The sequence below is a fragment of the Cornus florida genome, unplaced genomic scaffold (assembly GCF_030987335.1).
Source record: "Cornus florida cultivar Cherokee Brave unplaced genomic scaffold, ASM3098733v1 CherokeeBrave_3.0.0_Hap2_Chr03, whole genome shotgun sequence".
NCBI classification, from domain to species: Eukaryota; Viridiplantae; Streptophyta; class Magnoliopsida; order Cornales; family Cornaceae; genus Cornus; species Cornus florida.
The window spans coordinates 21,115,973-21,188,061 of NW_026775573.1; the positions used below are offsets into that span (position 1 = coordinate 21,115,973).

The following is a 72,089-nucleotide window of genomic DNA, read 5'->3' on the forward strand; positions in this document are numbered from 1 at the left end:
GGAACATTTTGTTACTTTTGTACTAGACTACACTTTTGTATACTCTCTATTTTTGTAAAACTTTGAGTTCTAGCAAAGTGTACCTATTTTGTTAACTAAGGAAATGTACTTTGGATCATGACGATGAATTTCAAATAATGTATTTTGGGACTGTAATCATGATAATTTGGATTAATTAGTGTGTGGATGTTCCACCATGAGAGGATCTATCTTGAGATATAATGAACGGATGAATGGGATGCTGGAGTATATTATTTGTTTTGTGTGTTGGGACAGGTTGTTGAACGACCATTTTTAGGGGAGGTCATGCCGAAATTTTTGTGTAAATGGTTTCAGTTTAGGGTCGTTACAGAAATGGTATCAGAGCGATGGTTCGAAAACCATAGGACGACGGGTAGTGGCTTACCTAGACAGAGTAGAAAGTTGACGTGTAATAAATGTGTACTTATATTTATGTGTTCACTGTTTTAAGAGGCATGCCTACTTGTTTACTTGCTTAAATGTTTCTTTGTTTACGTAAATTACATGCTTACATGTTTACAGTTCTGAGAACATGCTTAATTGCTACATGCTTATGTGTTATATTTGGGTAGCATTAACTTAATTGATCCATGAATAGGTGTTATATTCTTAGTGTGTGATTGTTTAGCAGGCGCACTTTCATGTTGAAGTAGTTTCACGAGTTGTCACCGATGGCTAGGAAAGGTATCAATGTTGTGGGCATGAGTGATGTGAAGAGAGTGATCTTTTGAGTCCGGCTTGATTTAGATGCGTTGTTCCCTTAGAAATCTTTTCTCTAGGGACTAGTAACGATGGAAGAGTTTAATCGTAGGACGTGAGGTGGTTTGCAGAGTATGACTTGTGAGGTTCTAATGTCGTGTAAGTTAAGCAAGGTTGGTATTGAGATTTTAATCTAGAGTTCATTGATATTTAAGGTTGAGAGTTTATCTCTTAGATTTTCGTTTTGGGAGTAAAGTTGTGGTTGATCTCGAGTTGGCGACGGGATGAGTAGGTTGTACCTTATATTTTGATTTCCAGTGGGGAAGACAAAAGTTTAGTGTGAAGTGGTTTGGTAACCATAGAGTGTTGGTCACAGATTATGTTGAGTTAGGATGAGGAGTGACCTCTTTGGTTCGGTTACTTGTTCTATTTGATTTATTTGTTTTGTAGCTTTGTGGGCGGGTGTGTGTGAGCGTGTGCAGGTGGCACCAGAAGGCTACCACACTGAGCGAGCTACGGGCACACAAATTAGGTGAAATCGATGTGGACATTCCATTGTGTTGGTTGGTATTCACGGTGGTTGGTTAGAAAATGGTAGTGTTGGGGGTGTACGAGTTGCGTACCCTTTTGTTTGAGTGGATAGGTCAGTTGTAGGTATGACTTGAGTGTCTAGTCTAATCCCAATGAGAGACCACTATTTTGTAGTTGACGTAGAGTATAACTTGTGTGCTTGACCATTTGGCGTAGTGTTTGTTGTCCCTTTTAGGAGTTGTTCATGTAGCATTGCCGCGTAAGATTTTTAATTTTCTTGATTGCGGAGTACTGACTATGGTGTCGGGTAGCATAAGTGAAGTGTGTTTTCATGACGGGTTAATGTCACTTTTGAAGGAGCAAATGGTAGTGGAGGTTTGTTATTTATAAAGGATCGGAATTATGAAGTTATTTTGGGAAGAATGATCATGGAGGTATTAATACTTGAGATTCTTGTATTGAAGAGTAAATCAGTTTTTGGGGTGACTATAACATTCAGGGAGAAAGTGGTGATTAATTGCATTGTTGACGGTTTTAAGGAGACAGTTGGGTGTCGAGCATTTTGGATTTTTATGCTCATTCTTGTTTGAGGATCTAGTGGCATGGCACTGCCGTATGGAGATTCTTTTTAGTGATATATATAGCGATCGTTATGGGGAGTATCAACAGCAATGGTTGTTCTTTAGTTATGATGGTATTGTCTTGAGGATGTTTGAGGAAAAGTCATTTAGTGGTGGCTTAGTGGTGGATTGAGGATGTCATGGTATGATGTTTAGTGCTGATGAGCATGATGGTTTCAGGTAAGATCCGGGGATGGATTAAGGATTGTGAGTTAGTTGTAGTGTGTTGTTAGATAGGTGACTAGGGTTATGTGTCAGTTGAGGTGATTGGGGACAGTTTAGTCTTTTGAGCTAGTGAGAGTGGTGTTGCTAGATAAGCACTTTTTTTCTTTAACGAGTCATGGGTTGATGTGACTAACGTCACGAGTCTTGTTCCTTGTGTTTGTGTGACGTGAGCGTTGGTGCTCTTATCTGGTTGGTTTTGGCATGTATAGGTGTTGCGGGGTAGCGTATGCAAGGTTTCTATGTTGACTGTGTATGACGGTTTGTTTGTGGCAAGGTCGCCTAGAGTTGCGGTCGTAGTTCTGTATATGCTTCTTAGTTGGTCCTTCTCCTTGTATATAAGGAGTTCGTTTCATCTTAAGTGAGATTGGATGTCCATGGTTGGACGATTGATGAATAGAGTGTGACAGGATATCAGGTGCATTTAGGTGCGAGTGGTAGTCTCTTGTGAGCTCGGGGCTCACTAGCCCTTTTCCTTTGTTTTAGTCTTGACTAGGACGTTAGTTGTTATGAGTTTTGTCTCTGTCTAGAGGTCGTGTGCGTTTGTGGGTGGACGGATTTGTGAGCGGGTGTTGCTTCATTGAAGGTCATCGATTGAGGTTTTGATTGAAGGGGTCGATTTACTTCCCCGGAGGGAGGTATAGCCTTTAGTTTTGCAATCTTTGTTTTGAGAATGGTTTAATTGGTAGGATGTGAGGCACAAATTGCCGAATGAGGATTATGTTTCTGATGATTGGTACTATTGGCGATGACTAGAGAACGTGTCATGAATTACAATTGAGGATAATTAAATGATGTGGCATGACTCATGTATTTGAATGTTTTCAGAAGGGATTGATTCTAGTAGTGTCTTGAAGATAAATATTAGTATTGCTTGGGCGTTATACAGCTAGTGAATGATTAAGGGATTTCATTTAGGAATAATGTGAATGGTTGACTTTGTCTTGAGGATTTCAGCACGAAATGATTGTATTGGGTGTTTTGACGAGGTCAGAATCGAATCGAATAAGGTTATGAAGTTGATTACGTGTTGTGGACGATATGAGATGACTGAAAGACTTTTAGGTTGATTGATGATTGGGATATTGGCGATGTGTTACTTTGGCTTGTTATAATTGAGGCATGATTAGAGTTTTTAGAGCTAGTATGTGATATTATTGTTGTCGAGGTTATGTAGAGTGACAGATTGATTAGAGAGTGGGTTTCGTGGTTGTTTTGTGGATTGTATAGGGTTGTGTTTGAGGTTTAGACCTGAGGACAGGAATGATATCTGTGTTGAGGTCGGATCGATGATGAGAATGGCCTGGCCAACCATTTCTCCTGAATCAATCCTTCTTTGACACGATGTCGGGTCAAAGGTCAATGATTACTCCGACTTGTTGGTGATAGTGAGAGTATGGTAACAATGTGGACTTTCACGATTTATTTTGAGTGCTGAGAGGTGTTAAATGGTATTGGGTGTTTGATAGCAGGTTAGTGGTACAATCATTGATTTTTGAGAATCTTGTTTTGAGGATCTATGTTCAAATGCAGGGTGATGCATTTTATTGTTTTGGTGACTCATGATTATATGATTATTGCGAGATTCATCATTTAGTTATCTTAAGGTTGATCAGTATGATAATTATTGATTAGTGTGGTTGGTGGTCATTGTATGATGATGTAGTTGTATAGTCGTATGATTGATGACAGGTGTTGGTTTGGCAGAGATGTGCTGATCTGAGGTTAAGTCTGATCCTCATTGGGGCCTGGTTTGTCCTTTAAAAAGAGTGAACGGAGATAGAATGTTGTCATTATCGGGGGTCTTGTGACCATTTTTCTTTCGAGCCTTGTGTAACAGTATAGAAAGAACCAATATTGGTTTTAAGTCAAGTATAGAATTCAGTAGGTTTGGTGATTAATGTTGTGAGTGATGAGTGCTCTCATAGGGTGGTGATCATTGGGTTTTCTGGCGGCAGAGCGTGATTGTCTATTGACATCCGGTATCAAAGGCAATAATGTCGGTGGATTCATAGTCTCGGAGTTTTGTAAGGTGTCCTGGGAGAGTGTGTGGCTGTTGTGCTTTCTTCTTTAAGGAGGGTAGATTTCGAGGACGGAATCTCTTTAAGGAGGGTAGATTGTGAAGTTTCCAAATTTTAGGATGTTTGAATTTTTTGAAATTTTGTTACCACAAGGGTATTTTCGTCTTTTCACTTATTGACGGGATTGTGGTTGGGTCCAAGTGTAGTCTGTGCATCTTAATTTTCATGGGAGTGTAACATTTAAATTATGGTGTAATTTTATGTGTGTGGTGTAGACAATGGAATAAAGATAAAGTGAAAAGAAAAGAATTTCAAGTGGAGCCCACCACTAACTCAAAATAATAGCCTAGACTCTTTTTTTTTCTCTCATTTTCTTTCTCTCTCCCCGCTGAACTCTCTCTGCTCTCTAATTTTCTTCATTTTCCATTTCTTTTAGAGACCAACCTTTGAATCAAGGTATCTCACTCATTGTTTGTCGGAATAAGGTGCCGTTTGAGGCAAAACGACGAGTGCGACAAGCTCTACGTACTAGTACCAACAATTTTCAGCTTTGAGCTCTCCTTGTAGTTCTAATTTGAGACCCATTTTCTAGGGTTTTGGTGCAATTTTGAGGTAGGGGCATCTTAATCCACTCCTTTCTTGTTCTATTGTGAATTATGACCCTATTGTGTGATAATATGCTTAATTTGAGAAAATACTTACTTCCATAATGTATAAATTATGTCTAGAGAATTTCATTACTTTGATTATAACTTGTATCATGTGAATAACATGTTTAGATGATGACCTTGTTGTGTTAAATGTGTTGATAATATAATTGAGGATGTTGAACATGATAAATGCCTAAATGTGTAGTGATGATGTATTGGAAAGTTTCTAAATGTTAAAATGTGGAATTTTTATGTTTACTTTGTGTTAAAATGCTAGAAATGATGTATGAGAGCATGTTTATTTAGATTGTGCCAAATTTTCCCTTTATCATAATATTTTAATCATTTATACATTCATGCACATGTCATTGGGATGCATGAAAAGGGAAGAATTGGTCTTGAAATGAAAATGGGGGATTTGGGAGATGATAGTTTTTGTGAAATGGTTTTGACAAACCCGGTCGCTGCGGAGTTACCAACGGGCCGGAGGTTAATGTAGCCTAGAGGGAACTAGGGAGAGTACCCTAGCGTGGTTGAGCTATTCGGGCCCCTCGACGGCGCTGCGGAGTCACCAAAGGCCTAGGGACGGTAGCCAATCCTTCTCTCGTCGCGGCGGAGTTACAAAAGGGGGTTACGTTAACATTTGGAAAGTGATGGTTTTGAGAAAGAAAATGGGGAGTGGCATTAGCATGTATTGCACTTCATTGCATTGCATTGATTGTGTTTGGAGTTGACTAGTATGTTGTATTGATTCCCTACGTTGCATGACCCCCATTTCCTATTGGCCTATGCTTTGTTTGAATTCACTAGGACACAAGAATTGTGTCTTAAGTGTCACCTACTGAGCTTTACGCTCACCCTATCATATATATCTTTTTTTCAAGCCTTGGAAAAGAACCAGTGGACGACAACCCACCTCAACCATGAATGTTGCTAGAGGAACATTTTGTTACTTTTGTACTAGACTACACTTTTGTATACTCTCTATTTTTGTAAAACTTTGAGTTCTAGCAAAGTGTACCTATTTTGTTAACTAAGGAAATGTACTTTGGATCATGACGATGAATTTCAAATAATGTATTTTGGGACTGTAATCATGATAATTTGGATTAATTAGTGTGTGGATGTTCCACCATGAGAGGAACTATCTTGAGATATAATGAACGGATGAATGGGATGCTGGAGTATATTATTTGTTTTGTGTGTTAGGACAGGTTGTTGAAGGACCATTTTTAGGGGAGGTCATGCCGAAATTTTTGTGTAAATGGTTTCAGTTTAGGGTCGTTACATGCTCTTTCATTTTTTAACAACTGGATTCATTCAAGCCACGTGTTGTTGGTAAGAGCCACTGCTCATTAAGGTTACACCGTAATTGTCTCAGTATTGAAGATACTCCTGTTCTGTTTTCTTGATGTTAGCTGTACTAATGTATTCATACCATACTGTTGTTCTTATATTTTTGCATTCACACTACTAATTTGTGATACTTGCCCAGAACTTCTTTTTCTTTTTCTTTTTCTTTTTTTTTTTTTTTGGTGAAATTTAAGTCAAGTTCGATGATACGTCCTGGATAATCTCAATTTTCAAAGAGCATGGTTGGGGCTTAAAAAGTTTTGGTTTATCATAAAGTTTAGTTTCCCTTTGTATAAACCTATCAACATGTGTATGAACATATGTTAGACAATTATAGACAAAGAAACCCTTTTATGATACCAAATTTTGTTTTCAATATTCATGCAGGTTCCCGACAAATACTTATCCTCGAGAGGAAGCTCTGAATAGTCATGTAGTGGAGCAAAGGGTTGAATGGCAAGTTTGGAACATTTCCTCTTCCCCACTGTTTAAGTTTTTAACCAAGTTGTACTAGTGTATTACTGCTTGCCAATAAATTTTACACGTCGTTGTGTGGGTGTGTTGTGTTTTGATGTATAAAAATGATTTATGCGGCCTGCACTTGTCTATGCTTCTCTTACTTTAGTAACAAAGACAAGCTCATCCGTGCATTTCTTGGATATTCCATTCTAATTGATTAACATGCATTGATTTTTTCCCTCCTTTTCTTCTTTCTCTCGTGAAGGTTGTATGTGTTTGATGTGCACGGCGACTTTCTCTTCCCAATGTTTGTAATGCTTTATGGTAATTGTGAAGTTATGTATTTCCCTTATGGAGATTTTTCATTTCAATTTAAGCACCAGAATGTTACTAATGTTTTTTGGCTTTTTTGACAGTGATACATTATTTCCTATCACCCCTTTTGTTAGCTCATGGTTTCATTCCCGTGTTGTTGTCAAATTTGCTATTTTAAGGTGGCTGCGTCATAATATCATTATCTCAATTTTTTTTGGTTGTGATGGTATTTAAATCTTATTTATCGATAGTTGTTTTTTTTTTTTTTTTTTTTTGAGGAAATGTGGAATACTCAGGTCCCAATGGTTGGATGGCAAGCATCTTGGTTCAGGAACTTTTAAATGTTAAATTCAGTTGTTTGGTTGGAAAGATTACAAAATAGTTTTTAAAATTTATTTGGTTGTATCTACTGAAAATAGTGTTATGTATGTATATATATATATATAACATGATTGTAAGAAAATTGTTTCTAGAGTTAACAAAAATCATAAATCCTTTTATTTTTATCTTTTTGAAAGGTCAAAAGACTCATTCATTCAGAAATTGCATCCATACAAAAAATAATAATAAAAGAAATTTAATATATGATCTCATATTTAAATAAAATATAGTTACATTAATTGTTCTAAAAAAGAAATTCATTTATTTATTAGGGTAAATTCAACCTTTGGCGATATTTCACTTACACCTCCCTTGGGGTTTCAATATTCCACCAACACCCCTGAGCTTGCCGTTAAACATCCGACGTGTGTGTTGATGTCAGCCTAAAAAATTCAGCAAAAGGTCAATTTCGCCCTTTTAATACCTGAAATGATATATTTAACATTCAATGTACAATTACAAAACTACCCTTCATTTATTAACTCAAAAGTACAACAATGTCCTTCACTTAAAATTTGTATAGAGAGATTGTTAGGGTGGTTCGGTGCTGGAATGATTCCGGTGGTGGATGATGGCAAAAAAAGAAGTGAGTCTGAGGGTGAGTTGCTGTATATATGTGAGTTGTGCAGCAGAATAAATTGTGAAAAGTTTAAGTTTTTATCTAGAGAGAATTTAATCACGTGTTTCTCTATTCAACCAGCTTTACTTAAATTAGCAAATAATTAAACAATCATATGCAAAATAAAAATAAAACAAATAAAGTTTGAAAGATGACATTAGGATTTTTAGTGAGGAAACCCCGATTGGCAGAAAAGGTCAATCGTTGAGGGAAAACCTTGTGGATTGTGTAGTCTATACCAAAACGATCCACTATGTTTGAAACAAAGTATAATGAACTTTGACACAGTCTCACACGCTATCGTTTTACCAAAAACCAATTACTAACAATCTCTGGCTTTGCAACGTCTCGTCTAACAGCTCTCGACCCTAGACTTACTGTTGATCTCTGTAGAAGGATTGCGGGTAGATCAAACAATACTCCACAAATGCTTTGACCCTTTCAAAGTGTGATCGTTTCATCCTTTTTATTCAAGATCTAAATTTGATGTAGAAGAAATAGATATGCTTTCTTTGATCATTGTAAACGTAATATTCAATAGACTTTGAACACGATCAGGATTTGAACAACACCCTTAATTCACTCGTGCGTATATAATGTGTGTGCTCTCAAAAATCTCACCAAAAGGTTTTTAATGAAATCAGAATTTTAATGCAAAAACCACACAAACCTAATCATCCTCATCAAAAGGACATATGGACAAAAGAAAACTGATAGTCATTACAGACAATCTGTGACGTTTCTCAATTTTCCATTTTCCCGGGCATTTTTTTTTATTTTTTGGATTTATTTATTTATTATCTCGTTTTGTGTGTCGTATACTGCAGGGTGTGCCGTGTGAGTCTTGGGAGTTTTTTGGAGCATTTCTTCGAGTTCAGGTCTGTTAGAAATGCATTGTCAGCCATTTTCAGGCCGGGAGGTCCTAGATGGGATCCGCAACCAAAATTTTCTTGCGCAAGTAGTCTTTTTGGGTCCATATATATTTCATTGTCATTATTTGGTGTATTTTTATGTGGCTATGTACTTTGATGTGTAATTGTAGAGCGCGCGTGCCCGCGCGCGCACACACACACACATATATGTATATGCAAAAATGGGGGACCAATAAGATATTTTTTAGGCAAACGGGACCCACTATGACTAACCACTTATACAAGGACCACAAGGTCATTCTTTTTCTGTAATTTTTCTTCCTTTTTTCAACCGTAGCTTCTTCCTCTCTCTAAAATCATTTTCTCTCTCTAAAAAATCTAAACTTTATGCCAAGATTTCATTTATTTCTTGTGGGATTTGATTTTTGCCTGTGACGACCGTGTCATCTTTTTCCTTTTTCAGCATTTTCCTTTTTATTTTTTTAATTATTTTATTTATTTATTTATTATTTCTTTTCTTGTTACCTTTGGGTTTTGAGGACCCGATGTAGGGTTTGGTGTCTGGAATTGGTTTCCGATATTTATTTATTATTTCTTTTCTTGTTACCTTTGGGTTTTGAGGACCCGATGTAGGGTTTGGTGTCTGGAATTGGTTTCCGACATTTCTTGCATTTACTTTATTTTATTTTATTGTTAATGCATAGTTTAATTGTATAGCGATGCATGCTAACTTATTTCCATTTCTTGGGGGTATATGTGCATTCTTTCTTTGGGGACATTTTCATTTTTGGGGTTATTTGTGCGATTATTTTTTTGAGATATTTTTATTCGGGGACTTTTGTGTAATTATTTTTGTGAAATATTTAGAAGCGGAACTTTTTTGCAATTTCGGGAAAGTTGAGACAAATGTCTCATTTTCATTAGACCATGTGTCATCACTTGGTTGGTGATATGTAGAGAGCTTGGATGATGCCAAGTGTAGGGTTGTTTTTATTTCTTTTTGTGAAGGCTTGTGCTTGTGACAAGTAAAGGGCTTGATGAGTGTGTGTGTGAGAGAGGTAGTGCTAGTCATGGTTTAGTAATTTATATCACCATTGTGAGTGGAATTTCTTGTATTCTTCATCTTCTTCATTTCATCTTTTCTCTCCACCCACCATTTTTGCTAACCTTAGAGCTTGATTTAGCACACTTTTCTTTCATCTTTTGGCTTCACCTTTGGAAGACAAAAGCTTCCTTGCACCTTGGTCTCGAAGGCTCTTCCTTGGAGTTTTCTCATTTTCACACTTTCTTTTAGATTTCTAAAGAGGCTTTCTCTAGTGAGGTAGGCGGCGCAGTATATTTGTAACTTTAGGATTTCTTTGTGTTTTGGAGTTTGCCATATATTGTATACATGTTGTCTGAGTTATAGAGAGTTTATTATGAATTGTTTCATAACTTAAGCTCTTGTATTATATTCAAAGCATGTGTGTGTATATATATATATATATGTCATCTTGTGAACTTGTTAGTAAATTGGTAGAAGATTATACTATTACTAGATTTCTTGAAGTATAATTGTTCCTCTTTTGTTTTCTTCGCACCATATTAAATTGCTAAAGGCTTGCATATGCTTGTATGATTGAGTAGTTATGTGATTATGACTTGAGGTACTAGCATGATTTAAGCTTTTAGGTTGATGTTTCAATGTTAGTTTATATACATTAATGACTTGTCATTTTCATGCCATGTTTAGCCTTGTGGACTTAGGACATAGATTGTGTGATTTCACATCTTATTTGCACATGGAAGTTAGATTTTGTGCATTATAGATATATATATTTATGTTGTGACATTATTATTGATTTAGAAAATACTTGGGGTATTGTTAATGTGACATAGCTAGAGTTCGGCTCTAGTACAGGAGGTACGAGCTCTCTCTAATATAGTGGCCACTTGGGTAGTTCCCGGCGGGTTAGTAGGCCGAAATAGCTGATTTTGTCTTGGTTTCATAACAGGATTTGTTGTCCAAGATATTCCTATATTGTGATTTCGTAATTCAATTCCAAGTTGACAATCATGTATAAATTATAGCTTGTGGTTTTGGTGTTGGATATTCTAACTTGGTTAAATACCTTCTCTTGTTGTGGATTGTGTTTACAATGCTTCAATGTTAGTTTTAGGATGATTCATTAGCTTCACCTTGAAACTAGACGTTAGGAGGCATGTTCCACATGTGATGATCTATGTTATGCTTACAATGCCATTGAAACCTTATGTTATCTGCATAATGCATTTTCCTACAGAGTAATTCAATTCACTTACACCCGTTGATTATACATTTTTCAAGTAAAGAGGAGATATTCTTGGATAGCCATTATCATTAGCTTGTTATGGACTTTGTGTTATAGACACATCTATTTTGTATGCATGCAAAGTGTTTAGCATACCTTTTTAATGGATATTTGTAACCATGGATGTATGGAACATATTTTGGACTATGTTATGTAATGAGGCCTTAAAGCTATTGTTATTTCATTCTTATATGTATTGAACACTTGCGTATGTGTTCACACACTTCCACACTTTTAAAGTTTATGTTAGACCATCTCATCTTGGGGATTTGAGACTTGTAAGAAGCCATTGCATTTTCTAGTTTACAGTAGAGTTTTCTGCTTTTTTTCGAGCTATTTCGGTTGACCGAATTCCCATTTCGGACGATCGGTTGCTTTTGGTCCAATTTTAATTCATTTTTTCATAGCCATTTTACTGTTGAGGTCACAACCGGCTGATTGGTTCCCTATTTCGGATGACCAAAGTGCCTGGCTCACTTCAACAGCTCTTCCTTTCCCTTCTTCGGACGACCGAAGTATTGGGCTTCATTTCCCCTTTCATTTCGGTCATCCGAAATGACTGATGCTTAGCTTGTTTTGTTTGGTCACTTGCCTATGCATTCTAGGACCCTCGTATCACTTTCTATTTTACACTGTTGACCTTGTATGAGTCATTTTATGGCATTCATGACCTAGTTTGACCTAGTTCATGTCTCTTTTGGTGTCATTGGTGCCGGAAGGTATTATTTGACCTTTATGACTTTTGTTCCCGCATTTGCGATCCGTTATCAGGTCGGGTTTCATATTACTACAGTTGATGCATCGGATTCCACGAATTTGGGTTGTCACGTGATAAGCGCCAAATATTGCATATTCAAGTGCCCTTATTTGCATTAGTTAAGTCCATTAGTTGATCATAATGTATATATTAGTTTATTTTGTATGTTTTTTTATTACTTTCAGGTTGGTTCCCCAAAAATAGTTAAAAGTGAGGCTTTGATGAGTTTTTGAAGATCAAAGTATGCCGTTGCTAGGGACCTTCATTTTGGCCACGCTAGTGATCCATTGAACTCATGGTTATCCCTGTAAAAAGTGCTAAGAAGGATGATCGCATCATCGGGCCAGGCCGAAATCATTTTAAGAAGCAAAGTTATGCCCAGGAGAATTGTGGGCGCCTGCCATTTTGTCCAGAAAGTTTCAGATTTTGCGGGGCCCCGTCATGCACTGCGGGCCCCCACCAAATGCCACCATCAAGCACCTGCGACACCTTGCGGGCGCCTGCCAAACTGCAGATAGCAAGCCACCAACTCCATTGTTTTGCTCAAGTTGTCCCATTTGACTGAATGAATGGCTATGCTTTCTTCTAGGGATTTCTGAGCCACAAATTAAGGAACTTAGATAGAATTTTTGACCTATATTTGGTGGTTTGTATCATGATAGATCATATCACATATTGTAAGGAATTTCTAGTGAGAGAAATATTGTATTCTTGAAGGTTGTATGCATTGTGGCTCTTAGGTGCAAAAATGGAGGGTAAGATCACCTCTATTCCTTCATCCCTTGCTTCTATGGGTAACTTACTCCCTTTCTAGGGAGGTGATGAATTTCTTCCTTGTAAACATGCTTTAGTTTTATTTAATTTGGGGAATGAAATATGTATGGAGTAGTTTCATAATCTAGAGCTCTACACATGTTGGAATGGATCTTAATGTCTATAAATTATCACTTTGAGTTTATTATCTTGTCTTAGATTGCTTCCTCTCATGATCATATAGCTTGCATTTTCATAGTGAGAATGGAAATGAGATTGTGAAATGGTTTTTAATGACATGTTGTTGGAGAAGTTTGATAGTCTATAGCTTAGGGCCTTTTTTTATAGACTATTCTTGGCTCTTGACTTCATGTGCTTTTATCATTTGATTGAGGGTTTGATAATCTCTAACTTAGTGACCATGTCTAGGGCTACACCCTAGTTTAGGTAGTTCAAGCATGTGAAACTTTGATAGATTATACTTGCCTTTTGATTTCATGAATCTCTTGAAGATAATATAGCAATCAAGTGTTGCTACATATCATGGTCTTATACATATATGTTACTCCCCATGTTAATCACAAGTTAGCATGTTTATAGGGTTGGTAGTTGATTCACTTCCCTAGTACTCTCTACCTAAGTTTCTCTCATCTTAATCTCCTTCAATTTATTGTTTTATACACAGTTTAATTCCAAGTTCTAAGTGACAAACAAACCAAAAACTCTACACCTCTTTCATCAAACAAAGTGATTTTAACGACCTTGGTTGCCATAAACTTACAGTCATTGTGGTTCGACTTACCCCTACGATAACCCTATTTTACAATGATTTGTGCTATTGCAAGGGTTGATTAATTTTGGTAGACGTTTATCAACCGACCAATTTTTGGCACCGTTGCCAGGGATTGTAAACGGTTTCGTAACCGAGGTCCAAGGATTGACTTTGGTTTGATTTTGAATATTGTGTTTTGTGGATATTTTTTAAGTTGGTTTTTGTGTTTTCTTTGTTTTAAGTATTCTTGTGAGATTCTAGGTACACGAGGCTTGCCGAGGGAAAACTGAAAATATCGCAAGTCTAGAGGACTCCAGGTAAGTTTCTCAAAGTTCTAGTTTCAAAATTGTGAATATTTTGCATGTGTGTAACTTAGTGATATTTTGATTGTGAAGCCCTTGTTGAGGCTATTCCTGTTTACTATTTTACAAAGTATCGGTCCTTGTTATGGCCATTTATTTTCTGTCTTGTTGTTAATTGAGGAGAAAGGGAACATTGTATGTGGATGTTATGGTGAAGAAGTGTTGTGCTTATTGTGAGTTGTGTTGTTGATGTTATGACGTAGGTCATTATCTTTACCCTCTCTATTTTCATTAATCATTCTTTGTCTTCTCACATTGAGGGCAATGTGATATTCAAGTTTGGGGATATATTTTTGGTATGCATTTTTGAATTTGATATGCATTTTTGTTTGCATGTGCTAACTTGTTCATGTAAGTTAATAAATTTAATTTTTGGGAAGTAATGATCTTGTAATCTTGGAACTTGTTGGAGATTGAAGCATGTGTTTAATACTTTGTGTATAGAGGCAAATGATAGTTTTGAAAATAAAGAAAAATTTGAAATGATCATGTTGATTCAAATCGGTTTGTATAAATGTTTCAATTAGATTTTTATCGGATTTCATACTCTTCTATGCTTCACACTTCACAGATGCACATAAAAAACTTAATTGTGAGGCATGTAACCTGATTTACCATGACCATGACTCAGTTGATTTGAAATGATGACCCTAATGAATGGATATCTTTGGTAGTGATCTTAAAATAAAAAATAAAAAATAAAAAAAAAAATGAAAAAAGAAAATGACTAGTTTAAGTTCGTAGCCTTACTAACTCGAGTTATTAAGCCTTTAGAGTGTCTTTACACTTAGCACCCTAAAGCCAGTCTAGTTTGGGAGTTACTGGACTAACACTTGTTACATGGGTTAGTTAAAAAGCTTAAGGGATTTAGGCATTGCATGGTTATTCACAAAATAAAAATAAATAAATATGGTTAGTTGAGTTCGTAGCCTTACTAATTTGAGTTATTAAGCCTTTGGAGTGTCCTTACACTTAGCATCCTAAAGCCATCCGGTTTGGGAGTTGCTGGCCTAACACTTGCTATATGGGTTAGTTAGAAAGCTTAAGGGTCTTTGGCATTGCACGACCATAATATGTATTAAAAAAAAAAAATGTGTATTTTGAATAAATCATGTTTCAGAGACCTCATTTAAAAGGAAAATTCAATGATTTGAAGACTTGTGATTTGAAATTGGAAAAAGAAGGTAAAATCTGCATATTGGGAATCCGATTTACTTTCATTGAAGTTGGAGTTGATTTCTATTAAAGATATGACAATTGAAGTATTTATATAGACTATGATGTTGATGCATGAGAATTGAAATATAGTTAGCCAATATCAAAGCCTCATATACACAAGGTAGTCTGTAAAATGATTCCGTCTCCAATGTTCTGTCTGTTCTAAACTGCAAATGAGCTGTGTGCATTTTCTTGCACCATGGTTAATGTCTGTGGATAGTATTTCAAATGGTGTCATTTTGTTAAGTCCTTCATTTTGGTTTTGCTATGGGACTAGCAAAATGTAAGTTTGGGGGGTGTGATAAGCGCCGAATATTGCATATTCAAGCGCCCTTATTTGCATTAGTTAAGTCCATTAGTTGATCATACTGTATATATTAGTTTCTTTTGCATGTTTTTGTTTACTTTCAAGTTGGTTCCCCAAAAATAGTTAAAAGTGAGGGTTTGATTAGTTCTTGAAGATCAAAGTATGCCGTTGCTGGGGACCTTCATTTTGGCCAAGCCAGTGATCCATTGAACTCATGGTTATCCCTGCAAAAAGTGCTAAAGAGGATGATCGCGTCATTGGCCAGGAAGAAATCATTTTAAGAAGCAAAGTTGTGCCCAGGAGCATTGCGGGCGCCAGCCATTTTGTCCAGAAAGTTTCAGATTTTGCGGGGCCTCGCCATGCATTGCGGGCCCCCGCCAAGTGCCACCATCAAGCAACTGTGACACCTTGCGGACGCTCGCCAAACTGCAGATAGTAGGCCACCAACTCCATAGTTTTGCTCAAGTTGTCCCCTTTGACTGAATAAATGGCTATGCTTCCTTCTAGGGATTTCTGAGCCACGAATTGAGGAAGTTAGATAGGATTTTTGACCTATATTTGGCGGCTTGTATCATGATAGATCATATCACACTTTATAAGGAATTTCTAGTGAGAAAAATATTGTGTTCTTGAGGGTTGTGTGCATTGTGGCTCCTAGGTGCGAAAATGGAGGATAAAATCACCTCTACTCCTTCATCCCTTGCTTTTTTGGGTAACTAACTCCCTTTCTAGAGAGGTGATGAAGCCCTTTCTTGTAAGCATGCTTTAGTTTTATTTAATTTGGGGAATGAAATATGTATGGGGTAGTTTCATAATTTAGAGCTCTACACATGTTATAATGGATCTTAATGTCTATAAATGATTATTTTGAATTTATTATCTTATCTTAGATTGTTTCCTCTCATGATCATATAGTTTGCATTTTTATAGTGAGAATGGAAATGAGATTGTGAAATAGTTTTTAATGGCATGTTGTTGGAGAAGTTTGATAGTCTATAGCTTAGGGCCTTCCTTTGATGGACTATTCTTAGTTCTTAACTTCATGTGCTTTTATCATTTGATTGAGGGTTTGATAATCTCTAGCTTAGTGAGCATGTCTAGGGCTACACCCTAGTTTAGTTAGTTCAAGCATGTGAAACTTTGATAAATTATACTTGCCTCTTGATTTCATGAATCTCTTGAAGATAATGTAGCAATCAAGTGTTGCTACATATCATGGTCTTTTACATATATGTTGTTCCCCATGTTAATCACAAGCTAGCATGTTTATAGGGTTGGTAGTTGATTCACTTCCCCAGTCCTATCTACCTAAGTTTCTCTCTTCTTAATCTCCTTCAATTTATTGCTTTACACACAGTTTAATTCCAAGTTTTAAGTGACAAACAAACCAAAAAATCTACACCTCTTTCATCAAATAAAGTGATTTTAACAACCTTGGTTGCCATAAACTTGCAGTCCTACCCTATTTTACAATAATTTGTGCTATTGCAAGGGTTAATTAATTTTGGTAGATGTTTATCAACCGACCATCACATTGCCATTGAAGGCAAAGTTGTAGAGCTCGATGAGAGTTACAAGGTGATCGGAGCAAATTTTCATTTGGATGATTTTGGAATTTTTGAAATTTGGAAGCTTTTGGGGTTTTAGCTTGATTTCCTAAGGTAGGGGTTTCTAAACCTCAATTCATTGGGTTTATGAAAATTATTTCCCTATATTTGTTTCATAACATGCAAAAATTATGATTTTAAAACATAACATCTATGTGTTTATGTAATGAAATATGTTGAATGCCGTGTCTATGTGAGTTGTTGTGAAGATAAGTGTTTAATATATGTTGTATTATGACTTTCTTGTGTAAAATGCTATGTTTGATAAGTGATAACATGATCATTGTAGTGTTGAATACTTTTATAAGCTTGTTACATGATTGAGGTTCAAAAGTATGGATTTTCATAGCATTGAAATGCATGCAACATTCATGCAATGGCATGGGGCAAGGAAAAAAAAAAAAGAAAAGAAAGGAATTTGATTTAGAAATAGAGAAAATTGTTTTGGGTAAAGGTTTTAAAAATGGGGAGTGACATCTCATTGGATGGGCATGCATAGCATTGCACTTATTATGTATAGATTGTATGTGAAAGTGTATGTTGATATATTTTTTCCAAAACAAGTATGATATCTTTTCTATGATCCATTCTTTGTTTGGATTCACGGGATCATTAAAGAGTGTGTTTTAGGCACTTTCTACTGAGCCGCTGTGCTCACCCCTTCTTTATCATTTTCAGGGACCGGAAAAGAGGTAGTGCAAGACCCACAACTTTATCCATGCTAGCATCGTGGATATCTTTTGTAAACTAGGTCCTTAGCTTATTTTGAAATTGTAATCTTGATGTAAATAATGAAATTGTAAAGGACCGTGTATTTGTTGAGGCTCGTTTAATATTTTGATTTCATGTAAGGCCTTAAGGCCATATTATTATGTAATTGGACTCGTTTTGAATTCCGTTAATTTGTTAAGTTTGATTATGATTTAATCTAATGTGTGAAAGTTCAATTACGTCGCAAGCTGTCAAATGAAGTGTTTCGGGACCTATTTTTGTCATGCACAAAGTCACAAGTGAGCCATAAAGGTTCCTGGAGACTCAAACCACCATAAACAAGCCAAAAAAGGCCGTGGAAGTGAGAACCAGTCGATGCCTGGCAACATTACGTCGACCGGTATCTCGTCAGTAGCTGCGTAAGGGGTTGGGGGCTAAACCAGTCAACGTGAAAATGGGTAAACTTTTAGATAAATGAGTAAACGCCCAATTGTTACAGTTGTGTTTTACGATTTGGTTTGGTTTGGTTCGGTTCCTTTCGTTAAATAGTTCAATTTGGCTCTAGATTTTCTGAAATCATTATAAATGATTTAGTTTTAAAAAATTCTGAAACCGATTCAAACTGAATCGTGTGCAACCCTAAGAAATAGTACTGTTTCCTATCATAATAGGAAAAGAAGAATTCCATCATAATATGAAAGAATTCGTCCGAAACTTTAAATATTTTAAAAATCGTTTAAAAGGATTGCGTATTCTTCACGAGCTATATTATATAGCCGTTAGTTCGTTTGAAAAATTGCATATTCTTCACGGGTAACTAGGTTTTCTCCTCACCACCACCCCTTTTATAAAAGAGTTCTAAACCCTAATCCCTTTTAAAAATTCAATTGCGTATTGTAATATACTCTTTCATAAAAAGAGGCTAATATGAAACTAACTCCAACAATACACACACACACACATATATATACTACGAAAAGTTTTCCTTGTATGATATTGTCAAATATTAATAAATATTTTTTTATATTAATAAATAAATATTAAAATATTTTAAAATTGGCGGTGCAATTTGGGTATTGTAAAATAATAAATTCTTGTAAGTTTTTATATTAATACTGAAATATTTATATTTTATTTTTTTATTAGTTAAGAAATATATTTTTTATTTTAATACTGAAATTGGCGGAAGAGTTTGAGTTTTGCAAAGTAATAAATTCTTTTAGGTAATTTGAATTTTATTAGGTAATATTTAAATATATATATATATATATATATATATAATAGTACAGATTTGAATTTTATTAGGTAATTTGAAATTTTGTATAATTTTAAATTTACAATAGAAATTCAATTATAATAATTTTTAATTAAATTTTAAAATAGAAATTCAAATATACTAATCATGCATTAGATTGAAATTGATATAAAAATTTGTTATATGGAGTTTGTGGTTTTTTAGAAGAACCTAGGTTATATTTTATTTTCTTTAAATATATTCTTGTCTAATGTGATAGACTTTTTTTATAAAATAAAATAGGTAATTTGTGGTAGAGTTATTTTAGTTTCTTTAAATATATCTTTATTTAATTAGATTTCTTTTTATTAAAAAGCTCATAATAAATAGATAAATACATGTTATATGTGATAGAGTTTTAAAGAAAATAAAATAGATAATTTGTGATAGAGTTTTATAGAATTTATTTTATCGTTAAATTTATTCATAATAAGTAGATAAATACGGGTTATATGTGATAGAGTTTTATCAAAAATAAAATAGCTAATTTGTGGCAAAGTTTTATCATACATTTCTAGGCCTTTTGGTTTTAAAGCTTTTTTAAAAAAAAACTAATAATAAATAGATAATTTGTGTTAGAGTTTTATAGAAATTCTTTTGAAACTCTTTTTATATTAAATAATAAATATTTTTTTATGTTAATAAATAAATACTGAAATAAGTCTGATCCAATATATATATATATATATATATATATAGGTTTTATGTGATAGAGTTTTATAGAAAATAAAATAGGTAATTTGTGGTAGAGTTTTATAGAAATTAATTTTAAATAATTCTTTATCGAATTAGGTTTCTGTTAATGGCTAACTTATAGGATTTATTTTAATTGTTAAATTATTTTATTATTTTATCTATCTATGATTTGAAACATCGATGTTTGAATTTCAATTAAACAATTGCCTATTTAATTTGAATTGGTAATTTATTTAATAATTTGAAGCATCTTAATTGATGTAACGACCTGAGTTTTGATTCAACACGGTACGTCAGTGATGAACCGAAGATTGTCCCGATGACGGATCCAGATGCAGAATCAAGGAACAAGATAATGGTCTCTAAAGATACAACACGTCTCTAAGACACCAATGTGGCTCCCTCAATGAGGTCATGGAACCCAAAGAAAGTTAATACAGAAATGACGTTTCAAAAACGGACAAGAATGAACCTAGGGGCAAAATGGTCTTTTGCCAAAATGAAAGTGGGTGCTGCCAAGCACACCATTGGAAAGACAACAAAAAATAAATCATGATGGACTCAAGAATCGCATGATTCAGAGTACAAACGATGGAGAAACAACAAGATGAAGAAAAATGAGCAAAACCCTTAAATCAAGGGCAAAATAGTCAATTTACAAATGAGATGAGAGATTTGAATCTAAACAACTCAAATGAGGTCCACACTATCTGAACTAATCGTTTCACAACATTCCAAGAGGTTCTAAGAATTTTGGACAAGAATCCCACAAGAAACCCTTTCCTGGTTCGAACTAAATCCTGACACTACTTCACTAAAACTTGAATAACTCTCACTTTGTTTTGAATCTTAGAATAGAATTGGTACCATTGTAAATCTGACTCAAAATTCATGAATTTAGGCTCAAGAATCACCCCATTTGGGTTAGAAATGAAGAAGATATGGCCGTTTGAAGTTGGAACTTCAGTGCTGAAACATAGCTGAGAGACTGCGATAATGTATGCTATTTCGGTCGACCGAAATGACTAGAAACTTTACTGAAAACATGCTTTTAAGGGGTTGTTACTTCGATAGACCTAAATGAACCATCAGTCGACCGAAACAGGCCCAAACAGTAAAAATGGCTACTGGAACAAGTGTTTTTTATGCTCAATTGAATTCCAAAAGCCATCGGTCGACCAAAATGAAGAAATGGTCGACCAAAATGGCTCGAAATGATGCTGAAGGACCTGTTATGAACTAGAAATGTTAAGGTTTCACCCAAGCCTCAAACCCCAACATGAATGCAAAAACATGGTTTTAAGCTATACAAGCATGCCAACAAATGTACTTCACATATTGAAGTATATTACAATGGCCCATGGCCTCATTACATATCATTTACAAAATTTGACATGCCAAACCTCCATAGTTGATAAAAATGCATTTCAAAGGCAAAACTTGAAGTTTACATACATACACTTGAACTTTAAAGTTTGTGACCCTTGGCCTCATGTCATACACACCAAATACATTACAAAAAGTGTACTTATGTACACGTTACATATATGGAACAAAAATACAGGTTGTCATATAAGACTATAAAATGACATTCCATGCTAACATCTACATGGAATGGAAACTTGAAGGCTACTAGTCATTCAAGGAGCAATGAGCATCACGAATCAAGTCTTCGTACCTAACAAATACCTCAAGTAACTTCGGAGTGAGTAAACAAGTTTACTCGTAAAGAATGAGCATGCATCAACTCGATTTCTTTCAGATTTTTAGACTAATATGATACAGTTCAAAAGGGTCGTGCCACCTAACGTCTATGTCAAATGTGAGACTCAGGGAGCATCTTAAGTTACCTTAGAGCATTTATAGCATAAATCACATCATTCTTGCAATTTAAACAACATAGAAGCAAATAGTGTAACGCAACAAAACATAGGCATCCAAAATTATCAACTTTTAACCTAGGATACGATAAGTACTGAAACGGTTCATGCCACCTAGAATCTAAATCAAGATGCTTATATAGGGTCATTCCTAAGTCATATCAACATGAAGTAACATGAATCACGATGTCTATGAAATTTAACAAAGTTGGGATAATCCAAAGAATACGACAAGTTTACAATTTAACATGAATTACATTATCAATGTAATTGAACAAGATTGGAATAATTCAATTCGCACGACAAGGATACTTGAACATGAATTATAAGAATTACATTATCAATATAATTTAACATGATTGGAACACTTCAATTAACAAGATAAGAAAAACATATGGAATCAAGGATAAGGCATAATATCTATGCAATGAAACAAGATCGGAGCATTTCACATAACGCGATAAGTTTTAAATCTTCAAGGAATAGCAACTTGAAATTTAAAGAGTGAAATCAACCAATGTGGAAACTCGGATATCGCCTGGATTAAAACCATACTCTTGGGATCACTTTAGGGCTACTAACCCATAGGTACCTTCCCATAGTGCGCACTATAGTTGTAGAGGGACAATCACCCGTACTAGAACTTAGTCCTATCCATGTCAATTCTTGATTGATATCCCAAGTCCCAAAATCAACAAGTTGTGCAACCAAGAGTGTATTAAGATACAAGAGATGCATTAACCACATTTTATGCATAACCAAGATTTTGGAACACACAAGTCATGCCATAAGTCCTCAACTATGATGGCACGTGAAATGTCAAGAAATCATGGCATGCATCTACATAGACTACAACCAAGACAGAAAGCACATGAAATCCATTGATGTAAAAATACCACAAGTATAAGATTAATGATTTAATTATTTATTAAACAATACATGGATAACTAAATCATTCCAAGACAATTGTGCAAGTTCACTAAGTACATTAATGAAACCAAGATACAAGGGGTCATGATTAAACTGATGAAAGCATAAAAGAGAATTTAATCTACTTAAGGGATTAAATTTTCAAGATTACAAGACAAGTCCAAATATTCTACGAACAAGGCATGTCAAGGACAAGTTCAAAATTAAGTTATAAGTTCATTTCATACAAGACACAACCATGTGAATTTAGTTCCATACAAGGGAAATAATTAAATATAAGTTTCAAAACTTATCCGATTATTCTCAATTTGATACACGTGAAGGAACTTGTCAAGGAAATCATGAATACAAGTTAGAAACTTAATCAAGTGCATAGAACCATTGAATGAATTTTAATTAATTCCTTTAATTAAAATCTTTAGATTTTGAAACTCATTCAAATGCTCTCAAATTAAAGTATGTTATCAAATATGTCAAGACTTAATTTAATAGCATGATACAAGTGATTTCTATACAAGATACGGCCATGAATATTAAACTTTAATACAAGAAAAATAATAAATGAAAGGTTTCAAAACCTAATCAAATATTCTCAATTTAATATATGTGAAACTATATAGCATGCACATCCATAATATCAAGTCGGAAATCCAATGAAGTGAATAGTACACTTGGAATAATTAAGATTAATTAAATATCTCTAGATTTTAAAACATCTCCGATTACTCTCAAATTCACCTATGTTGAAGAGCATGCTAGGGCCTAATATAATATGACAATACATGTTAATTTCAAACTAGTTAAGGTCATATAAATTAATCTTAATTTAAGAAAAATATTAAATAAAATCTTCAATACTTGTCCAAATGCTCTCAATTTAATATATGTCAATGAACATGTCAAGGTGTAATATAAGTCCATGCCACAAGTTTAAAACATGCTATAACCCACCGGGAAAATCAAATCTCATACAAGAAAATAAATAAATAAAAATTATAGATTTGATATCCAAGCATGTAAATGAGTTGTATAAGCATCTATAACATGTAATATAACAAAAATATAAACTATAACACCCCCTACCTCCATTTGAGATGAAATCTCAAATCCCCACCGAAAGAAATGTGCTTTGAATCCTACGATACTCTTTAGGTTTTGTCGGGGACAACAAAGTGATCATTAAACACCAATGAGGTACCATGAAAATCCAAACTTGAACTTGAAACCCGAACTCAAAAATGGTCAGAAATGGATTCTAATAAGAGGGAAAGATGCTCGTCGTCAAGACGAGCATTAAACACTAAGGTACTACGATATTTCACTCGAGGGAAGTGGCCGGAAAAGAAGAAAGAAGGGCGGCAGCCATGGCCGCCATGGAGGGCCAGCCAAGAGAGGGGAGAGAGAGAGAGTGAAATCTGATTTTTTGTTCTTAAGTTCCTTATTTATAGAAAAACCCTAAAAAGGCCCCGCCGGGTCCAGAAAAGTAGAATTTGAGAAGACGCGCTCAAACAGCAAAGCTCCATGAACGAAAAAGATTCAAAATAAGAAAATATGAACAATGAAACAAACAGCATCCAAAACTGAGTCCCAAGCAGAGAGATATGCCCCAAACAAGTTCGGCGGCAACTAGGGCCGGAAACCCTAAAACTGGAGAAAAACGACCAGAAGGAAATTCTAAGAGTTCATGACTCGATGAAAAGTGAAAAGAAATCCCGTACGAGGATCCAGACTCAAAACAAGGTATTTTGCAATAACTTTCGTTAATTGCACAATGACCCCTACAAAAAGGGTTAACGGCAAAACTGCCCCAGAATGAAAATATCTTCCAAAAGATATTTTCTTAGATACCCCTGAAATAAAATATCTTCAAAAGATATTTATGAAAAGCACCCCAAGAAAAGAAAAAAATTCTGAAGAATTGTGCATCCATGCCCCTATGGACACCGGGAGCAATCAGAGTACTTTCTTGCAAAAATAAAAATACGTATTTCATAGAAACCACTTAGGATGAAGGCACGTGAAGTCAAAAACCAACTCCGAGTATAAGAAGTGAGATTGTGCCAACAAAGTGACAAACGGAGAAAAGACGAAATAGGGAAAAGGACAAAAAGTCCAAAAGTGAATAGTGTCCAAAAAGTAAAAATGTAGAAATGACTTGGTCCTCAAAGGAAGTTGTCGATCTAAATGAAAGAGTCTCAGAAACCATTTCCGAGCACTCATGATGACACTAAGTGATGAGAGACAGAACTCGGAAAAGAATATTAAACGGAAAAAAAAATTATATATCCGTAAAATTTCAAGAAAAAGGAAAAGGAGGAAAATGACCGGGTCATTACAATTGAATTTAAAATAAAAAATTTTCTAAGGTAAGTTATTTTATTATTTGGTAAATTATTTTATTAAATAATTTCATATTTAATTTTAATTGGTAATATATTTAATGATTTGAAATTAACATCCTGATTGAATTTCAATTAAAAATTACCTATTTAATTTTAATTGGTAATTTATTTTATTATTTGGTAAATTATTTTATTGTAATATGTAACTTGTTTTAATAATGATTTGAAAAATCTATCAATTAAACAATTACATATTTTATTTTAATTGGTAATTTATTTAATGATTTGAAGCATCTTGATTTAATTTCAATTAAACAATTACCTATTTAATTTTAATTGATAATTTATTTTATTATTTTGTAAAATATTTTATTAAATAATTACCTATTTTATTTTAATTCGTAACCTATTTTCGTTGTTTTAATAATGATTTGAAATATCTTGATTAAATTTCAATTAAACAATTACCTATTTAATTTAATTGGTAACTTATTTTATTATTTGGTAAATTATTTTTTATTTTATTTATAAATAATTTGAAGCATCTTGATTGAATTTCAATTAAACAATTTGGTAATTTATTTAATGATTTAAAACTAACAATTATTCAATTAAACAATTACCTATTTAATTTTAATTGATATTTTATTTAACGATTTTTAGAGTTTTTTTTTTTTTTTTTTTATAAAAACTCTTTTTATGTCAATTAATATAATTTTTATATTAATAAATATTTTATAGACTCTTTTTATAAATGTACACACAAATTTATAAGTATGTACGACGACAATACTTATTGTTGCTATGGAGAGGAACCTGTACAAGTTATTAAAAAGGATAACAATTCGATCTTCATTATAAAGTTTGTATATTCAACAGCCATGCAAAAAATACATAACAAACTATAAGACACAAAAGTATACATATATGGTCCTTTCTTTTTATAATGAAAATACTTATTGTTGATATGGCTCAATATTTTAAGCAAACATAAAGTTTGTATATTCAAAAGCCATGCAAAAAATACATAACAAACTACAAGACACAAAAGTGTATATATATATGGTCCTGTATCCAAAAGGATGAAGTTTGTGTGTATATATATGGTCTTGTATCTATATAATTATACAATTATAAGCTCTTTTGTTGGTTGGATCCAAGGGCTGTTTGTTGGTTGGTTTCACATGCACTTGAACGAAATACCAAACTAAATGCTTCCTAACGTAAAGAATTTTGGTCCAACGTAAACAAGTTAGTTATTGGAACAATATACCCTACCATAAAAAAAGTTCATATTCCCAGTATTGTGAAAATTTATGCAAATTCCCTGGTCAATAATTTTGACCAAAATTTTTCTAAAATTCCAAAATACCCTTAAGGTTATTTTAGGTATTTTATTTTCCTAAGAGTAAAAATAAAAACTAAAAATAAAAATAAATAAAATTTGAAAAATGCCTTATTTTTATTTATTTATTTTTTTAAAAAAATTTATTATTAAATTATTATTATTATATATATTTATTTCTTTTTAAGAGAATTTTAGGTATTTCAGTTTTCAAATTAAAGAATTATTCTTATTTGCTCAAATTGACGAATGTAGAGGGGGTTTTGAATACCGGAAGAATAATTGAACATTTTTGTATATAGTAGGGGTAATTTGCACTTTACCTAATAATATAACACATAAGCCCATGTAAAAACATTACTATTGTCAAAATTAAGACTCCAACTAGAAATAACACATATTCACTTTAAAGATCCAAGTTAAAAGCCCATTAAAAAAAAAAAAAAACCCCTAATCTAATTTCAAATCTATTGACCACATTTTGCTCCGCCCTTTTCAATGTATTGGGCATATTCTGTAAAGGATGATCCTCTCGTAACTCCGTTCTTGCCCTCGTCATTAGAAATAGTAGTGTTTTCCTTATCATAATATGAAAAGAAGAATTACTATTTTTCTTATCAAATTGTTCAATTTGGCTCTAAATTTTTTGAAATCATTAAAATTGATTTGGTTCCAAAAAAATTTCAAACCTGTCCAAATCAAACCGTAGGCATTCTTAAAAAATAATACTACTTTTCTTGTCATAATAGAAAAAGAAGGGCTATATTGTAGAAAAGAATTTGTCCTAAATATTAAATATTTTTAAAATCATTTAAAAAAATTGCGTATTTTTCACGAGCTATCCGGTTATTATATAGCCGTTAGTTTGTTTAAAAGAATTGCTTATTGTTCAGGAGCAGCTAGGTTTTATCCCCACAACCACCGCCCCTTTTATAAAAGAGTTCCAAACCCTAATCTCTCTCCAGAACTCACCGATTTCCCTTGCTAGTAAAAAGTTTTGTGCAATTTGTTTTTGAGTGTGCTGATTATTGAAGACTCAATTGCGTATTAATCACGAGTGTTTTTTCCTTACCACCGCCCCTTTTATAAAAGAGTTCTAAAACCTAATCCCATTCCAGAACTCACCGATTTCTCTTGCTAGTAATAAGTTTTGTTGATTATTGAAGATTCAATTGCGTAATTGCGTATTCTTCACGATTGTTTTCTCCCTACCACCGCCCCTTTTATAAAAGAGTTCTGAACCCTCATTCCTTTCCAGAACTCACCAATCCCTTTCCAGAACGATCGATTCTCTTGCTAGTAGTAAATTTTGTGCAATTTGTGTGTGTATTGATTGAAGATGGTATATCGAAGGAGTCAAGAATGGTACACACAGCGTGGTCTTTGTGATGGATTGCTATTGCCATTCGCACCATCTGATATGATTTCCTTGAATGTAACTGTACATAATTATACATACAACAGTGGTATGGTGGAAGTCAATCGCTCTACCAACACCTATTGGTACCCTGTGCCGGCTTCTTTGCTAGAATTTGACGACTTGTCACGCAGATTCTTCAATCACTACGTGTTCCGCAAGGGCGTCACCGTGGATGACCGGATGTGCGATGACATCCTCGCTTTCTCGCGCCGCATGCACCGGGAAAGAAGTCATATTCCCGAGACCGCCACACCCATAGCTATACTTAACGTAGTAATCAAGACATGGCCGTCCTTCCGTGGAAGCTCTGATGATGATCCTATGGAGATAGACGAGGTTGAATCCAATATTCATGATGATTTGCCACTGATTCAGTTTCTACGAGCGGCCCTGGATCGGGCTACCAATGGGTCAATGGATCGGGCTATACAGGACGACTATGTCGCGTTGAAGCTGGTACCCGCAACTCAATCATCCATCGACGCCTTGGAGAAGACGACATTCTATCGCTCTTGCACCATTTGTCTGGAAGAGTTCTCGGATGAACAGTCCATCACTCGCATGCCCTGCTCTCACGTCTTTCATGGAGATTGCATTACAAAGTGGCTTAACACATCCCACTCTTGTCCACTTTGCCGTTTCAAGATGCCAACAACTTCTTCATGTACCTAGGTTGTATTTTTCTATGTTCATGCTTTGTTATATCAATCGATTTGTATGCAATGAATTTGTTTTGGTATAAAATGATGATGATGATGGTGGTGGTCTGTTTAGGCACTTTTGGTATTTCTTATGTTGTTTTTTTTGTGATAATGGTAAAATTGTTTGTTCAAATGTCAAAACTGATTTTAAGAACAATAAACAATTTACATTGTTTGTTAACCTTAACTTTTTTACAAAAAAAATCAAACACATTCCTTGAGAACCTACCTATATAATTTGTCAAACACAAAATTGTAATATACTCTCTCATAAAAAAAGAGTCTAATATGAAACCAATTACAACAATATACAGACATATGTATATATAATAGTAACCACCACAACAACAACAGTTATAGATTAAATGTAGAATTATGTTAAACTTTCATGTATAATTATGGATTCAATACTCATCATCAGTACATGCTTATAGCCAATTGACCTGAGTCCCCAAGGAAGCAAAAGAAAAAATAAAAAATAATAAAAATAATAATAATAATAATAATAATAATAATAATAACAATGACAACGACTATGACAAAGAAGAATTACATAATCAGCTAGAGAGCCCATGAGCTGCTAATAAACTGAGCTTGAACTGTTGTGGTTAGGACAAACTTGATTTTCAACACCTTTAATTTAACTGAACAGAGCTCAACAAGCTAATCCTTGACACAACATGGTTCATTTGCATCCAAAGCTAAAACATTAAAGGGAATCCCTCAGATTTGGGTTTGCAAACTGAGGTCCAGGCAACCCTTGCACCAGTTCACTACTACAAAATATACCTATAATGACAAAAGTTTAGCAGCATTTATTAAAAAATGCTGCCATTTAACAATTTCTAATAAGTGAGCACGTGATTGCCGTGCACATTCTTTCTTTATTTTTTATTTTTTCATTTTGCTCCTCACTATTTTTTTTGGGCAAGTAAAACAAAATTCACTCGGTCTCTTCTCACCTCACTCCCTCAGTACCAAAATCAAATTGAAATCCTAGGAATGAGATTCTCTCACTAGCAGAGTTTCTTCTCTCCGTTACTAAGATTTTCAATTAAATCTTCATTTACATTTAGGAGAGAAATCAAAACTGAGCCCTAGGAGTGACATTCTCTCGCACGATCTGAGCAGGAAAAACTCTCTCCTCAACAGCTTCATTTACATTTCACAGAGAAATCGAAACCAAACCAAGCTGAGTTCATTAATCGGTCTGTTCTATTTGATTTTGGAGCTAAATCGATGTCTGATTCGTCCAAAATTGCCAACGATCAGCATTATATTCATGTTCGTCCACTCACAGGTAAATTCTATCAGATTCGCTTCATTTTTGTCAGGATTCATCTTTAATTGGAGATTGATGTTATTATTATATGAAACCCTAGCTTTCTAAGAGTTTGAATATGGTTTTAGAACTTGTTTACATTTGCAAAATTATGATGAATTCGATCTTGTTTATTGCTGAGACTTTTTGTGCTTGTGTTAAATGTCAGTTGTCTACTTTCTTACTTGTTTTTTCTCTAGCATTATTTATTTTCATTAAATCATTGAATGAACCTCTGAAAAATGTGTATTTTTCTGTACTCTGCCAGGATTAATTCCACACCAGCTTGAATTATTAGGCTACATTGGTGATAATGATACCTTTATCAAGTTCTAAATCAAATTTAATGTTTGGGTCAAATCGTTAGCCATCAAGGCAACTTTTGATACATAATTTGTCATAAATGTGATTCAATCATTTTCTTTTTTTATTTCATTTTCCATGTTATTTCTGATTTGCTTTTTTATTCTAAAATTCAAATTAACAATTCATAATTTGTTTGGTTTTGACATATAATGTGATTTTTGTTTCCATGATGGGTTTGATTGTGGTGTAAAATCATGCACCTTTTTGTTTCCATGTTGTGTAAGATATTAATATTGGTTTGATAAAATGAAAACAGATCAATTGCTGCTTGTTTTCCAAAATTGTTCCTTTAATTACTAACCAATGAGCCTTGGCTCTGTCGGTGCAACAATTTCTTTTAGGGATTTACGTTCTCTAAGCTTGTCAATGAGCCCTGGCTCTCAGTCAAGTCGTGTCACAACTTCAAGGCAGATCTCACCTCCTGGAGCTGGATGTATAGCCATGGAAACAAAGAAAAGAAGGTCTTCAAAAGTGGCTCAAAAGCAACTTATTCATAGGAAGTCCATTGACACGTTTGGGCAGAGAACATCACAGTGTAGAGGTGTTAAAAGGTTAGTTCATGCCTAATTCTATAACCCCCTTTTTATTTTATTTTTTTTTTTTTTACGTCCTTGGTCTCATAGATGGTGTATGTTTATACGTCCCTCAGACGTAGATGGACTGGTAGATATAAAGCTCATATATGGGACTATAGTTGCAAGAAGAAAGGAAGCCAATGTTAGTCAATAAAAATAGATTTTTACACTATCTTATTTGGAAGTATTTCTTTTGGAGTGGCTTGTTTTATTTGACTGTTGCTTGCTAATTCTTAATTGTTATGCTCATACTTGTTCGGGACTCTATTCCTATCAAATGACGCAATTTCTTCAGTTTCAATAACCAACATTTATGAATTATGTATGAACGACCATGTTCATGTGTTCACTTAATTAATCACTCTAACATATGGATTTCAGAAAGGTTATGAATCTATGATATGGAATAGAAACCTGCAAGAGCCTATAATCTTGCTGCTCTTAAGTATTGGGGACCTTCAATCCAAATTAACTTCTCGGTACGATTCGATTTGATTCAATCCCACTAGGCCACAGGCCTTCATGCTCTATTAGTCTGTTGATGCTTCTCAGATTGACTAAAACATAATGTTTATGCTGCTTTGAACAGCTGAAAAATTACCAGCAAGAACTCGAGGAAATGCAGAACACAAGCCGTCAAGAATTTGTTGCTCACTTGAGAAGATAAAACTGTTGACAAATCCTTCTACAATTGTGACTATGCTTAAAAAATTTATAAGACTAATGTTCACATTTTCCCCTTTTTTTATTTTCCAGGAAAGGTAGTGGTTTTTCTAGGGGGGCTTCGATATACCGAGGATTGACAAGTTTCTATTAAAAATCATTTTCTATTAGATCATTTACAACAGCTGAATATATATATAGGCATCATCAGCATGGAAGATGGCGAGCTCGGATGGGCCGCATAGCAGGAAACAAGGACCTTTATCTTGGGACATTCAGTTAGTATCTTACACTCTTCAATAATTTTAAAATGTATTTCATTAATGAGTGCATTTGATTATTTAGTTTGTAAATCCTATAATCATGATAAAATGAACAAGTATTAAGAGTATAAAGTTGTATAGTTGTCTCTTCTAGGCTCTTGGTGTGCTTTAAGAATTTGGGAAGTTTTTTAAAAAAATTTAAATGTCATTCTCTGCTCTCTTGCTTCTTTTTCTTGAGCCACTAGTGTTGCTTTTATGGCGCTAATGATCAGTTGGTGATTTTCTGTAACACTGGACCTTTTTCCAAGGCTGTTTCTTTCAGTTAAAGTTGATAAAGGCAAACAAAAGCAATTTGTGGATAAAATGGTTGATTAAGAGGCTAAATATTTTTAGGAACTGCATCTTTTTGGCTAAGATCTAAATATTGTAATTTTTGTATAAGATCGTATGGTGGTGTTTGATGTGTTGGAGGATGACTTGAAGTTCACATAGAATGTGGTTTTGGAAGGGTTTAAAGGAGTATTTACGGTGATAGATGTGTGTAAGGGGAAGGGATGCTTTAAGGGGACGGAAGGGTGGTTCTTGGTGGACATTCCGTGGGTGGCATCATGTCTTTCTGGTGTGACCACAGTTACTAAGCTTATGGCAGAAATGAAGTTAGGGTTAAGAAGTAGTAATGGCGGTGAGAAGATGGTTGTGTTGAATTGTTAGGGGCTCATAAGAAATTTTTAATAAGAAAGATGGGTTAAGTGTAAATATGATGACTTCTTTGAACATTTTTAATAATATGATGATCATAACATAAAATATTTCAAATTTTTGGTTTTAGAAATAATTGTTATTGTTGTTGTGGAGTAGATTCAACTGTGTAGTTCATCAAACGATAAACTAATTATTTTCACAGCTCATTAATTATTATGATTTGTGAAGTTTTCATTATTAGGTTGATGAAAAATAATATTACTCTTAAAACATAGGATCATATATATAAAAAGATATATTTATTAGTTGTTGTGTTTGTATCTTAAGTTTTTACGATTTGTTGTGTCGTCAGTGTCGTATCCGTGTCCCGTATTTGTATCTATGGTTCTTAGGTGTTGAGAGAGAGAGAGAGAGAGTTGTATTTTTGAAAGGCTGCCAATTGGTTCATTCATAGAAGAATACTTTTCTAGTGGGGTTCTTTTGGTTTGTGTCTCAATAATACACTTGTTCAACTTAATACTTTTTGTAAGACAAGTGAAGTGATACAACCATACTCATACTTCCTTTCCTTTTCCAATTACGATACAAGTGCAATTTTATTTTATGATGATACATATTAAAATATATGTTTACATTTGTTGTCTCACCCTATCCATCCTAACTTTTTTGAGAATTGCCAATTTGCCACGAGTTGTCTATATCTTGTTGTATCCGTATCCATTGTCAATATCCATTCTTCCTAGGTGGTCATTTCATGCCAAAGCAAGAGATTGAGTGTACTGAAACTATCATTGGAGCTCTCTCTCTCTCTCTCACTCTCTCTCTTCTTCCCAACTGTTTTATCTTTCAAGGTTTGCGTTTCCTTCTAGAACAGCATTATAATATTCTCATTTTTTGCATGCTTTCTTTTAAAGAGTATAATATATTGATGCGATGCCTCTTTGCATTCCCTGCCCACACTTCTTCTACTCGTGCTTGCTCAGATTTTGATTGAACTGATATAACCATTTCACTCTTTATGGGCTTCCATTAGTGCAAAGGAAATAGTGAAAAACATTTCTTACTTGGTTGTATGCTTTGATTTTTTTCTCTGCTGATAATTAGGTTAATAAATCTCCATAATCACCGAGGCCTATGGCCTAGTGGTATCTCATCTCCTTTCAACATGAAAGGTAGAGGGTTCAAGTCTCCCCAAGAGGCATTGTGGGAGTTCTTTGCCAGAAAATAAAAATTCTCCATCATCATATCATTCATCCTTCTTTTGCTCACTAGACCAGCGAAATTAGAAGTAATTGTTAAAAGTTTCCAGGTCGTGCATGAAGAGGGGAGAAGATGAAAAATGAAATATCTCACCCCCCTTTTATAGAAATCTCAAAAAGTGCCCTGAACGGGCCCCGCCGGGTCCGAAAAAGTAAAATTTGAGCAGAGTCGCTCAAATGGCAAAACTTTGTGAACGAAAAAGATTCAAAATGATAAAATATGAACAACAAAAGAAACGGCGTCAAAAACCGAGTCTCGAGCAGAAAGTTATGCCTAAAACAAGTTTGGCTGTCCATCTATTTATTTGTCTTTTAAAGTTCTTTACCTAATATTCAGTTCCGCATTGCTCCTAACAATTTTCAAAATGGTTGATGAAGAACTAAGTATTTAGTTGGTGTAGTTATCCCGTTGACTTTTATTTTTCTATTAAATTTCACATTGCCAATTGATAAAATGTGTAGTGGCTTGGATGAGTAAGAGAGGGATCTATACCTCATTCTGCATGACCTTATCGTTATCTTGGTTAGAGTCGTGTTGGGAAATCTTTGTTAGGTTATCTTGCCCATGGGTAAATCACTCTTAGAATCTAACAAAAAAATTAGGTGTTTATGAATACACTTCTATTTTTGTTTTTTCATTACCAAAAATAGTTTGTTTTCTGGAACTTCCTAATTCTATTTATTTTACATTTTGCATGTTCCCTGTATGGTGGATTCTGCTACCAGCACACAAAATACCATAAGCATAAGTATGCCTTGTATTATCCTTTTTCTAGCTATCATCTGGTTAGTGTTGATGTCTTTTCTGTAAAGCCAAATTTTGGTGTTGTGCAGTTATTACTGTTCAAGTATTTGACCTTTTTATTTTGCTATCATATGTGAATTTTGTGGCTATTTCTATCTAAAATAGCTACATTTGTCTGTAGAAATAATTTTTATCTTTGGATTTTTTAAATTTCTGCTTGAAGACTATGCCGTGAATTGACGGTTTCTCAATAAAAGTTCATCTTATCACATGTTATTGCTGTTTGGTCATGCAGAAATATTGCAACTGTGCGATTAGGGTTTGTAGTCAAGGGACCGAGCTATCATGGAGGAGGGCCAGTCCTCCTCCCCCACACCGCCAGCAAGTTCTCTAGGCCGGAATCCGTCCCCTATTAAACCTACTTACCGTAGTTTTTTTGATGAAGCTCTTGCAACTTTTAAGAATCTAACCTATCACAAAGAATGCAGAGGGGTTAAAGTTTCTATTACTAAAGCGGATGTTGTTGAAGAAGTCGCTTTTTGGAAATCTTCTGTTGTTGGCTACATGATGGGTAAGAAACCGTATTACCCATACTTCAAATCCTTTGTGGCCAAATATTGGTCAAAAGACTTCACGTTGGTGTATTTAAAGGATGGTTTTTCCTGGTTCGATTCAAGAATGATTCTGATGTCCCTAAGGTACTGTCGAGGATCCATACGTTTGAAGGACGACCTATTCTCAAGAAAAGATGGGACAAAAATGTAAACTTGCAAAAAGAAATTCTAGAAACAGTTCCAGTGTGGTTACGCATCTATGACCTGCCGATGCACTGCCGGAACGAAGATTCAGTCTCAAAGGTTTGCTCATTCTTTGCAAAACCAATTTACATGGACGATCCTGAAACACACAGAGATAAAGGTCAGTTTGTAAGGGTAATGGTGGAAGTCAAAGTCAAAGATGATCTTCCAGACTCCATGGTTGTAGATATTCATGGCATTGATTGTCATGTTGAACTTGAGTATGAATGGAAACCTGTAGCGTGTAAACTGTGTCAACGAGTTGATCACAATGAAGAGAGATGTCCCCTTAAGGTTACACAACCCAAGGCCAAACCAAAGAAAACAGTGGATCAATATGTTATTAAGCAAAAAGGGAAGATGATTGAAGACAAGGATGCTAACCAAGTGATTGATGATATGCCTGCGAGAAGGGTTCAAAAAGAAGTCATAGTGCCTACTTCAAATACTTTTGCTCTTTTGGAGGATAATGAGGATGCTAATGTTGTGGTGACTCCATTGGAGGTGGTGGACAAAGAACAGTTGATAGAAGCTGAGGTTGCTGCTCATTTGGAGGAGGTTGAGAATTCTAATGATGTGGTGTCTCCAGTGGAGGAGGTGGAAAAAGGAAAGACTCTAGTTTTCGAGGAGGCTACATATTTGGAGGACAATGAAGATACTAATGGTGTGGAGACCCTAGTGGAAGTGGTGGATGTGGAAAATCCTAAGGCTGTTCTACATATTGCAGGGCAAGCTAATGCTACAGCTGATATTGGGGTTGATGATGTGATAGAGACAGTTGTGATTGAAGATTTATCTTTGGATGAGGATAGGCAGGTTCAGGAGACCCCAAAATCTCAAATGGGTAAAAACTCTGGTCCAAACCAAGAGACTCCAAGAGTGGGAAAACAATCCAAACAAAGAAATAAACCTTATGTGCCTCCATCAGATAGAATAACAAGGGGAATGCAAGCAGGCAGTGGTTCACTGCCATTGTCTCAATAATGTTAGGAGCATGGAATGTGAGAGGTCTTAATAAACCTCCCATGCAAAAGGAAGTAAAGCAGTGGATACTTGAGAATAAGTTTGCTTTTGCTGTCCTTGAACTAGAGTGAAAGAAGGTATGGCATTCAAAATTCAGAAAAAAATAAGCCCTCAATGGAGCTGGATGGCTAACTATAAGTCTCATTATTTGGGAAAAATCTGGATTGGTTGGAATGGAGCTCTATTTGATGTGGATTTAATTAATGAAGATGCTCAAGCTATGTTAGTTCAAGTAAAGCATATTGTGTCTAGTAAAACTGTTTACATCACTGGTGTTTATGCTGCCAATAGAGTTAAAGAAAGAAGAGAATTGTGGAAATCTCTTAAAACTCAATCAGAAATTATTTCAGGTCCTTGGATTGCTATGGGAGATTGGAACATTATTAGATACAGTCATGAAAAGAAAGGGGGTCTTCGCATTCCTCAATGTCGACTGGATGATTTTAATAGGCTGATTCAAGATATAAGTATGGATGATCTTCCCATAAATAATGGGGAGTGGTCCTGGAGTAATAAACAGAACTTACAGTCAAGGATTAAGCAAAGTTGGATTGAGTGTTTGTGAATTCTTCCTGGCTGCAGCAATTTAATGACTCCAAGGTTTCCCTCACACCAGCTTCATTGTCTGATCACTATGGGATGGCAATTCAGTGGTATTTTGATTGTTCAACTGGTCCAAAACGTTTCAAATTCCTCAAGATTTGGTATTCAAATGATGATGTGGTTCCAGTTATTTCTACGGCATGGGAGATGAATGTCACAGGCAGCCCCTTCTATGTGCTTCAGAAAAAATTAAGGGCTGTAAAGGCTGTTGTGAAGGAGTGGAACAAGACTAAGGGTACAGCATCTGAACAAATTCAAGTAGCTAGAGTTAATTTGCATTCAGCTCAAATGGATCTATTAACATAGCCAGATGATCAAGCTTGTATAGATAGAGAAAGAGATTTATCTGGTAAATTGCAGCATGCTCTTGATCTTGAAGAAATTTATTGGGCTCAAAAAGCTAGGATAAAATGGCTCCAAGCGGGTGACAAATGTACTGCCTTCTTTCACAATGTGGTAAGGCAAAGGAGATGCTTCAATTCTATTACTCAATTTCAAAATTCCAATGGTGAGATCTCTGCAGACCCTAATACCATCAAAGAATGGTTGGTTAAATTCTATAAAGCCTTGTATAAGAAACAAGATGAAGCTGAAGTTGAACTGCAGGCACCTAGAAAGGTTTTAAGGGATGAAGATGCTCAGAATTTCGACTGTGATATAACAGCAGAGGAAATAAAGGGTGTTGTCATGCAATTTCTGCCTGATAAAGCACCAGGTCCAGATGGATTTCCTGCCAGATTCTATCAACATTTTTGGAGGTTTATAGGACAAGATGTGATCAATGCTGTGAACCATTTTTTCACTGAATGCACCCTTCCTCAAGTTATTAATTCCACCTTTCTTACCCTCATTCCAAACGCAAATCATGGTGACAAAATTGCCAACTACAGGCCCATTGCCTTGTGTAATCTTGCTTATAAAATTATCTCAAAAATTCTAGCAAATAGACTGAGCAAAGTGCTCCCCAGTATCATTGGATCTGAGCAAGTAGCTTTCATTAAAGATAGAAGGCTACATGATAATACTCTTCTTGTTTCTGACTTAATAAAGGGGTTTGGAAAGAAATATGGTGATCCAACTATTGCTTTGAAAGTTGACTTGAAGAAAGCATATGATTCTGTTGATTGGAATTTTATTCAGAGAGTGTTACAAGGACATGGATTTAGTGATAAATGGATCAAATGGGTTACTGTATGCATCACCTCTCCAAAATTCTCAGTTCTGTGTAATGGAGTGCCTGCTGGCTTTTTCTCCACTTCCAGAGGCATAAGACAAGGCTGCCCTCTCTCTCCACTGCTATTTGCATTTGTCACAGAATATTTCAGTAATATGATGGAGACAGCTATTGTTGAGGGTAAGATTAAAGTGTCCAGGGTAGTGTCACAGACAAACATGAAAATGTCACACACTTTTTATGCTGATGATCTCTTAATGGTGGTCAAAGCAGATATTTCAACTGTCAAGGCAATTGATGTTATCTTTCAACAGTTCAAACAATCTATTGGGCTTCCGGTTAACAAGGAGAAAAGTACAATTATCTTTTCTAAATCAGTGAGAGGTAAAAGAAGGATATCTAACATTTTGCAGTTTCAAACTGAAAATTTCCCTTTCAAATATCTTGGATTGCCTTTGTCTAATAATAATTGGAGAGCTGGAGATTTCAGAATGCTCTTGGACAAGATTAATGGGAGATTAACTCGTTGGAATACCATCAATCTCTCTATGGCAGGACGAATTGAATTGTTGAGGTCAGTTTTATATTCTTATCTCTACCACTGGGTGTTTGGATTTAAAATCCCTTGGGAGGTCAAGATTGATTTGGAAAGGAGATTCAAGCATTTTTTGTGGAGTGGAAAACTCGATGTCAAAAAAATTTCTCAGTAAAAATGGAGCCAAGTGACTATGCCAATTTCAGAGGGTGGCTTCAATCTTAGAAAAATCCAAGACATAGATGTGGCTGCCAAACTGACTTTATGTTGGGATTTTGTTCAGCAAAAGGATAAATTGTGGATTCAATGGTTACATGCAAGGTATCTTCAAAGAGTTTCTTTTTGGAATGCTATTCCAAAAAATACTGATTTCCCTATTTGGAAACAAATTCTAGGGGTTAGACATTTGTTGTTACAAAACCTTGAGTTTAGGATAGGGGGTGGGCTGAAGTTCAAGATGCTTACAGACCCTTGGTGTGAAAATCAAACCTTAATTCAGAGATTTGGGGCTACATTACTTAGACACGTGGATAGACAAGCTTTATTAGCAGAACTTATTATCAATAGCAGGTGGGATAGACCTGACTTTCTGCCTGAGACAGTGTTTATTGTTATTCAGAGGATAAAGACTGTAGCAGGTTCAGACAGTATAGGTTGGAAGACTGGTGGATTTTCTCTGAAAGCTGCTTGGAACTCATGTAGATATGCAACTTCAAAAGTGACCTAGTGTGATCTTTGTTGGAAACATTGTAGGCCTCGAATTGCTGTAGGGGTTTGCATCATTTTACATAACAAAAATTTATCTTTGGTTAACTTGCAGAAACGAGGTTTTACTCTTGCTGCTATATGTCATAAATGTATGAGAAGTGAGGACTCCAATGATCATCTTTTTCGCACCTGTAGTTATGCTCAGAAGATTTGGCAAGAGCTTTTTTCTCTTCTACACGTGGATAATCCAAAATGTAATTCTCTCATGCAACTGGTGGAGTGGTTTGGGCTGCAAACCAGCTCAAAGTCAACAAAATCTAAAGTGCTGAGCTCAGTTTTTTCAACTGCTATTTGGAAAATTTGGGCTATCAGAATTGAAGTTCTGCACAATGGAGATCAACTTCAAGCTACTATTGTTGCACAGTCTATTGTTTGGGAAGTCTTGGCACATCTCAAAATTCGACTTGAAGATTTCCTTATCATTTTTTTATGAGGAAGGTTTTGTTTTTCATGGTTGTATTGCTGGGGCTTGTTTAATGTGTTTGTCCGAGAGATGTGTTGCTGATTTGCTACCGAGTTAATGATCAAATGGTTTTTAGAGGTTTTCTCAACACGTTGGATTAAATGCTCAGTGTGATAATGATGGGGTTTTTGGTTTCTTAGCTGGATTTGGTGCTGATCTGATGTCATGATTTGTTCAGCATCAGAGTTTGTTTTTTTTTTTTTTTCAGCTTCAGAGTTTTTATGTTTTAAGCAAATTATATAAATTAGGAAAAGAGGGAACTAGGAAATAAATAAATATAGTTTATTGTCTATCTCCATAATATTCCAATAAAATATCAATTTTAGTAGAATAATGTGAAATTAGTATGGTAAAATGAACAAGTTTTTATAATTTTCAAGAAAAGTATATCATATGCATACACCATAAATGAGTCAGACATGGTGAAAAAAAAATTAATGCAAATAAATAGTAAAGCATGGTACTTAAAAAGAAAATAAGGACTATGTGATTATAATTCATAAAATGTTTATAAAATTATCTAAAAGGATTTACACCATGAAATAATCTTAAAAAATAATAAAAATAGAAAAACGATAAACATTACCTTCGTTTCGTTATGAAAATAAATATCTCGTCACAACAGTTATGATCATACATCTCCTTTTGTAATGTGATCATGTGAACACCTAAAAACTAACAAAGGAAAAAAAATAATAATAATAAATAAAATAAAATAAAATCTTTATTTTTTAACGAAATTAAGACACGTTATAACCATTACATAGTTAGAAAAAATTATATTAAAAATTATCACCATTACATTGATAGATAAGATTACTTTTAGAATTGCACATTAGACTAGCAAAAATCTTTCATTTGCAGGCAGACTTCAACTTGTTAGAGCTATCATATTCTCTACTCAGATGTATGGAGCTCTAAATTAATTCTACCAATGAGCATTATTCATGAACTTGAAAGTATCTTTAGTGTTTTCCTGTGGTCTGATCCAATGCTGAAAAAAACTTGCGCTAAAGTTGCTTCGAGCAGATGATGTCTACCTAACAGGCCTGGAGGACTTGGTTTACCAAACATGCATACATGGAATGAGAGTGCTGTTATGAAGCATTTTTGGCACATTTACAGCTCAAAGGACATGTTTTGGGTCAAATGGATCCACACCTATCTTCTCAAAGGCAGAAGTATTTGAGATGTTAAAGTTCCAGGTCAATGTTCATGGAGTTGGAGAAGACTTCTCGGCCTCAAAGACACAAATCTACCTTCTTGTCAAGCTAGAAATTAGTGATGGAACCTCAGCCAATTTCTGGTTTGACAACTGGTGCTCTCTTGGACTACTGCAGCATCTTGTCCAACCACAGCAAATAGCAGGAATGGAGTTTGGCAGCATGACAAAAGTCAGCTCATTCATCATCTCTAACACATGGTCCTTCCCTACAACCATCCTCAATCATCTACCACAGCTACAAAGCATTGTCTCATTACCTATCCCCAATCCTAGCATCAAGGATAAGTTCATTTGGCTACCCTCAAACTCCAGTCAGTTCTCTATCTCCAAAACAATGAAACACTTCAACCAAGAACATCTTACTTTGCCTTGGCCACACCTAGTTTGGTCCAAACGATGCATTCCTAAACACTCCTCTACACTTTGGGTTGCCATTTAACACAAGCTACCAACTCTCAAGAGAAGGTGCACAGCTCACATCAACTCTACATTGTGTACTATTTGCAACACTGAAGCTGAATCACATAATCACCTATTCTTCTCTTGTTCATTTGTCAAGCCTTTGTGGAGCTTTTTTCAAGCAAGATGTGGATTCTACATCCAACCATCCTCTTGGGCACAATTTATTATTTAGGCATCATCACATCATTGGAGGGGAAATTCACAATTCCAAAGCAATACAATATCCAAACTGGGACTTGCAGCCCTTGTCTACCATATCTGGACTGAGAGAAACAGCAGAATCTTAAAAAAGAAAGCTCTCAGTTCCAACTCAATCCTACACCTATTCTTGGAGACAGTTCGAGCAAAGCTACTCTCTTCCACAATCACTGATTCCCTCAACACCACTAGAATTGCATTGGAATTGGATCTTCCTGAATCAGCAGTTTGTCCACCCGCTAAACCACCAGACTTGAGGCGCCAGATTGATCTCACCACTGCTGGAAATCAGTTCCATGATCACCGAATTGTTTTGTTGATCTTTATTATCACGCACTATTGTTGTTGGGCTGAGTTTTATGTCTTCAATGTTGTATTTTGTTGGTAAATATATATACTTCATGTAATGTTTAAGATATAACAAACCTTATACTAATATGTCATGAGATAATTAACAATATGCTAAGAAATTATTAATTAAATATGCAACTCTATATTTAATCAAATATGCAAAATAAAGAAATAAAATAATAATAATAAATAAAGAACCTAGACCGAGGCTAGTATTGGATATTATGTCCTTAAAACAGATTCGCACCGCTATGGTGCTTACGGACTCAGTAGCGTCTATCTCCCATGATACAACGGTCTACATCCACTAGTAGCAGCACTACAAACTCATGGATACGGCGAACCTTCTCCGTGTAATACTCTCTCTGACTCAAAAAATGCATATATACTATATATAAATACTGAATTGACTGCAATCCGAACCAAATGGTTCGGACCAATATTAATATGGCTCGATGAAATTGGATTAGGGTTTAAATGGTTCGGACCACTTAACCTATGGTTTGAACCCACTTGGGTTGGGTTCAAGTCTAGAGAGGGAGATAGAAGAAAATGAAAATGAATGATTTGCAAATGATCCAAAGGGGGGTATTTATAAGCAACAAGGTGCCTTTTCGGATTGGGTGCAACCCTTTGGAAAAAACTAAAAAGTAGTTTTTAATTAATGTGCCTTTTCGGATTGGGTGCAATCCTTTGGAAAAAACTAAAAAGTAGTTTTTAAGTAAGTGCCTTTTCGGATTAGGTGTGTATCTTCATCATTGGACACAACCATTTATATGTGTCTCTTCATACTGGACATATCCACTCCAATTGGTTGCAATGGTTCACATAGTGTCTATTCACCAATAGACACATCCACTCCAATAGGTTGCAATGGTTCACATAGTGTCTATTCACCAATAGACACATCCACTCCAATAGGTTACAATGGTTCACATGAATAATTATGTGTGTTGGTTTTAAGTTGCAATCCTTTAGAAATAGATGCAAATTTTTGAAAAACAGATGCAACCCTTTAGAAATAGATACAATCCTTTAGAAATAAAACTAACTTTTAATTTAAATTCAAAAACTAACCACCCATTTAAATAAGCCCAGCCCAAAATTAAAGGCCCAATCCAATATTCCATTTAGTAAAAAGAATAATTGGACTTTACAATTAGGCCCAAGCCAAAGCCCAAATTTGGCTTATTTAAATTTCAATTAATTTCAACATTTTTTTCATGTGGGATAAACACTTCCTACATTTTTTTCATGTGGGACAAACACTTCCCACATTTTGCATACTCATTTAAGCTTATCAAAACACCACACTTTGGAGCTAATTTCTCATTCACCCGAAAATGGATTTGAGAAAATAAATATACCACATTTATCTCCTTACGGAGAGAAATGCGCTCGTTTAGAGATCCGCAAAAAATTATTAGTGGAATCTATTCCAAATTTCATCCAAAGTTTATGTTTTTAATGCCTTCGTTTCCAACAATCCCCCACATGAATGGAAATTTGCGTAAAATGCAAAAGATGATCATGCAGACACTAGAGAGAGTATAGTCGGAAAGTTGCTGCATCAAGATAGGTAGCTTTTGGCTTTGAACCTTCCCTAATGTATTGCTATTGGATTTACTAGCTAACCAGTGAACGCGATATCTTGAACTGTTCAGCCGTTTGTGTAAAGCAAGACAATAACAAACACACAATACCTTTCCTCACAAAGTTGGTGTAACGACCAGGGTTTTTATTCAACCCGGTGCGTCAGTAATGACCCGAAAGTTTAACCCGAAAACGGATCCAGATGCGGAAGCAAGAAATAAAACAACGGTCTCCCAAGGCACTATACGCCCTAAGACACTTTGATGACCTCCCATGAGGTCACGGAACCCAAAGAAACCAACTGTGAAGGCAAAAGATTGGAAAAATAATAATTAAGCCTCCAGGGGCAAAGTAGTCAATTTACAGATGAGATGAGAGATTTGACTCTAAACAAGTCAAATGAGGTCCACACAACCTAAACTAATCATTTGACAATATTCCAAGAGGTTCTAAGAACTTTGAACAAGAATCCCACAAGAAGACCTTTCCCTGTTTGAACCAAATCCCGACACTACTTCACTAAAACATGAATAACTCCCACGATGATTTGAATCTGAGAATGGCATACCATTGGAAATTTGACTCAAAATTCATGAATTTAGGCTTAAGAATCACCCCATTTCGGTTAGAAATAAAGAAGATATAACCATTTGAAGTTGGAACAGGAGTGCTGAAACAAAATCTGGAGATGCTGAGGTATAAAGGCTATTTCGGTTGACCGAAATAGAGTTTCGGTCGACCAAAACTCACAGAGACTTTTCCAAAGTCTTGTTTTTGAGTGATGGTTGTTTCAGTTGACCGATTTGAGCCATCGGTCGACCGAAATGGAGTTTTAGTCGACCGAAACTCCTCGAAAGGCTGCTGAAACTCTACAAACATGTGAGATTTGCGAGGGGACCTATGGGATTCATTCTATTCATATGCATAGGTCAAAAACTGATCCTTTTTAAGGAGAATTGAGCATATGAGCATGCACACAAGTGTAAAATGGTATTTAAGACGCGTCCCAATGGCCCGCGGACTCAAAATAACTTTAATGCAAAATATGACTCCTCAATGGCCAAAAATGTCTTAAAATGCAATAAGCGAAGCCAAAATGCAAAACCTAAAATGAAATGGGGTTTGGCCCTTGGCCACACCTCATACATAATCATAGAGACCCTATAAAGAAAAAGAATGGAATTCCTATACCCGATGCAAAAGTTATGAAGTAATGACTTAGCATTTTTCAATATTTTCATAATAAACCTTAAAAACAAAAGTGCATAGAATACAAATAAGATGCCATTGGCCTATGGCCTCAACTCATACATGTCAAATACATTGTAAAGAGTGTACTTATGTACACATTACATAAATGGAATCAAATATACATATTTTGACATATAAGACTATAGGTGGCGTTTCAAGCCAACCTTTACAAGAATTAAATATCTTCAAGTCTATAATCATCCAAGCAATGACGAACATCACAAACCAAGTCTTCGTACCTGAACAAATCCCCCAGTCACCTCGGGGTGAGTAAACAAGTTTACTTGTAGAAAATGAGCATGCATCGACTCGATTTCTTTCAGATTTTTAGACTAACATAATACAGTTCAAAAGGGTCATGCCACCTAACGTCTATGTCAAATGTGAGACTCAGGGAGCATCCTAAGCTACCTCAGAGTGTAATCAACAAGGATCATGATATATATACATATATACATATATATATATATATATATATATACATACATATATGAAACGAATCAAGATTGGGATAACCTAAGGAGCACGATAAGAAGGATACTTGAATATTGATTAACATAAATTGCATTGTCAATACAATTAAGCAAGGTTTGGAATAATCCATACAACACGTCAACATGGTATTAGAATACAAGGATCACATTATCAATGCAATTTACATAATTGGGACATACCAATTAACATGACAAGAGTTATACATGAAATCAAGAACACAACATAATATCTATGCAATTAGACAAAGATGAAATCTTCTATACAACATGAAAAGAATCTTAAATCTTCAAGAAATGCAACACTTGACATTTAAGGAATGAAATCACGAATGAAGCATAAAATCTATGCAATGAACAAAGATGGGATATTCCATGAAACGCGAAAAGGAGAATACATGAAATCAAGGATAATGCATAATATCTATACAATGAAACAGGATTAGAGCATTTCACATACACGACAAGTTTAAATCTTCAAGAAATAGCAACTTGAAATTTAAAGAGTGAAATCAACCAATGTGGAAAACTCGGATATTGCCGGGATTAAAACCGTACTCTTGAGATCACTTTAGGGCTACTAACACATGAGTACCTTTTCCCTAGTGCGCACTATAGTTGTAGAGGGACATTCCCCTGTACTAGAACCAAGTCCTAGCCATGTCAATTCTTGATTGAATCCTAAGTCCCAAAATCAACAAGTTGTGCGAGTCAAGATTTTATCAAAATACAAGAAATACATTAACCACATTTCATGCACAACCAAGATTTTGGAACACACAAGTCATGCCTTAAGTTCTCAACTATGATTACATGTGAAATGTCAGGAAATCATAGTATGCATCTATATAGACTACAACCAAGATATATATATATATATCACATGGAATCTATCGAAGTACATATACCATAAGTATAAGATACATGATTCGATTACTTACTAAACAACACATGAGTAATTAAATCATTTCAAGACACTCATACTAGTTCATTAACTAACTTAATGAGATCAAGATACAAGGGGTCTAGATACATGATGAAAAGCTAAAAGCTCCATGAATACAAGTTAGAACCATGTGACCTAAGTTCCATACAAGGGAAACAAATAAATGTAAGTCTCAAAACTTATCCAATTATGCTCAATATAATACACGTGAAGGAACTTATCAAGAGAATCATGAATACCAAGCTAGTGACTTAAACATGCTCATGGAACCATTGAATGGATTTTAATTAATTCTTTTAATTAAAATCTCTAAATTTTGAAATTCATCCAAATGATCTCAAACTAATGTATATTATACCATATGCAAAGAATTGATTTAAGAGCATGCTACAAGTACATTCCATGTATGTCACGGCCATGAGTATTAAACTCTAATACTAGAAAAATAATAAATGAAAAGTTTCAAAACCTAATCAAATATTCTAGATTTAATATATATGAAAGTATATGATATGCACATCAATAATATTAAGTCGGAATTCAAATGAAATGAATAGTATACATGGAATAAATTAATTAATCAATTAATTAAATATTCTCTAGATTTTAAAACATCTCCGTTTAATCTCGAATTCACCTATGTTGAAGAGCATGTTAGGGCCTAATATAATATGCTAACATGTATTGATTTCAAGCTAGTTAAGGCCACATGAATTAATCTTTTATTCAAGATAAATATTAAATAAAATATTCATTACTTGTCCAAATGATCTAGATTTAATATATGTCAATGATCATGTCAAGAGGTAATTTAATATCATGCTACATGTTTAAACAAAGTTATGAACAACCGGAAAAATTAAATCTTACACAAAGAAATAATTAATCAAAGTTTCTAAATTTGACACAAGAACATATAAATGAGTTATAATAGCATCAAAAGCATGCAATATAACAAGAATATAAACTACAACACCCCCTACCTCAATTTGAGATGAATCTCAAAAGCTCACCGAAAGAAAAGTGCTCTGAATCTGACGATACCTAAGGGTTTTGTCGGGGACAACACGATGAACAAGAATCCGAAGGAAGCCCCATGAAAATTACAACTTGACTTCAAACCCGAACTCAACAAATGGTCAGAAATGGGCCCTAATAAGGGTGAAAGATGCGCGTCGTCAAGACAAGTATTAAACGGTAAGGCACTACGATGTTTCACTCGAGGGAAGTGACCGAATAATGAAGAAGAAGGGTGGCAGCCCCTTGGCTGCCATGGCTGCCGGCCAAGAGAGAGGAGAGAGAGAGAAAAATCTCATATTTTCTCTTAAGACCTCCTATTTATAGAAAATCTCAAAAAGTGCCCCGAAAGGGCCCCGCTAGGTCTAGAAAAATGGAATTTGAGCAGACGCGCTCAAATGGAAAAACTCTATGAATGAAAAAGATTCAAAATGAGAAAACATGAATTACGGAAGAAACGACGTCAAAAATCGAGTCCCGATCAGAGAGATATGCCCCAAACAAGTTTGGCATTAACCGGGGCTAGAAACTCTAAAACTGGAGAAAAACGACCAGAATGGAATTCTAAGAGTACATGACTCGACGAAATGTGAAAATGAATCCCGTACGAGGATCCAGGCTCCAAAAGAGGTATTTTTGCAATAACTTTCGTTAATTGTACAATGACCCCTACAAAAAGGGTTAACTGCACTAATGACCCAGAATGAAAATATCTTCCAAAAATATTTTCTTAGATACCCCTGAAATAAAATATTTTTAAAAGATATTTACGAAAAACACCCTAAGAAAAGAAAATAATTCCAAAGAACTATGCATCCATGCCCCTATGGACACCGGGAACAACCAGAGTACTTTCTCGCAAAAGTAAATATACGTATTTCGTGGAAATCACTAAGGATGAAGACACGTGAAGTCAAAAACTAACTCCGAGCATGAAAAATGAGATTTTGCCAACAAAGTGACAAACGGGGAAAAGACATAATAGGGAAAAAGACGAAATAGGGAAAAGGACAAAAAATAAATAGTGTCCGAAAAGTGAAAATGTGGAAATGATTGGGTCCTTAAAGGAAGTTGTAAATCCGTACGAAAGAGTCTCGAAGACCATTTTCAAGCACTCGAGATGACACTAAGGGACGAGAAACAAAGCTCAGAAAGGAAAATTAAACGGAAAAAATTTATCCGTAAAATTTCCGGAAAAAAAGGAAAGGGAGTCAAATGATCGGGTCATTACAGTTGGTTCTCATTGTTGTGTTCATTTTGGCCCTGAACAACTCTTGGTATTCAATGAGTACTCCAGAAAACTTAGCCTTTATAGTTCTTATAGAAGTGGCCCCACTTCACACTCATATAGGTGACTTCTTATTAAGAGTATCCTATCATACCCCACTTGAATTTTCAAGGTATAAGAGTCATTAAAAGCGTAACTTATCCTAATTCTCGTTGTAGGTAACACTGTCTCATCATAGAAATGGGCAGAAGATTTATATCTTCCCAGTGCTTCTGGTAAGTTATTCAGAATTTTTGTTGTCCCTTTGAACCTAGATCTTGGGATCTCCAGTTAACTAGGTTGGGTTTCCATTAAGGTGACTCGTTAGCTTTCGGCTTTAAATCCCATTCCCCTCAATGATCTGTACAATTACTCTCTAGTACAACCCTTAATTTTATATGTGGCCACATGGTTGTATATAGAAATATTATACTCTGCAGAGATTTCCCCAATTGAGAGCAAATGTATACTTTGTGTCCTAAAATTGCTTATTATTGGCACAGGTGTAAACTTATTTTGAAATGTCCTCTAAGTTAAGTCTTTTAATTTTTCTATTTGATTTATTCAAAGTTTTTAACTTTGATTCTTTAAAAGAACATACAACTACACCTTTAATATTAAAGACATATCCACTATTGGATTTGGAGTCTTTAATATCCCTCATCCAGATTGTATCACTCTTATACCTCCAATTTAGTTAGATACCTCGATCTATGCAATATTGGACTTGGGGTGTATCACAACTACCCAATTTATTGCTTTTCAATGATCCTATCCTGGATTAAAAATGTGTAATTAAACAGAATTATTAAGATGCCTTGCAATCTCAACCAATGATATACTTTGACGAGTATTTATATTTGAGATTTACATCTACAAAAGTTAGCTAGGCTTTTGTTATCATAACTAGTATTATCTCAATCTCACTCTATTGAGAATATACTATGTTATCAGATGTTAAATCTTTCATATCAAATATACAGTATATCAGTAATTTTTTAAGACATACAATGACTTATACATCACATTTATGTTATTGTCATGGTACCAGCTTTAATCCACTCAAGGAGTTATAAGCTTGCACACTTTACTCTTCAACTAGAACAAATAACCCAGCTCTTCCACTCGAAAAAGAACTCTTCTAGTTGTTCCATAATATTTTCTTCATAGGAAACAACATGCACTATTGTTATAATACTATAAATAATTTTTGGTTCTATCATAAAGCTCTTAAGACTAAGAACCCCTACATTTATAAGTATTTCTTATCTGATGAGATAACTCGTAGCAAATTTCACTTATGGACAATATCCCCCCACAACTTTAGAATAATCCTGAAATTTTATATATGATATATTTCTTATGGTTTTCTAACTCTTGAAATACATATATTAAATATTTCACCTCATCTACCTTTCCAAGGTTCTATATTTACTTCTCAACAAGCATGTATAACAGTCTCTAGTGCATATGTATTCACTTCATCTCTAGTTTGTTCGTATAATATGTTACAGATGTTACTGTGAATTAATGCTAGAGGTATTAATTACAATGGGCTCAAATTAATATTTGCTTCTACATCTCTTGTATTGATGAATTGAGTTATTCATATTTAGGTTCATATTAAGTCAATCATATTAACATGTCATAACCTTTCATATGTCACACATCACATAACTCAATTATTTAAGCAAATAATTATCTTATTATTTAAGCTTTGGATACAATCACCATAGAGTGAGCACTCACTTCTCAGCTATTATTACTAGTTAAAAATGAGTTATTAACTATCATTACCAGCTTAGATTAAGTACACTCTTCTCGTATCTCACTACTAGGTTATAATGAGCACCCATTTTTTAGCTATTACCGCTAGCTTGAAGTTAAGTTTGTTTAACTATCAATTTTAGTAGTTCATAACTTTAGTACACACTTATCTAAGTAATTTATCTTGTTAGTTGAGTAATTTGTTTTGAAGAATATTCTTCAAAAACTACTACTTTACAAGTAGTATTAGTCCCTCCTACATGGACATATATGATGTATAGCTCAAATAACTAATGGCTAAAATGGCTACTCATCACCCTCATGTTTTTTACTATCAAGTTGAGAGCTAGAACCAACTAACAGTGTTTCATCTTCCTCTTAGGTTCTATGCACCTCATTAATCATTTTAACTTATAACTAAGCCAACTAGTTTGCAACTTAATAAAATTTTAGCTTTTAGCTAAATTGTACATTAGAGCTAACTAACTTGATTTAGCTTGTCTCGGTATACTTACTTAGTGTATCCAAAACATTTTTCATTAAACTCTTTAGAGTTATTGGAAAATCTTCTCTTAGTCAGCCCATTCACAACTATACGTATCTTAAACACTAGTATAGATCTTTTTCTTTTGACTATCGAGAGAATTGACATAGTTGGACTAGTCAATTTTTGTTTATTGTATTGATACACAAACTAGTCATGAACTCATATATAAAGTTATTAATATCACACATTAACTATATTGTAAAATTAAATTATTATGTACATTATGTAATTCAACTACATAGTTCAATATTATAGTATCAAATAAAAGTAAACATTTATAAAAATAATATTGAACTTGCATAACAATATAGTTTCATATTATATCACATAATTAATTATATCACATAATTAATATAAGAAATAATAATAATCAAGAGAAGAATTTGCTTCCTTAAAGTTTTGTGGCTTATTCTCCAATAAACATGCTAGAAAATCAGGAATAAAAGATTTAGACGTTTTAGCCTTCTTTCTACCTCTAAACTCATCTTTATTTTCATTGTATGATTTATGCACAAGAAAATGATATGCAATACTATTATGAACATAACCTATCAAAGGTTTTATGTGTGGGACTTTGCACTTGTAGTTCGCCTAGTGTGGTAGCCTGTCAGTGCCTCTTGCACCCGTCCATGACACTCTCACCTACAAGGTTATCACATTTTAGGTCCGCTCTAACTTTTTTAGGAGTAGGAACTGCAACCTTAGCTAGACACCCCCACATATTTAAAAATTTATAGGAAGGTTTTCGACATTTTTATAATTCACATGGTGTCACATTAGTTTTCTTTTGAGGTATTTTATTGAGAATATAATTTACGAAAAATAAAACTTACCCCCCACAAATTCTGATTTAAATCAGAACTTATCAACATAACATTCATCATTTCTTCGTGAATGATACCATGTTCTAAACAATTATAAAAGTATGGTGTTTTGTATTCACCACCTCTATCATTTCTTAACACCTTGATCTTTTTGCCAAGTTGATTCTCAACCTCATTTTTTGTAATGTTTAAACATTTCTAATGTTTCATCTTTGCTTCGTAGCAAATATACATAACAATATCTTATGCAACCATTGATAAAAGTAACGAAGTACCTTTTTCACCTTTAGTTGATACATGTTTAAGGTAATGTCATATACTTCATAATATTATATTACAAAATTAAAATAATTCAACCAATATTGAATTATTAGTCTACTTATATAACATGCTTCAATTTCATATAATATTGAACACATCAATATTTAGCATATTATCATATAATAATGTATAAAACATTATTTTATTATATCTCAATTATTAGTATAATATCTACTTATTTGTATCTTAAATAGAAGCATATAATAAAATCTACGCAAGGAATGAATCTATCTTAAGGTTGTTGGTAAATATATATGCTTCATGTAACATTTAAGATATAACAAACTTTATACTAATATGTCATAAGATAATTAACAATATGCTAAGAAATCATTAATTAAATATGCAACTCTATATTTAATTAAATATGCAAAATAAAGAAATAAAATAACAATAATAAATAAAGAACCTGGACCGAGGCTAGTATTGGATACTATATCATTAAGACAGATTCGCCCCGCTATGGTGCTTACGGACTCAGTGGCGTCTATCTCCCAGGATACAACGGTCTACATCCACCAGTAGCAGCACTACAAACTTGTGGATACGGCGAACCTTCTCCGTGTAATACTCTCTCTGACTCAAAAATGCATCTATACTATATATAAATGTTGAATTGAGTGCAATTCTAACCAAATGGTTCGGACCAATCTTAATATGGCTCGATGAAATTGGATTAGGGTCTAAGTGGTTCGGACCACTTAACCTATGGTTTGAACCCATTTGGGTTGGGTTCAATTCTAGAGAGGGAGATAAAAGAAAATGAAAATGAATGATTTACAAATGATCCAAAGGGGGTATTTATAGGCAACAATGTGCCTTTTCGGATTAGGTGCAACCCTTTGGAAAAAACTAAAAAGCAGTTTTTAATTAATGTGCATTTTCGGATTAGGTGCAACCCTTTGGAAAAAACTAAAAAGTAGTTTTTAAGTAAGTGCCTTTTTGGATTGGGTGTGTCTCTTCATCATTGGACACAACCATTTATATGTGTCTCTTCACACTGGACACATCCACTCCAATTGGTTGCAATGATTCATATAGTGTCTGTTCACCAATAGACACATCAACTCCAATAGGTTGCAATGGTTCACATGAATAGTTATGTTTGTTGGTTTTAAGTTGCAACCCTTTAGAAACAGATGCAACTTTTTGAAAAACAGATGCAACCCTTTAGAAATAGATACAATCCTTTGGAAATAAAACTAACTTTTAATTTAAATTCAAAAACTAACCACCCATTTAAACAAGCCCATCCCAAAATTAAAGGCCCAATCCAATATTCCATTTAGTAAAAAGAATAATTGGACTTTACAATTAGGCCCAAACCCAAGCCCAAATTTGGCTTATTTAAATTTCAATTAGTTTCAACATTTTTTTCATGTGGGACAAATACTTCCTACATTTTTTCCTTGTGGGACAAACACTTCCCACATTTTGCATACCCATTTAGGCTTATCAAAACACTACACTTTGTAACTAATTTCTTATTCACCTGAAAACGGATTTGAGAAAATAAATATATCACGTTCATCTCCTTACAGAGAGAAACACACTCGTCTAGAGATCCGCAAAAAATTATTAACAGAATCTATTCTAAATTTCATTCAAAGTTTATGTTCTTAATGCCCCCATTTCCAACATATTTCCCATTGGGCCTCTTGGGCTGTCCTGTATAGTTTTCTATAGTTAGCACTGGGCAAACTTTTGGGTTGTACTTTTTCCATTATGAATGTTAAATTTAACTTTCAACAAAAAAAAAAAAAATACATATCATGACTTCCTGAACCATTAATTCAACAAGGTCATGATAAAAATGTCGCATCTTTTTCAAAACAAAACTTTACACCAAACTCATATAAATTGAATTTGATAATTAGTATTCGGTCTTTAAATCATTATTTATTTTTAATTTTTAAATTTTCAAAATAACCCTTTTCTAATTAGAAAGATTCTTGGTTTGAAATATATATATATATATATATATATATATATATATATATATTAATTAGGAAGGTTGTTTGCAAATGCTGTATATCATAATAATAAGAGGAGTGAGAGAGACAAAACTAGGGCAAGATAACTTGGAGCTCCCGAAGTTACAATTAAATGTCATAAAAACGTGTTTTAAAACTTCTAATTAAACAATAAAAACTCTGGTGCATTTCTTACAAATCTCTTTCCTAAACAAAAATTCTGTTGTAACTCAAGACTCTCTCTTCCTCTCTATTCAGCCTTTGTTCCACCTCTTAGCTCCTCTTCTTCCTCACCTTTCATGCCTCATAACTCTTATCAACACCTTGATACAACTATGTTCAAGGACAAAGATTTCTCCATTAATTGCCAGACCCCAAAAACAATTACAGTTGGCTTTCAGAGAAATATACTTCATAGTTTCTTTGTTCAAGGAGGCTTTCAAGAACACTCCAATTAATGCTCACCACAATAATTCATAGTTCAACGACTTGTTCAAAAAAAAACTTGGACTTGACTCGCATTCGTTCGTTCATCTAGTCTAGTAAACAAGCTCAGTTAGAGCTCAATTTTCAAGGTCGCTAAGTCAAGTCCATATGAATATAAGTTTGACCCAATTCATGTTATTTTACTCTAAAGTGTTATAATTCTTCAGCCCATCATCCAAATAAAATTTCATCTCAACTATTAGATCCCAATAATTCATCTCAGCCATTGGTTTGCTTTAAGTTAAAGAGATAAGATCATAAAAATGAACACTATGTCTAAGTCGTCTTATCACCTGTGTGATAAGTCCTCTTCAGCTCCACCGCATAATCCGCCGGCAGCGGCAGCGCTCTACATGCCACACATCTCTCTATCTCTCTTAAACGGATCTGAAGGTGGAGCAATGGAACATATATATGTGGATCAAATTGCTAAAAACTTGTAAGGTTTGATTTCATCTTGAAACCTTGTTCTGTATTTCTTTTTCTTTTTTTTCTTTTGTTTCTCTTTCTGGTCGGAGATGGTGATCGGATTTGATGAAAGTAACACTTTGATTTCTTGTATTTAGGGATGAAATTGAGCAGTGCCAAACCCGGTCCAAGCTCGGCTAAGCCAATCTCTTAAGACTCTTATAGAGTTTGTGGTTGAAGAATTCAAAGATGAAACAATTATCATACTTTTGGTGGTATGCGCAGCATGGGCTCAAAGAAAAGAAGGATGGTATGACGGAGGAAGCGTCATTCATAGTATTTGAGAATACCACATTCAATAGCTATCTATGGCTTTTGTGTAATTTCCGATGTAATTAATAACATTCAGAAATTACTTACAAGTAGAGAGAAGCTATTGAGTGTGGTATTATCAAACATAATGAAGATTCAAATGATGCAGTAGTAGCATGTTGAAGGTCTAATCCATCCGTATAATTCCTCTTTGGTGACAGTTCTGCGGTCGGGCAGGTGTGTGTCACTAACTTCGTCATCCATCAGCCGGTAGATAGTGGATTAAAATCGACGGCAACAGGAAATATGTCCCATCCGGTAAGAGTTGTGTGTACAGAATTTTGCCACGTCAGTTAGTAATAAAAGACCAAAAAGAGAGTAAATCTGTTTTTACTAAATAGTCATGCCGTCCCATATTAGTTGTCAACTCTAAAAATTTTAAGTCATAATTTTTGTGAGGTTAAAGTTATCGAAATAGACCTCTAGTATGGGATATAGGTAGTATATAAGTATATTAAAGGAATATGGCTAAAAATAATATCAAATGATTCAAAAATAAAAGGTGGTAGTGAGTCAAAGTTTTTCAAATTGACAACTATTATGGGATGGAGGTAGTACGTATTAGAAGTGTATACAGACAAAGTCACTATTTGTATTTCTTCTCCTCTTCCACTTCTACAGGGATACTGAGTGGACGAAAATTCCGATTTTGAAGCGACTGAAGGTAGATGAACTGAAGAAGCCTTCGATTCTGAGGAATTTGTTTCCAATCTTGAAGCCGTATCAAACCCATAAGGTATTATTTGTATCAAAATTTGTCTTGTGAATGGTGTAAGGGTTTCGTTTAGAGAGAGAAAGTAAGCTTCAATCTATTGTATTTTGCTCCCAATCTTAAAGCCGTATCAAACCAGCAATGAAAAAGATCAAATCTTTCTCAAATCAGCTCTCCAATCCCCAAAATCCCGAATCAGAAACCCTAATTCGAACAGATATTTCTACCAAACCCAAAATCTAATTTAGATGTGGGAAAAACTAGGGAATGATAGGTTGTGGGCATACACGTCGATATAATTTTAATTTAATTTAATTTTAATTTGATTGATTATGATTATTTAGATGATTTTTTATAAGAAATATATGCAAATTTTACGTAAAATATCACATAATATTTGGTTGAAATTCAACATGAGTAAATATATTATCTTTATTTAATTTTAATTTTATTGATTATGGTTATTTAGATGATTTTGTATAAGAAATATATGCAAATTTTACATAAAATATCACATAATATTTGGTTGAAATTCAACATGAATAAAGGTATTATCTTTATTTAATTTTAATTTTATTAATTATGGTTATTTAGATGATTGTGTATAAGAAATATATGCAAATTTTACATAAAATATCACATAATATTTGGTTGAAACTCAACATGAATAAAGGTATTATCTTTATTTAATTTTAATTTTATTGATTATGGTTATTTAGATGATTGTGTATAAGAAATATATGCAAATTTTACATAAAATATCACATAATATTTGGTTGAAATTCAACATGAGTAAATTTGACATATTAATCTATCTTTAAACCCACAGGGGGTTAAATAGGTTTGAAGATCACAAATGATGTGTGATACCAAACCCAAAAAATTGCAAAAAATATATATATATACAGAAGTAAACTAATTTAATAGATCTTAAATTAAAGAAACCAAAAATAAAATAAACATAATCCAAATAACTTGTCAACCAGTTCACAAGTTAGCCTTGTATTTTGTGATTGAGAAAAAAATGGATCACAGTGTACTCTGTGATCACTTTTCTCTTGGGAATGTGGAGAGAGAGAGAGAGAGAGCAACTGAACATTTGAAGTGAAGAAGATGAAAAAATGAAAAAAAAAAATGGCGGGCTTTTGAAAATTGAAATGCAACTCAATTGTTGCCTTTTTTTATTATTATTTGGTGGACCCATATGTATAGTATAAGAGGCAATATCCAAATATATATACTATACGCTTTTTACATTCATATTTTTACTTTATATTTTACCCATCTTACTACTCACCAGCTCGAACAGATCACTGTGGCGCTGGAAATGATTTTGATCCGTAAATAGTTTAGGCAATTTAGATGAGAGGACTCTATCACTGCTAGCTCTATAAGGTCTCGAGTTGCAATTTTTTTACTTCTCCCATATATATATATATTTATAACAAACCTTCCTCAATTTATCAAAATTGCAAATTACCTCTTGCAACTAAAGTTGGAATTTTGGCTGCCTGAGAGAGCTAATTTACAACTTTTGATAAGGTTTAGTGGAATTTGCCCAAAACAATTTCAAAATCCATTTTTTTGTTATATGGGTTTAAAACAAAACTTTAATCTAATTTATCCCATCAAAACAAAACTTTTGAAATTTAGCTGTAAGTGCAAAATTTCGCTCAACCAATAATGATTGAGAAAAATAAAACAACTCACTCAAAAAACAATAAAAATAAATAAGAACGGTGTATAGAGAAGCGTAAATTGCTTGATCCCTTTATTGGAGGTCTAAGCCTCTATTTATATACAAAAGATTGTAAAATTATGGTAGGACTCGCGTTGCTTGTCCTCCAATTCTTTCTATATAAACATTCTTTACTAATAGAGTTCTTTCCATTGTCTAATTTTCCATACATAGAACTTGCCTTGTACAGAACTTCCTATCTCAGAATTTTCCTTCTACGGTAAATCCTTCAACTGGTAGGACTTGTGCATTCTTGAGTAATTGGGCTGAACATACTTTGATCCGGCTGGGCTTGAGTAACGGACCGGATGTTAAATATTAACATGTTGGGCTGATAATCTCTTAATTCGGGCTTCAACAGGGCTGAAGGTCATATAATAATAGTATTGGGCTTGTGAACAGTGATCTTGGACTAGTATCAAACTCAATTTGGGTTTGAGCGAGGTGGGCTTTATAAACTTATCAAGGATATGTTTATATTTATGATGAAGTGAATTATTCTCATTGGAGGGAATTTTTTTCCCTCCACACTTTCAGAAAAGAATTGCATGTCTTAGCTAAAAAAATTATTTAAATAAGATAACAAAAAATGGGCAATTAATTGCAGAAACGTACTTTACTGCCTATTATTAAACACTAACGGTAAAAAGAAAAGAATAACAAATTAACATTGTATGAAATATAAATATAAATATATATATATATATATAAGGGTCAAATTGCACTAAACACCTTTGTATTATAAAAAGAAGCAAAATACTCCCTCTACTACTATTTTGGCAAAAAAACACCCCTCAATTTACCAAAAATTGCAAATTACCCTTTCTGGTAGCCAGGAGTTGAAATTTTAGCTCCTAGAGGGGTATTTTTCAATTTTTAGTAAATTGAAGAAGTCCGTTGCCAAAAAAATAAATAATAGAAGGAAATATTGTGCAATTTTTTATAGTACAGGGGAATTTAATTCAATTTGACCTAAATTTACTTGCCAAATTTTTTTTTTTTATCCTAAATTTAGCTATTTTAGGCACTCACCCGACGCTTCTCCGAGACTAACACTTCAAAAGTTCCAAGACATTTGCCAATGCTTATCAAACAATTCATAATCCAAATATTATATTACACAAACTCATCTACAATAGTCATGTGCTTTATTTTCACTCTTTTTTTTCTTGTGAAACATAACTTCACCATGTATACCCATAGGCACACAGATGCATAAAATAACATTGTAGAACAACGAAAAGACTATTAAATTGTCTATAAAAGTGACCACTACTCTTCTTATTCATATCACATTAGAACTCTACTAGAGCAATAGCATCTGCAGGAGGAAATGCAAGAATGTCCACCAAGTAGATGCATTTCAGGAGATACATCAGGCTGATGGAAATTGATAAAAATCTAATTGACATTCGTTGAACTAAACACTTTAAAAGAAAAGAGGCTCTATCATATGATTACTGTGTAAGAGTATTGGAGTCACCATAAAAACGATTCGGGCATCGTTGCATTACTCTTAGGCTTCCTTCAGTGGTGGTGTACTTGTTGGTGCATCTCCATGAGACTCTCTGGAGAGCTTCATGTATACTAGCCCCAGCCGCCTCATTGACAGGTAGGCATCAGAGATCTCTTTCAAATCATCTCTGGTGAGCTTCTCTCTCGCATAACCGTACTATCATCAAGGTTTTTGATCTTTGTTGTTCCTACAGAAGTACCGAGGATAAAAACCAATTAGTCCTCCAGTTCAGAGATGTGATCACAAGTAAACATATATATTTCAGATCATATCCGTTCAGCTTTGTATTTTAATGGGCAAAGTACACAAAACCTCCCTTGACTTTGTAGTATTTTTCAGTAAACCTTTCTTATCTATTTTTTGTACCAAAAAAGAAAGAACCCCCATCGACTTGTAGGCTTATAGCCTTTTTCCAATAATCCCCCTTGTCTAATATTTTACCAAAGAACCCCCTCAACTACTGAAGGAGGCAACAGAGTTGATATTTAGACCAAATGTTCTTTTATTTAAATCTTAATTTTTTCGAACTTTAAAAATTCATATCTCATAAACCGTACATTTAAAAATTGTAAATAATATATGCACGGAAAGCTTATAAAATAAGGATTGCATAAATATAAGATTTGTAAAACAAACCTTCATAACCAGAGAGAAATGGGCAATCTAAAAATCTACTCCAACAATCTTATTTTATTTTTTAAAAATAAAATACTAGAGATATTTGTAAGAAAATTTTTAGAATTATTTATTTACATATGGAGCCGAATATATAAAAAAAAATTAGCCCCAACAGAGATCGATTTCATGAGATATCATATTTTGCGTCAAAATATTTTCATTCTTTTATAAACTCACCATTTAAAAAAAAATGAATATTCGGTCTCTATTAGGGCTAATTTTTTTATATGTTAGGCTCCATATGAAAATGAATAATTCTGAAAATTTCCTTGCACATAACCCAAGTATTTTATAAAAAATAAAATAAGATTGTTGCAGTAGATTTTTAGATTGTCTATTTTTATTTGGTTATGAAATTTTGTGAAACAAATCTTATATTTCTGGAATTCTTGTTTTATAAGCTTTACGTGCATATATTATTTGTAATATTTGGATGTACGGTTTGTGAGATACGAATTTTTGAAATTCGGAAAAAATAATATTTAAATAAAAGGGCATTTTAGTCCAAATATCAACTATTTTACCCCCCTTAGATAGTTAAGGGGGGTTCTTTGGTAAAAAAATTAGACAAGGGAATTTATTGAAAAGGGCTACAAGTTTAGAGGGGTTCTTTGGTAAAAAAAATTAGATAAGGAGGGTTTATTGAAAAAGATTACAAGTTGAGGGGGTTTTATGTACTTTGCCCTATTTTAATTGAAGATTTTTCCGGACATGAAGAAATTAATGAATTCTTCGTGCAAGTACCTATGCACTAAGTGACTCCTTAGTGACAGGTGATATGTAAAGTAAAATTTTGAAGCTCAGCCCTTGGTGCAACGATAAGATGCGGAAGTCACAAGTTTGAAATAGGAAACGGTCTCTCCGCAAGCATAATGGAATGGCAAAATGAGCGAGTTAGATGCTACTCAAAAAAGCATGTTGCATGATATTCATAGGATGTACTGCGAAGAGTTTTCAGCGGCATTTTAAATAATTGAGGGGGTGCTGTGGAAGAATTAAAAAATAAAAAAATAAATTGTGAAGGGGGGCATTTTAAAGAATTGAGTGGGAGCATTTTTTAAATTTTAACTAAAACTTTAGGTAGTAATATAAATTTTAAAAAATTCAGTGGAGAAATAAGTGAGATAAAAATGTGAAAGGGGGCATTCTATAAATTGAGTGGGGATATTTATTAAATTTTAACTAAAGTTATAGGTAATGATGTAAATTATAAAAAAAAAATCCATGCCCCCATTGGTCCTGAACTAGGTCTGTGCCTGCTCATCGAAAATAGGTGCAATATCATCCCCTGATGAAGAACCCATGCAAGTGCGTGCTATGCAGTGGTGCATCCATGCTTTTTAGCCAACACTTCGATTCGAATATAAACAATCAAGTACGTTGTTCTCAAAATTCTCCCTTGTAAACCTACGATTTATTTGCTGATAGAAAGAAAGATTTGTCATTCATACACCAATTTAGTTTAGATCATAAAGGAGCTCCAGTTTGTATCAACAAACTCTTTGAAGGCACACTTTCCACAACTCCCTTGCGGCCGGAAAAATCCACGACCAACAGGGCTTTACGGAACTGTCCCAATTCCAAGTTCCCTGATGATCAAAACATATTAAAGAACCTATAAAGATGAAAGGGAAAATAATAGTTTATTTTTACGTAAAATATTTTTAAATATATATATATTTTTTTTTGTATTTTTTGGTATTTGGTTACCGTAAAATATTTATAAAAAAAAAATAAAAAATTAAAATCTAACCAAAACAATTTATTTATCAACTAGAAGGACTCAACGTTAATCTCGACTTAGACCTTAGCCAAACATCAAAAATTTAAAAAAATTTTAACTAAAAAAATATATATTTTCTAAAAAAATTATTTATTAGAAACTCTAAAAAAACAGAACTGCTAAAAGATTAAGATTCTAACTTCAAAGAAGGAAAAATCCTATATATTCAGTAAAAGGAGATTGAAGTACTTTAAATGCCAAATAAGGTACCTTCTCCGGATATACTTTTCTTTGTAAGACAATTAATTTAGAAAATAAAGAGTAGCATGTTATCAGACATTTCAAATTGACAAATTGTCAAGTAAGAAAAGTAACTGGCCTGAACCCGAATTTTCTCTCAGGATGTTCTATGCCGACGCAATAATTTTACACATGCAAGTAACAATTTCACATCACTTATATAATAATTTTATATCATTTACGCAATAATTTCGTATCGCTTATGCAACAATTACCTTGAATTAATTACCAACAATTTTACATTATGATTCGTAACTTATAAGTGATGTATTTTATTTATTGTGTTGCGTAAACGGTAAAACACAGAATATCCTGATTTGATAAACTGACCCAAGAATTTTAGATGGAACATGAAAATACCTCCTATGATTATTTTTTTTACTCAATTTCAGGAGACAAAGGGAATACTCCATTTGTAAAGCAGTGATAGGATGAACTGCATGTGCCCTTTTTGTGTCCGGGTTAGCTTCAGGCAAACTAAAAAAAATTAGTGAAAAAATAAATAAGTAAAAAATGTTAAAATGTAGAGTACAAAGGATAGATATATACATTAATTTAAGAAATTTTTTATTATTTTATTTTTTAAAAAAAAGGACGGCGTGGGCCGGAAAAGAAAACAGTTGTATCCTCAAACTTCTTAAATTAATTCTTTTTTTCTTCTTTATTGTTGTAAGATTAACAAAATTCCTATTCCCAAGCAATTTAGTTACCTTTAATATAATTTAGTTTTGAGAATTAGTCAGACATTTTATTCTTTCCAAAATCAGCTCTCACCCCTGAAATTACTAATCTGGAATTGGGAGGGTATTAAAATTATAACTTTCATATATATAGACATGATGACCAATTATGATTCATTGTAATGGACGGTTAAGATTTATCTTTCAAAATTCTTCAACCAAAATCTATATATATTTATACACTCAATAATCTTCTAAACCTTTCTTCAATTTATTAATTTTTACAAACTATCCACAAGAATCTTCCATCTTTTTACAACATTCCATAACTCAGATCTTTATTGTTTGTAGGCTTTTATAAAGTACCTGTGTGGAATGTTAAGCAAGTGGTCGAATGACGAGATCTACTCCCATCATCTTTCTCCCATCTTGGCCCCAGTGGCCAATCCAATATTTCCAAGACTCATTCGCCTGTTCTACCAGAACCTCAAGCAAGCTCCGAGTAACTTGGTCGAGCTGCAGACTATCATTGACGGGCATCTTATCTGTATTACTGTCGAGACACTATCGATAGCGTCTCAGTGCCGACATCTCTGCCCTCTACGCATTGATTTCCCGCCTTTACAGCGACCACTTTTAATAAAGTGATTTTTTAGAAGGTAGAATTTGGTATATAGTTATAAAATTGAGAGGGTTTTAGTAAAATCGTAGTTGCAAAAAAAAAAAAAAAAAAAACAAGATTGACCATGATCGATAACTGTGGGATGCACGTCTTGTGGTAGAAGATCCCGAAAGGACTTCTCCTTATCCTTATCTTTTTCTTTTTGAACAAAACTTTTTCTTCTTCTTCTTCTTTTTCTCTTTTCCTTTTCCTTTTCCTCACTATAAAACAACTCCCAAGCACGAATTCAAAACCTGAAATGTCCGTGTGTCCTCAAACCGAAATGGATCGAACTTCACAAAATCATAAAGGTATCGATATCTCCCAAGTCGCAATGATCCTCACTACCAAACATTATACCGAAAATCTTCTATATAAAGTCTCCTTAATACAATATGTCTCCAAAACAAGCATCACAAACCCATCCTTTAAAGCAAAATCACTCCTTAGTGTTGTGATATGAAAGACTAGTCTCAAGATGGGAAATGTCACATAAGATGCCACTTTGGTTACATGTGGAAGTCAAATGTGCCACCCTAGTGCCATGTTTAAAAGTCGTACAATAAATTAAACAACATTGGCTAACATGAAAAAACAATGAATGCTGGTTGTATTGCAATAGTCACCATTTTTTCATGGAAGATTAAAAATTCTCCTAGAAGATTATTGAGTTCGTAAATTAAATTTAAAATTGGCTTTAATCATGGAATGTTGAAAATATATAAGACATAGGAGAAGGAAAATAGGACACGTGTGGTTGAATTTTTACAAAGACGTATTTTTTCATCGTATTTTATAAAATGTGATTAAAGCCAATTTTCAATTTAAATTACTTATATATATCTTTTATCAAAAGTACTATATCCGACATGTCCATATTTTTCCATTTTCATTTTTTTATGCCGATTTTTTTTTAACATTGTTAAAATATATATATAAAATAAAAAAAGAATTATATCCATACATTTACAAACACTAATTTTATTAACTGTGGTTGAAGCCAATTTTCAATTTAAATTAATTTTATAAACAATCATTGATTGGGTATTGAATCAAAACGGGTCTCAAACAAACTTGGTCTATTTCATGCTCTAATAACCTTTATATATATACACATATCCAATGGAGCAGAGAAAAAAATGTTTATTTTAAAGATTTTGATGACATAATGACAAATATATATATATATATATATATATATATATATATATATATATATATTAATTTTAAAGGAAAAACAAGTGTTTATATATATATATATAATTCATAATCAAGTAAAAGGCATAATTTGTAGAATTAGAGCGTACACAATATTAGTGTAAAGTGTGTGTGTTAGGAACGATTACCCTACAGGGGATCCAGATTCATGCATCACCTATATGCTAATATTTTAATTTAAGTTCATTATCATGCATTTTCCTCGTTTGACTTAGAAGTCTATAGTACAATGTTCAATTTTAAAGCATATAGAAGCGGTGAATTTAAACTTACCTAGTAAAAATATTTTATTATAGTGAGTGTTATCATTACGTATATCTAATCAGTTAATGATACTAATACAACTAGCACAACTAAATTTTTCTCCTATTATTGGTTATATACAAATGAATGTTGGAAAATTAAAAGTAAATTAAAGTGAAATAAATGAAAGTAAAATAATTTTATTGTGTACTGATTAGTATGAATTTTTGTAAAAAAAAATTTTAAAAATTATTATTTTATGATTTGAATAATATAAAACTTATCATAAAAGAAATGACATTTTTATAAGTTCATAATTTTTTTTCAAAAACTTGAAATTTTTTTGTATTTTTTTTTTAAATTTTTTTTGAGAAAGTTAGTGGCTAGAAAAATTTTTATGAGTGACAAACTAATCCTATGATAACTTTCCTAGTTTCCTGCAAAATTTTCATTTTTTCTATTAACCAAACGGTTTTTTGGAAATTTTTTAGTGGAATAATCGTACAAACCCTAACTTATTAAATAAAATTTAGAACCAATAATTGTACAAACCCTAATTTATTAAATGAAATTTAGATTGACTAATGGGCAAACTATAATGACCTCTCCTGAGGTTTGGATTAATTGCAACTAAATTTGGGGTTTGCCATTTTGTTGTAGCGTGTCCCCTAAAGTTTGCCTCATTTTGCAAAGACCTCTCTTCCGTACAAAAAATACTCCTTTTGAAAAATTAATTGAAGAAACCAAAATGCCCATCAACTAAATATAAAGACCCTTTACCCTTATAATTTCATGAAATAACCAAAAAAAAAAAAAATCATGTTTTAATGGACTAATATACCCTTATCTCCCTCTCCCTGTGTGGTTCACCCACCCATCACTGCCAGTGCCACCATTCCCCTCAATATGTAAATACAGTATATGTTTGCAAATGGGTCAGTTCCCATTTCTTTATTTAATCTCCATCTGTAAATATATTTTTGCGGATGGGTTTGTTCCATGATTTCCATTTTTTTGTTTAATATCCATTCTTATATACATATATGTGTGTGTAATCTATATATTGTTGGGTTTCAATAATAAATAACATATAAAAATTAAAATTAATTATCAATTAAAGAGAGGTTCTGGTATCATACCTGATTAGAAGTTTAAACTCTATATATATATATCTTTTGAAAATTCCTTAGTGCCCTGAGAGATCTGAAAAATTAGAACGCTTTACCCCCTTCTAAAAGTTATCAATACGATAGGTCTGAATAAGGGTTTTAAAACCCTTATATATAACAACAATAGGGGGATGGCTTCTCTACAAACAACCATACCTAAGTCTCCCTTCTTATCATGGAAACTTAGATATCAATGATTAGAATTAAATCACACCAAATAAGTTGGAAAACCACAATCCAACAATATAAAACCATACTCCCAATTAGACCACCAAATTAGAAAGTACAACCCAATCCATCAAGTATCAATAATCACATTGCAATCCTATTTTAGAAAATGTAGTGCATAGGACCATAAATAATTTTTATTATTTTTATATATAAAAATTTCCAACAATCTCCCACTTGGTCCATGCACTCCAAGTTTTATAAAAATAAAAATAAAAATGACACTCTGGATTGCAACGCACTTTAAAAAAGACGAGTGGCTACTCAATTTGTTTTATAAAAATACAAGTATCGAAATAGATGGATCGATACTTTAGAACACTCTCCTCCATAGACTTCCTCAATAGTGGATCATGAATGCGTAGACAAGTAATATATTAGTCTAAATAGTTCCATGATCTAAAAACCGATTCCATCTAGAATTCAAGCAAATATAGTGATTTTTACTGTATTTCATGAGATGTGCAAACTGCATGTGGTCTAAATGCACACCTCACTATCGGTCTTACTTCATACCATCACGGTATGTCACCTGAACATATTACAGCAAACCGCCAACCTTATGTTCAGTGTAAGGGTTTACCAATATGGAGTCAATCCCATATCTAGCCCAAGTTATCCTCATGGAGTGTGAAATACTCCCACAGACAAACTTTAATATTTATGTTTGGATTTACCAATGTGGTGTCAATTTCACATATAGTCCAAATAACCTCATGAGTGAAATACCACTCCCAGAAAAATCTTATATTTAGATTTACCGATATGGTGTCAATCTAATATCTAGCCCAAACAACCGTATGAGTGAAATACCACTCCCAGGCAAATATAATAGTACGTGCATAAACCATATATATCAAGATAATAATAATGATGCATCATAACTTTATTTTGGATGCAAAAAACTGTCACCATAAGGTGTAAACTGAAGAAGAAGAAAAAAAAAAAAAAAAAACTGTCACCACAAGGCGTAAAGAAACTAACTGCAATGTAGCATATATAAAAAAAATACCGGACATCATAACATAATGACTCTCGAACACCTATCCGAATCACGTGCTTTATAAATACTTTATTATCTTTGGCTAAAGACCTTTAGTGAGAGGATCTACAATCAAATTTTCTATTCTATCGGAACCTCAATAACACCTTCTTTAACTTTCTTACATATTAAAAAAAAAGTGTACTTCAATAGGCTTACTACGTTTGGTCATTCTTAAATTTTTCTATATACTTAATTAATATAAACCTTTAAAGAAAGTCCAAGTATTCCAGTAGCATGATCTCTATGGATTCTAATGCCAAGAACATACTTTGCATACCCATGTCCTTCATGTCAAAACTTTACATAAAATTCTTAATATCATATGAATGTCATTACTACCTTGCAAAATATCATCAACATATAGGACAAGGAAAACAAAAATGACTCCCACCGAACTTGAGGTATATGCATTTATCCATAACATTCTCTTTGAACCTATAATTAGTAACCACTGTATCAAAATTTGGATACCACTGCTGTAAAACTTGTTTAAGCCATAAATGAGTGATAACGAAATAATAACTTTTAAAGAGTCCTTTAATGAAACTGGAAAATAATCTCAAAGAAAACAACACTTCACTTTTGCTTAAGCATTTGGTCATCATTTTTGTCTTATATCCATCAAACACCTCAAAAAAACCAACTACAACATACTTCCAAGCTCTAGAAGATCTCCAAAGCTAAACAAGCTTAGAAACTAGATTAGAAACTGAAAGAAAAGCCTGCAAAGAAAAAATATCTAATTGAGTGGGAATAACTGAAAGAGTGAGAACATGAGCTTTAACTGAAACCACTAAAGAATATGGAATGAAGCCTAAAATAGAATAATTGCTAAAAATTCTTTCTGCAAAAGAAATTACAATATATTAAACTCCCACTGGATTCACCACTCTCATTAAATATGCATAACATATTTCAATAATCTCCATAGGTCTACAGGACAGTAAAATCTTGAATCCTTTAATCTTTCAAGATGCCCGATAAAATAATTATTGGTAGTGTGAGTATTAAGCTCCTTAATATCTGCATTATATAACTATGTCTCTATAAGACATCCCTACACTTTTTATTTTCTGCAACTCTATTCTGTTCATGAAAACTAGGAGTAGTGTACTATGGCACAATGCACTGCTATGTACTAAAAGTACTACGATTTACACCCTCCTTACCATTCTCCCATTAAAACTCACCACCTTAATCCAATCTTAAAACCATAATTTTTATACCAACTAATTTCAACTTTAGTCTAGTAGATTTTACACACATCAAGTGTTTTGGACTTCTGGTGGATTAAGTACACAATCAGCATACCTTAAGAAATCATCAATAAAGGTAATAAAATAACTTTGTCCTCCTTGAGAAGCGGTAGGAAACGGCCCACAAATATCTGTGTGAATAAAGTCCAAAAGACTAGATGACCGACTAGCCTCAAAATTGAGTTTCTTAGCATTTGTCCTTTGACACAATCAACGCATAAAATTTGTGGCCCAATAATCTCATCCTTAACCAAGCGTTCAAGTCTCTTTGAGAGACATTTCCCAATATCCTATGCATAGCATAGATGAATCCTCTCTAACCAAAGCACGATTTTATTCGGAAGGTATCGAGTCTATTAGAAAAACAAGAAACAAGTAGGATCACACCCGAATCCATCCACTATTTCTATGCTTATACTTTTACCAAGTTAGGCTCAAATATTAACATGGCAAATTGCTTTCATGCTTTGTTTTTCTTTTTCACCACAATAGCCTTTTCTTTTTCACCACAATAGCCTTTTCTTTTATGTCCTTTTATTTCTACAGAACCAACATTTATCATTCTATGATTAATGTCTTTTCATGTATTGTTCTGCCTTTCTTTATTTTGTTTAGCCTTATACACTTTCTTGCCGCCTAGTTTTTTCTTGAAACTATTCTTGCTGTCACGATAAAATGAGCTGACTAAGTTTTAACACCCTTAAGTCGCTCCCCTTCAACCACACAAAGTGTTAACAGCTGGTTAATGCCACATTTAACTTCTTGTGAATTATAATTCACCTTAAAAAACTGAAAAAACCTAAGTAGAGAATATATCACCATGTGGACTAATAACTTATCATCAAATATGATTCTCTACTACTTCAGATCATTAACCAACTTGCACATCATATAGATGTACTCCTTCACTGAACCATTGCCATCATATCTGACTAACATAAACCATGTCAGATAATAGTATTGTAGTTGCTTCTTAATACCCATTAACTCTCTCTTGATAAAATCAAGAAGCTCATTGGCAGTATCAAAAACCAAAATACCACCCTGAATAGTATCACCAATAGAAGCACAAATTAACCTAATGGCATGGTAGTACCTTTAGTTCACATAAAAATGCAATAACTTTTCTACCTAAGAAGACTCTGCACTGGGCATACGGGTTTCTTCCTAAAAAAAAAAAAAATACGGACTCGTAGTCCAAGAAACCCAATGTAATATCAAAACGTGTCTTCTAGGCAATATAATTTTAACCATTCAATGGTTCAATTCCTATGAGCTATCTTTAAATTGAAGAAGCGTCTGTAATATGAATAAATGTTATATTGAATAATACCACATAAACAACATATAAAATATTATGTCATAACTTTAGGAATTATTACTTTAATTCGTGCTTGGGATTTTAAGCCGAATTTCTTAGGGTGTTTTACTATGTGTAAAACCATTCACCCTATGGGAACAAATAAAATGCCATCTAAAAATCACCTTTTGGCAGAATTTTAGATTTTACTTTACCCCCCAAACTTACGATAAAATCGCACATGGATCTATTTGATTATACTTGAATTATTGCTAAACACTTCCACTATCTTTTGGTAATAGGGTTATTTAGTTATAATTCAAATACTCTCAAATATTCTACTCACTTATCCCACACTAAGACATTAATCACTTTTTAGCAGAACTAATGCCCTCATGTAAGTAAGTGCACCGTGAAACCTCAATAAGATCAATGTCTTAGAATTTCAAAAAATAATAACCTCTGTGAACGTGTCACCTTTTGGCAGATATCACCCACTTTGGCTACCACATTTGAAACGATCACTTTACCGGTTTTCCTAAACCCCAAGGAAGAATCTAAACTGCAAAAGTTCCATTTATTTGTTCAACAATTTCTTTATAATGTACATAAACTAAACCCAAATATTATGGAACATTTGATTTCACCATAATATAAATGGCTTTAACACAAATAAAATAAAGCTCCCTCATACATCTTAAGAAATTACAGTGAACAATATAATAATAACATGCACATTAATTAAGATTTAAAAAACTCAATTCTTTATATACTTTAATTAAAATAAAATAACAAAAACAAAAACAAAAACAAAAACAAAAAAAAAAACTTGATGCATGTATATTATATATCCGATGAACAATTTGAAGTACTTAAATCTTTAAATCAATTAGATCAAAAATACTTATGGCACACAAGTTCCATAAGTTTTCAACTTAAAATTGAACAAGTATTATAAATTACTTAATAAAAGTACTGGGTATAATGTGTGACTAAACCGCCACGCAGTTTCACATTAAACCATTAAATCACTTCTACATGTATATATTACATGAAATAATTTATCCATGTTAGTCAAACAAATCATTCCATAACGATTCCATTATGGTGCAGACAAATTAAGATTCTCAATCTCATTATAATTTGATCACAAGAAAATTCTCAATGTCAGTGTACTTTACTTTCAAAAGAAGCAACCTTGATATATATACATCATACCAGCATATCTAAGTATATATAATTCAAAATTAATCAAAATTTTTGAATTTTACAATTGAAAATAATATAATAAAATAATAAATTTCAATAGTAAAACACAATTGTACATAAACAATTGCACGCAAGAAGCATTAAATTAGCAAGCTATTAAATAATTTTATAATGTCTTTAAAAAAAAATTAGAAAAAAAAAAAAAAAAAAAAAAAAAAAAAAAACAACTGTGACCTGAAGTTTACCTCTCAATAATTTTGTTTTCGTACCCATACAATTATATATATCACAAGATTGATGTATATAATAATAAAATATTATTTTAATATACCAAAAGCTTACTTAACTTCATGAGATCACTTAATTTGCCAAGCAACACGATAAGTTTTTATAAATCAAGTTACATATTCAAGTCATGTACGGAATTCGAAAACACAAATCTACCCTTTTGTCTGTATTTGTTCGGCATCTCAACATTGATTACAACAAGAAGTTTGTGTGTTTTGAGTAGGTCTTTGAACTTGATTGATTTCAGTCATGCTAAATCATATAGGCATATTAAGGTATGTGATACATGCAACATAGAAGGGACAAAAAAGTCCCAATCAAATTCGGTAATATGTGATGCGCTCTTGGAAAGTTGGTTGACTATGATGTTATACTTCAGAAGGTGCAAGGTTTGAATCCACGCTACACCAACAAATGCTTTATATATATATATATATATCATTCGACGTGCATACACTTGATCAGACTGATAACAAATTCATGAATACAAACTAATAACAAATTCATGCCAAAAAAAAAAAAAACTCGTTCGGCGTGCATGCAATTTAATTATAAGACAAACTGATAACAAATTCATGCTAAAAATCTCGTTTGGCGTGCGTGTAATTTGCTGTATAAAGTATTTTTTTTTTTTCAAACAGAAGAATCAATTACTCACCCACAAAAAATATGAATCAATTTTACGATGTTGATTTCTACGAACCCTAACCTTGCTCTGATATCAATTGTTGAGTTTAAATAATAAATAATATGTAGAAATCAAAATTAATTATCGAGAGGTTTTGATATCATACCTGATTAGAAGATTAAACTTTAGATACCTTTTGAGAATTCTTTAATGCCCGTGAGAGATCTGAAAAATTAGAGCGTTTTATCCCTTATGAGAGTTGTCGATACGATATGTCTTTTAAAACCCTTATATATAACAATATGGTATAAAACCATACTCTCAATTAGACCACCAAATTGGAATGTACAACTCAATCCATCAAGTATCAATAATCATATTAAATTGTATATTAAAAAACTTAATGCATACAACCATAAATAATTTTTATTATTTATATATATAAAAATTTCCAACATATATTTGTGTATATATATATATATGTTTGCAAATGGGTCTATTAGTTATTTATTTATTTATCAAGTTTTCTTAGTTGGCTGTGTGTCTAATGATC

At 33.5% G+C, this 72,089-nt stretch overlaps 2 protein-coding genes and 1 long non-coding RNA gene across 8 annotated transcripts; all 3 read left to right on the forward strand.

Annotated features, from left to right (window-relative positions):
- The first annotated feature begins 28,533 nt into the window (after positions 1-28,533).
- Positions 28,534-39,650, forward strand: LOC132299877 (uncharacterized). 5 transcript variants are annotated; one of them, XM_059796745.1, is made up of 5 exons: positions 28,534-29,488; positions 29,778-30,426; positions 30,832-30,929; positions 31,040-31,391; positions 34,064-39,650. In XM_059796745.1, exon 5 carries the CDS (start codon positions 34,907-34,909, stop codon positions 35,861-35,863), a length of 957 nt encoding a protein of 318 aa, XP_059652728.1. In that variant the 5' UTR covers positions 28,534-29,488; positions 29,778-30,426; positions 30,832-30,929; positions 31,040-31,391; positions 34,064-34,906; the 3' UTR covers positions 35,864-39,650. The 5 variants fall into 5 exon arrangements, with proteins under 5 accessions (XP_059652728.1, XP_059652730.1, XP_059652729.1 ...); XM_059796747.1 differs by having other exon boundaries at positions 34,378-39,650; XM_059796746.1 differs by having other exon boundaries at positions 30,132-30,426.
- Positions 30,179-31,117, forward strand: LOC132301245 (AP2-like ethylene-responsive transcription factor ANT). Its single transcript, XM_059798518.1, has 4 exons — positions 30,179-30,426; positions 30,499-30,592; positions 30,861-30,929; positions 31,040-31,117. The coding sequence occupies exons 1-4, from the start codon at positions 30,179-30,181 to the stop codon at positions 31,115-31,117; spliced, it is 489 nt and encodes a 162-aa protein (XP_059654501.1).
- Positions 39,651-54,272: 14,622 nt separating the features above from the next.
- Positions 54,273-55,756, forward strand: LOC132298690 (uncharacterized). 2 transcript variants are annotated; one of them, XR_009479926.1, is made up of 4 exons: positions 54,308-54,608; positions 54,731-54,882; positions 55,106-55,202; positions 55,566-55,756. It is a non-coding gene; the product is annotated as an uncharacterized LOC132298690 (long non-coding RNA). The 2 variants fall into 2 exon arrangements; XR_009479925.1 differs by having other exon boundaries at positions 54,273-54,608; positions 54,731-55,202.
- The last annotated feature ends 16,333 nt before the right edge of the window (positions 55,757-72,089 follow it).

Coding starts and splice junctions, on each gene's coding strand:
- LOC132301245 (XM_059798518.1), top strand. CDS start 30,179: ATGAGCCTTGGCTCTGTCGGTGCAACAATTTCTTTTAGGGATTTACGT. Junction 30,427..30,498: donor CAGTGTAGAGGTGTTAAAAG/GTTAGTTCATGC, acceptor TTGGTCTCATAG/ATGGTGTATGTTTATACGTC. Junction 30,593..30,860: donor CAAGAAGAAAGGAAGCCAAT/GTTAGTCAATAA, acceptor GATATGGAATAG/AAACCTGCAAGAGCCTATAA.
- LOC132299877 (XM_059796745.1), top strand. CDS start 34,907: ATGCACTGCCGGAACGAAGATTCAGTCTCAAAGGTTTGCTCATTCTTT.